This window comes from Cupressus sempervirens, chromosome 3 (genome assembly GCF_028749045.1).
Source record: "Cupressus sempervirens isolate cs-2001-9-10 chromosome 3, ASM2874904v1, whole genome shotgun sequence".
Lineage (NCBI taxonomy): Eukaryota > Viridiplantae > Streptophyta > Pinopsida > Cupressales > Cupressaceae > Cupressus > Cupressus sempervirens.
Window position 1 is genome coordinate 561,589,355 of NC_143120.1, and position 72,089 is coordinate 561,661,443.

The 72,089-nt window shown below is 36.2% G+C and overlaps 1 protein-coding gene across 4 annotated transcripts; it reads left to right on the forward strand.

Annotated features, from left to right (window-relative positions):
- The first annotated feature begins 1,799 nt into the window (after positions 1-1,799).
- Positions 1,800-51,280, forward strand: LOC149567659 (uncharacterized). Of its 4 annotated transcripts, none has more exons than XM_089820914.1 (3): positions 1,800-2,478; positions 49,311-50,328; positions 50,513-51,280. In XM_089820914.1, the coding sequence occupies exons 2-3, from the start codon at positions 49,337-49,339 to the stop codon at positions 50,997-50,999; spliced, it is 1,479 nt and encodes a 492-aa protein (XP_089677040.1). In that variant the 5' UTR covers positions 1,800-2,478; positions 49,311-49,336; the 3' UTR covers positions 51,000-51,280. The 4 variants fall into 4 exon arrangements, with proteins under 4 accessions (XP_089677040.1, XP_089677038.1, XP_089677039.1 ...); XM_089820912.1 differs by having other exon boundaries at positions 1,822-2,478; positions 49,314-50,328; XM_089820913.1 differs by having other exon boundaries at positions 2,096-2,323; positions 49,314-50,328.
- Positions 51,281-72,089: the final 20,809 nt, after the last annotated feature.

Here is a 72,089-nt window from a genome sequence, read left to right on the forward strand (position 1 = left end):
TACATACTTGATATATCCATAGTTTAGTTGTTCATTTCATTGGCATGATTCACTTTGATTAATGGTATTGCATTGATCTCTCACATCACTATACTGGAACTCATTGGACTATTTTGCTAAACAGATTTGAACCATGATAAACTATGTATAGGTCAACTATGTATAGATAAAAGCATGATTGCCATGTTTTGCTATTATGATTGGCACTATAATATATACAGGTAATCACATGATCACATACTAGAATTTATTATTGAGCACATATTGAGCACATATTGATTATGTATAGATAAAAGCCATGATTGCCATTGATCTATACATAGTTTATGATTTGGCTCTATTTAATGGTATTGCATTCATCTCTCACAGCAGTACACTAGAACTCATTACTGGCAAGAAACTGTTACAAAGGTATTGATCTCTCATAACACTATACTGAAAGTCATTAGTGAGCATATATTGACTATTTTGTCAAACAGATTCTAAACAAACTGTTACAGCATATATTGGACTGTTCTGCTAAACATATTTGAACCATGATAAACTACGTATAGGTCAACTATGTATAGATAAAAGCCATGATTGCCATGTTTTGCTTGATTGGCACTAAGATATATACAGGTAATCACATGAGCACACACTAGAATTCATTATTAAGCACATATTGAGCACATATTGATTATGTATAGATAAAAGCCATGATTGACATTGATCTATAGATAGTTGATTCATACATAGTTTATGACTTGACTCTATTTAATGGTATTGCATTCATCTCTCACAACAGTATACTAGAACTCATTACTGGCAAGAAATAGTTAGAAAGTTTAGTTATTCATTTCACTGGTATTGATCTCTCACAGCACTATACTGAAATTTATTAGTGAGCACAAGTTTATGACTTGGCTCTATTTAATGGTATTTCATTCATCTCTCACAACACAATACTAGAACTCATTACTGGCAAGAAATTGTTACAAAGTTTGGTTGTTCATTTCACTGGTATTGATCTCTCACAGCACTATAGTGGAATTTATTAGTGAGCACATATTGACTATTTTACTAAACAGATTTAAAACAAACACCCAGAAACTGTTACAAAGTTTAATTTTTCATTTCACTGGTACTGATCTCTCACAGCACTATACTCGAATTTATTAGTGAGCACATATTGACTATTTTAAAAACAGATTTGAAACAAACAGTTACGTTTGAATGAACCAAAAAAACTTAAAAAAATCTAGTATGCAAAGGTGGGTGTGAGAGGAGAACCGTTTACCGCCGCCGCTGTTCAAAGTGGAGAAGAGAAATTGCAGAAAATGCCACGGCCACACGCCACGGCCACAGGAAACCACGGCCACAGAAAACCCACAAACCAGAAACCCTCGCAAACCACGGCCACAGAAAACCCACAAGCCCAACAAACGCAGCAAACCAAAAACCCTCGCCTTCGCACAACAGAGCACGAAAACAATACAACCGTCGTCTTCCAAAAAACCCAATTTGTTCTTCTAAAAACCTAAGGCGGATTCGGCGGACCCGACGATTTATTCAAACGCATTCATAAAAACCCAAAACCTGGTTTTCATTTCAACTTCCACCTATTTCTTGGAAGAAATTTCTTCCAATTTTTGAGCGAAATTGGCAGATGAAACCCGAAACCGGGTTATGCGTTTGATGAACCAAATGCCACTGTTTTTTTCCATAACCCGAATTTGGCGCTGAAAACCCTATTCCACGCCCGGTATTCCCGTAACCAAACGGGGCCTTATAGGGAGGATTTGCTTCTAAAGTTAATGTGGAATGTGTTGAGAAGAGATGATCGAGCACGACAAGCGGTGGACCTTTAAAGAGGGAAAGGTGAAGCTGCAGCCCACTGACAATGTGACGATGGTTTGTAAAACTGTTGGCGATGTTTACTGTCTCCCCAACTCTGCCGTCTTATCGTAATGTAAAAAATAAAAGAATTTATTTGTCTTCCTCCTTTCTGATTCGCTACTCGCATTTTTAACATTCCCAAATTTCTTATCCCGTTTGGTAAGGATGAAGTAGGTGCAGGTGTCCATCATAAGCTCTTATCCCACCGACCCCCCTCAATTAAATTTGGCAGGCGAGAGTTATCATCGCTAATGACATGGATTTGTCTTTCCCTCTACTCCTTTTGCCGAGACGACACCTGTGAAGGCGCAGAAGTGGAGGGGCAATTGTTCGATTGAGGGAACGCCGTGCCGCCTACCATTTCTCTTTTAAAACATTTACAAACAATACGAAGATTTTAACACAGCTCATCTTGTTGCCTGTCCCGCTCTTTGATCGACTCAAGGTAAATACTTTGCAGATTCCTTTGCCTTCTGTCGGACCATTCAGTTGCCTTTCGTTCCGTCAGATAATTCAGTTGTGTGAACTACGTGTTGGTAACTTTGGCGGTATTTTATGGTTCGATATAGATATACAATTCGAACGCAGATCTGTTTACGGGTATGTTCTATATTTCAATAGGGCTACTTTATACGGGCCAATTTTAATCACATGAGATTTGAAGCTATATTATTTCTGTTTTATTTGCCCTTTTCTGCCATGCGTAAATTTATTTGTAAATCGAATTGCACTCTCAAGTTCGTTAAGGCGTTGTTGAGATGTTCACTTGCCCCTGCAAATTAATTTAAATTCCCCTTAGCACTTCGTAACACCGTTTTCCGTCTGATTTCAACATTTTAGTTTACAGATAGAATTATTGTCAAAAGATCTCAAAGTAAAGTAAAACTCACATATACCCCGAGAACATGTTAATAAGGACAGCTTTCTTATTCGATTGCGAATGAGTCATTATAATGGACTCCCTTGGCACAACTTGGTATGAATTTTATAACTGTTGGCTTATGAAAACTTTGAATTTCAGTGGACTCTGACAAACACTATAAAATGGCTATAAAACTATATTCGAAGTTATTTGGACGATCCAAAAGATTGTAGGAGACTTGATGAAGTGAAAGTACCCTGGTCACCATACGAGGGATTGGGTGGCCAGGCTGGACCTCAAAACTTTTGTGTACCGTTTTTCCTTTTATATAACTTCATCGAATTTCATTATTTGAATCTTTAGAAATTTATTTCGAGCTCCTTCATGAAGGGCCGTTCATTTTTCAATCTGAATTTTTATAGTGGAAGGAAGAGGCAGTGACTTGAGCTAAGGACCATTTAAGCAATACTGTTAGAGTAAGATACAATTAAAATATCTGCATTGTTTCTGTTGTTATAACTCCTCTTCATACTATCAAAGAACTTTACAGTTGATTGTTCAAGTTTTATCCATTTCAAAGATGTAAATTTGTACATGGTACAGTTCATGTTTTAAGAGGTAATTTGCCAAATCTTGGTTTAGGAGGTCAGTATCTTAACGACTTCGCATCCCAAAAAATATTTTCAGCTGCCTGATACTCTTGTTCATTCGGTTCATTTTCAGCTGGAGGACTGTTCACTTGGTCATAAGTTGGCATAAGTGGTCTTGAGATTGGAAGTTCATTGTCCATCCCTATTTTTTTTGAACCTGTCCAATATTCCCATTATCACCATTGCTTTCATTTGTTCCTGCATTCCCATTATTACCATTGCTTCCATTTGTTCCTGCTTTCCCATTATCACCATTGCCTCCATTTTTCCCTGCATTCCCATTGCTGACATTGCTTTATATCAATCGAGGGAACATTGGTTCCATTTGCTGGTCTAAATGAGTCATCATATTCATCATTTCTCTACACTGCCTGTCTTTGTTCTCCTTTCACTACCTCGAAAAGGATGACCTACTCAATCACTGGTTGGTTTTCTAAATTTGGATTTGATTTGTTTCTCCTGACATAATGAGTACTAGGACGCACCACCTTATTCCCCAATAGGCTGCAAGATTTGAAACCATGGTTTGATACCACTGTAAGAACACCCCCTGTTCTAGACTGATTTTTATTTTCTTTTCTTAAATTTGTAAAATCAGACATATGACTGTACCGTTCTTTGAAAGTTTACAAAGGAATTGTATTTGATTGGAATGGTTTATGTTAAACAGTACTTTGTATAAGAACTCAAAGCATATGAAGACTAACGAGCAAGAATAACGATTTAATTCTAGTTAAACCACTATAACATTACATTTTATTCTAGTTTAATTGGGTTGCCTACAAAGTCTTACTATTCCTCATGTCTATCGCAAGACCCTTAGAAAACATCCTACTTTTTTTTCTAGGAATTTCTCCAACAACAGGAATATTATATACCTTGCTGACATAGATTATACTGCTGTCATCAAAGTCTGATGCAGATTTGACAAAGGTAAAACTGCTGTGATTTTAGATTGATTTAGGTTTAACAGGGATATTCAAGTGTTTATGTAATGGCACTTAACAAGTGCACTTATATATTTGTCCACCATACAAAGTCCAACTTCTCCAAGAGAGATGATTTACCTTTTTTCAGATGATCCAAATGAGGGTTGGCAGGTCTGTAACAAATTTTGAAGAATATCATGGAAATGGTACCCAGCTAACTTACCGATGTTGTGGCCAATACAACAGTCAAGTTGTACATTAATATATCTCTGTTGTCATCTCTTCCTTCAATCCTAAGGCATCCTAACCCTGTCAACATAGTTTGCATGTCTGGAAGGACCAATCTTAGATGATATCAGTTCTTCTGTACATTAAAACAGACTCAAACAGTAATATGAAACACTTGAATCACCCACCCAGATTGCTTAATGCACCATTCAAAGACACTGAGCACACACACTCCCAACACTATCAATCAGCCTCAAGGAGACACAGGAAACATGTTGCAGGTCTGTTCTTCATGTCTAGTTATGTGCATTGGTAGGGACAGGATGGTCAACATAGGGCAGCCAGCTAAAGCATATCAATAACTCCTCTGTACAGCTTCAAACAACCTCAAAACTTACTGAAGTGTGTCAGTAAATAGTCCCAGACTTCAAGTGGATACAGGTCTGTAATCCTCAGCCCCAGTGGAAGAATGATCTGTACCACCCCTTATGGGCAGCCAATCACCAATAAATTCACCTCAGAATGGGTCATAATCACCTGTAAAATGGGTCACAAAGACCTCTAATGAACTAAATGCACCCAACCAGCAATGAGATTTCCATGAATGAGCTGTGTTTAGGAGTCAAAGCTCTAATGCCTAGCCAATGTGAGAAGGTACAGCCTGGTATAGGGACATTTCCCTTCTAGGAAATCGAGCCAACTGAATACCTCTCAGAAAAGAGTCACAAAGGGGTTGCCCAACATTAAAAATCCTACTCAATCAGTTCTATTGTGTTTCAAAATGATTTCAGCCTCCCCATTCTAACTAATGTAGTACAGCCTGTTGTTCTGTAAAACTCTATGGCCTACAAAGGAAAATATACCAGCTGCAAAGCCCACAAAAAACTATCTCTCATTCAGTCACCCAACCATTTGGAAAACATTCTTAGATCATTAAATATTCTCCCAAAATCCACAAGCTTTTTGAAGTAGTTCAGCCTTTGCTAGGCCTTGGCCTGAAAACCCTAGTTGTACAGCCAACATAGGGAACACCTGAAAATACCACCAAAAATCCCCCCAAAATCTCTGCTATTCCCCCAAAAGAAAACCCACAAAGCTGCAATCAAATACCTTCCATATTTTTTCTTTTTTTTCCACCTCAAATTGCAAAACTCCAAAGGTGATTCCTGTGTAAAATCACTCTACCAGGTAGGAATCATTTCTCAGATCTGGAACCATTGATTATTTGAGGGCTTTCGTCCTTGATCAATCCTTGGAAGAACTCTTCGTTCACTCCTATAGCATCCTTTTATTATGCACATTGGAATAGTCCAAATGAGTGCCAAAATCCTTCTATAAAAAAGGGTTGGAGATGAAAAGGAGCAAATTTTGAATTTGAAATAAATTTATATTCCTTCGAAGTCCTTTTTGCAATTTGAAATTAACTTATGATGAAGTCCTCTTTTTCCGTGCCGTCCGCTTGAGGAGACGTGCATTACTATTTTAATTTTAAAATATAACACTGAAGTAAATTATTTTGCATCAGCATAACATTAGACTTAAGTGCATATTTAAAAATATTCCTGAACATATTGCTGAAAGCACTGCCAGGCACCAAAGTTTGAAACTGATTGTGCCAAGAGGTAATTGAAGCTGAGAAATGATGTTGAATTCTAAATCAGGGACTTACTAAAAGTAGGCCTATTCTCCAAGGAGTGCGGAGAACAACCCAAAAACGCCAAAAAATGCTTCAAAAAGCATTGCAACAAATTAGAGCATCAACTGAGAATCACATCACTGATGGAAGCCAAGAAAAAATGATTTCAAGCTCCCCAAAAAAGTTGGAGTCCCCCGAACCACCACCAATTAGCCCACAAGTACCCAAAATTAGGCTAATGGTCAGTTTAATTGTCTAGGCCTGAGGAGACTACGTTCTAAGTTCGATTTATCCCATGGTATGATGACTGATAAGTGTCACTTGCGTGCATTACTTATTACCGAACTTTCCCATAATGTTTATTGTGGTGGACTAGAAATATTGGGGAAATTGGATATCATTGTGGTTGGAGCCATATGGAAACCTTTAAAACTCAAATCCTCAATGTTACTCTCTAGTCTATATATGTATCCGATTCTAGATTTAAGGTCACTATAATTCAAGAGTGAATCCATAGCATCTAGTTTATTTCCCCTTGTGCCAAGGGTCATTGACTTATAAGCTAACAGTGATGAAGATTAAAGGTTGAGTGGATTTGAGACTTTTGGTGGATAGTATTTAACCAAGTCAGTGCATCCAATTTAGTATTGCAACAGTAACAAAGTAGAAGTAACCTTGATAGCCTAAATCATCTTGGTTTGGTAATGATTAAATCTAGTTTAGGAAGAGATTAAATGCATATTTCTTGTTGGATAGTTGTAGCTCAATGTAGCTCCACATCTATCTAGTATTTTACTATTTAGGCACCCCCAAGCCAAGCTGCCTAAGTTTGGTTTAGATCAGGGTTTATATGTTGGAATTTACTGTGAAGTCAGATCTGAGATTTTATTTGGAGAAAGATTCCATATTAAAGCACACCATTTAGTCTAATATATACCTGGGAGATAAGTTCTCTATAAAATACAATTTAGTCAAAATAAAGTATAAAGATTTCATTTGGCTTAAGTTTGATGCATGTCAATTGATGTAAAGCATGTGTGTGAGCTGTCACCTTGTGTTGTTAAGGCAGTGCTACCATGTGTCTCTTGCACTTCTATGACATCAAAGGCCCTTGATGAACATTGAGACTCCTTTGGGTGTGATTAGCCAACATGTGTCATAAATATGCTAGCCTACGATGTCATAGGTTGCTTGGCAATATGCCGATTTGAAGTTGTTGGTAAATTTGAATATAGAAATGCTGCATCTGTTTTAATGTTGCACATATTTTTGGTAAATTTTGTTCCTAAGTGTTGTGATGGAGGAATGGAACTAAATTTTTTTTCCAACTAGATTAAATGAACAGATAGGTTTGGAAGATCCACCATCCAGTCTTTTGACATGCAATGGCTAATTATTTTTTAATTGGATTCAATTATTTTGGAACCCATTCCAAAATATGAGTTTGATACTCTTAGTAGGATTCATCTTGGCTTATTAAAAAGTGTTTACCATTCTATCGAGGTTGAAATTTTCAGCGTTTCTTAATATTGGTTGTAAACAATTTGTGAAGATGCATTAAAAAATAGTGGGAATTTTTTGAAGTTTTGTTTGTGTAGGACTAGGGTGTTATAAGATATGATGCCTTTGGTTTTTTCCTTTTTTTTCCAGTGGGTGGGGGGCAGTCAAAAATAGGGAAGTTTTTAAAATATAGCAATTTCAATTATTCATAAAATATGTGGCATTTGTCATATTTATTATATAACCAGATTGCATAACATTAGAGCTAAATATAGACTTGAAGGAAGGTAGAAAAGAATTTACTTTTATTTTCTCCCAATGCTTAATCATCTTTTCGTCAAGACAAAGATTAGCAAAGATTAGCTTTTTATCTTGATTTTTTGTGCTTAATGCACTCCTTTGGAAGGTGGAGCTGCCCCTAAATAACAGTTCAATTCATTGCATTTATAGGTTTGAGTTGGCGAAAACACCCAACCCAACCCTTTACCCCAATGCCCTTAAACTGCGTATGTTATTTTCTAACTTGAGCGAAGATCCTCCCACCACTACTTCGATTAGGAGAGGAGTTGATGTGTCTCTTTGCCCCCTTCATCATAATGCTATTGTGGAAGACAAATTTCCCCACATGCAATCCAAGGTAATTTGGTTCCACCTTTGAATCAGCAACAGGATAAAGACCCTAGCTCAATTGATACCTACCGTGTGCGATTTGCACATGCCAAACCTTTTTGTGTGGGCAAGGGAAAGAGAATTCTAGATGAGGATTGCCACATTTAGTACCTTGCTTAAGTCTTCTAGCCCCAAAGTTATTCCCATGAGGAAAAAACAAGTAAAGTCTAGCAGACCCAGTGATCCTTGTGTTGTTGGGTTAAGGGAAAAAGTGATTAATGTTCCCAAGGTAGTAAATGTACAGAACTAGAATCCCCCCAATTGCAGTAAAAAAGTGATTAATGTTGGAAGATTATTTGAACATATTGACAACATTATGAAATGGCTCCTATAGCAGCATCAAAATTCTAGAAAGAGCATAATAGGAATTTAGAAGTTGTTCAAGAGTGACAAGGAGTAATAAAGTGATCACATTAATGATCAACTTTGGTAGGAAAGTTAAGTGATTACAAGAGCCTATGCATAGATGGAGTATTGAAGGATGAGCATAAGGGTCTACAAGCGAAAGGTTTAACCTATGCTAGCAGCTATAGACATCCCAGCTGAATTGGGTAAGGATTGTGCCGAGCAAAATACATGATCAATTCGTGGGGTTGGACAAGTCACACAGGTTATCAAACACAATCAATTTATTTATAAGAGTAACAAGATTCCCATCTCAAGGAAAGGAATGTTTAACCAGGTAAATATCAACAAATTTGGTTATTGATCTGACCAAATCAAAGTACGATGGACGAGCTATGACTGTAGATCATATTGAAGATTGTGAAGTACTTTTTGCTTCAAAGATGGTTGGATACAAAGTATATCAATCAAGTAGAACCAATAGTATACCAATAGGTGCAGTACATGTTGCTTATGAGATTGTGAAGAACAATGAAGTCTATAACCTATGTGAAAAATCGTGAGGACACAAATTGTGGAGAACATGAAGAGAGTAAAGGACAACAAATAATCAGTAGAATATGGAGCTCTTTTGGTGTGTATTTTGTTCTATATTCAAAACTATATCCATAGCAAAGGAAAAAGTTATATGGTCAAAGAGCGCACTTGTTATCTCACAGATAGGTGAACTCATTAGAGAGCAATGTGAAAATTTCAGTATTGTCATGAATGAATTATTTGAATTTTTTCAAGCTAACATGCACATTTGTGAAAGAATTTCTTCTAGTATTGTAGAGAAATATCCAAAATTATGTGTTTTCTAGAAGATACAGATTTTTGTATTCTATAAGTTGTTGAACCTAGAATCCACTCGTTACCACCTTTGGGCTAAGAGGTCAATCTTCATGCTGACTTGATAGTCCAAACTTGTGGAAAAAATGAGAAAAGATTTGGTACTTTTGAAGAAATTGTTGCAGAAATTGCTAAAGAGATGAAGACACTAATCAATACATGAAGAAGGTCTACTGGTCAAGGTCGACAAACACCTAGTGACGATGCATGGACATCTGGATCAATGATAATGGTATCAGAGGATCCATCTGCAAATATCTTCTCTACCTACCTAAGACTAAAGAAAAAGTCTACTAGGTCAGCTACAAAGGAAGGAAAGGCAAAATTTGAAAAGAAGAAAAGGCAACCAGTCAAGGACATTGTAAAGAAGAAGAAAGTTGGTAAGGAAGTTCAAGAAGAAATGAAGAGTACAGAGTCAAATCAATAGGCTACTGAACAAAAGAAAAGAATAGTGCATAGCAAAACACCTACAATTGATGATTTTGTTAAAGAAATAGCATAATTAGGAGGTTTGGCCAGTGTAAAGAGAAGATATGTCTTGGCAATTGAAGAAGACAAAAAAAAATTTGAAGAGGCAATTGTTGTACATTTGCACAAATTCGAGAGAACACCCTCAAAGGTACATCTACAACTGCTTGATGAATTATAACAACTATTAGATGCAAGGGGGACATCATCTTTACAAATGGACAAGGAGATAATTGAGAAAGCATTATTAGAAGCTCAACCAGAGCTAAGCTTAGAAGATGCAAACAAGCTTTATGAAGATCATAAGAAGAAATATGGAGTCAAGGAGAGAGCTAACGAAATTCTAGTAGAAGATATTTAATTACTACATGACGAGTCAGTGGAAATATGGAGAAACGCTCTGAAGCTTCATGAGAAGTCACAAGAACACTAATCACAAATACAAGTTGATGATAAAAATACTATTGAAGAGATTATTGGAAGAGACAAGACATTCCACAACAGGTAGAAGAACTTCAAGCACAACAGGTGGAGACACCAATAGGTGAAGCCAAAGATATCCACACAATAGGTCAAGCAGAGCTACCTACAGACAAGAAAAGATAAATTTTTTTGAAGAGAAAGCTGAAATTATTGAAGAAATACAAAAGGAGCAACAAGAAAAGAGCAAGGAGTATCAAGCGAGAAGAAAGCTCAATCTTGAGCCTAGTACAACTAGGAAGAGGAAGCCAGTAAAACTTCTAATTAAAGAAGCTGAAAATTTAGGCGAAGAGGAGATTATTCCTACACCTATGGATGTAAACGAGCTAAAACCTTAAGAATTGTTGGAATATTTTGAAAGGGTAAAGCAGAAAGCAATCATAGACAAGAAGAAGAAGTGACAAGTGCTGAGACATGCCAAAAATATTCTCACAGAATTTGTACCTGAAGAATGCTACAACATAGATGAATTAGTAATTAATCAGTTAGATACATTAATCAAGGCTATCTGTGATGAAGACATTGACTTGCAATCTGCAGCCATGAATTTGGTTGAAGAAAATCTGGAGAAGAAGTTGACCAACAAGATAATGGAGAAAATTACTAAAGTGAGAGGTCAACTCATCAACTTGGTAAAGGAGGTAAAAGAAACTTTGACTGCAACAAGAAATATTTTTGCCAGGATATCAAATTATTTAGAAACTGTAAAAAATCTGGAGCAGCAAAAGGAAGAAGCACAAAAGGACTTGGAAAGTTCATGCAACCAGCTACCATTGACAAGTTCAGTTACTTTATTTATTGAAGAGGTGAAGAAAACACTAAACGAGACTAGACAACTACAGGATGAACAAAGTGACAAAATGCAAAATATACCAGAAGTACATGCACTTCTATCTCCTATCATGGAGGCAATGCAACAAAGCATAAGCACAACAGAGGAAGCTTTGACACTTCCAAGCGTAGAGTCAATTGAGAAGATCGATAGCAGAGGAACCAAGATGCAAGAACAAGTTATTGCATTGGATCATTTGAAGAAAAATATGGGAGACATCCCTAGAGTTAGCCCAAGAAAATTACAAGGTTATCTTTGACAGATTGTAAATTAACGGCTACAACCTGTTGAAAGATTACACCTTTGGCATTGTTGTCAAAGGGGGAGAAGATGAAAGAAGCAGATAAAAGAAGCAGAAAGAAGATGAAAGGGAGAAGATGAAAAAATTGAGACAAAAGGATGAAGATAGAGTGAAGATTGATCTAAGGGGGAGTAGATTATGATTACTAATCAATCTCAAGTATTTGGAGTTAAGAAGTAGATGGTATTGCTAAATGCCAAAGGGGAAGATTGTTGGCATTCACTAGTTGAAAAGTGATTGGAAAGTATATGACTATCAAATGGTTTTTTCATTGATGGAAATCATAGCATACTATTAATCATTGAAAACTATATTTACAATAGGTTATCAAGTCTCATGTGGACACATGTCATAATTGGTGATATTGTTGTAATCAGCAACCACTAAGTAACAAGTGGTGATTACATGGCAAAGAGCAAAGAAGCCAAGGAAGAGTTACATTGGATATTGTATATCCAATAGTGGATATTAAGGAAAGATATATGTATTACCTTGGGATATATGTAACAAGGTTGGCATACCTATGTAATACGCTTGGACTCTACATGTAATACATTTTGACCAGTCCGAGTGGTGGACAGGTAACAAAGAAGCAAGTGGACCCAATCGAATCTTGTAATTGATATTTGTAAATTGTTTGAGAAAACAGAAGAGGGAGACACAAATTCAAATGGAGTGTCAGGATTACAAGGAAAAACATGACAAGCAAACATAAAAGATCCGTAACATAGAGATTGTATGTACATGCTGCAAACAGAAGCAAAAAGCGGTGAAAGAAGACTATGGGTGTAAGCTAGAAGAAGAGAGATCTAGCGAATGTGATTGAGATGCAATGAAGATAAGTACACAATGCAACAAAAAGAGATTAGAGAAATAAGGGATCTAATAGGCAAATTTACAGATCAGAGATTCAGTTGTTTCATTATAGTTACAATCAGTAAATCCCTAGATCAGGTGGACCCTAACAGGTTCAAAGCTGTAAATCCCCTAACAGGGTAGACTCTTAATAGAACTTTGTAAATTTTTTAAAAAGGTAGATCTTAACAGATCTTATTGTACATCTAACAAGGTACGAGATCACTCCTAACAAGGTGAACCCCCCAAAAGGGTAATTGTATGCTCTTAACCAGGCAAACTCATTTACTGCAGTATACTGATGATTTGTGGGTACCATCCCTACCATGGTTTTACCTTCTAACTAAGGGTTTCCACAAGACCAAAATCATTGTGTCGTGTTTCATATCTGTGATGAATGAATTTTGTTATGCTTTATTTTCTACTTTTGGTTATATGTTTGATTATTAGTAAATAGCAGTAAAAGATTGTGTGAGCTTGCAGGTATCGATTCACCCCCTGTCATAGTACTTGTGAATCCTAACACTTGAGCTGCCAAAATTCATGTAACTTCCATCAAACAAGAAGTAACTGAAAGTTTAACCTCACCATTTGAATGTTTCAGCCCCTTGTGCTGATTCGATGTCATTGCTATATGAACAAGAGAAATCTGCAATAAGTCTGGGGATGATTGCTTGACCATGGTTAAACATCCTTCCAATTTAATCAAAGTGATGAGAGTAAGTGCTACTTGTTTCATAAAGTACCCTAGCCAAACTGTTTTTCGATGCCATTGAAGTTTTGCACCTTTGACTTTCCCCTACTACGTTTTTCCTAATTTTGCTAGTGTTGATAAAATCACAACTATATCTTTCCTTTATTTGACAAGGTTTAGATCACTCTTGAGGTGAGTGTAATGTTGACACATGTAGGAAATCTCCCTTGCTATTCCTAGCTTCAATTGATGATTCTATGTTGTCAAAACTGAATAGCAGCCCCATGCTTCTCATCACCTTATGCAAATCTAGAATTAAACACCACATCCTTGCTAGATCTCACTCAACTAGACACTGTTTCTTATTATTACTCCCCCGCATTTCCTCTCAAGTTAATATATGCAAGAGATTCAAAGTGGAAATAATGCTTTAAATACACATTGTGAAGATTCAATCACTTTACTACTTTAGAAGTCGTGGTAAATGCAACTCCTGTACAGTTCCTTTGTTTCTAGTATTCTATTGGATTTTGATAAGAGCTTTGAACAATAAAACTCACAGAACACTAGGTGTACCTTATAGTTTTCAAATTAGGTATGCAATAATAGTTTTTCCTTGTAAGATTATAGTTTACCTGGTATCACAATGTCCCTGAACCTATGGAATAATCTGAGAAGAACATCCACATGGACCCAACTCCTTAACATCCCTAGAAGATATCGAGCATCTCCTGCTTAGTTTTCCATAGAGGCACTCAACGTTACCTGAGACTTAATACTTCCACAACTTGTGCTCTAGTTGACTCTGATGGTGCCCAGATTTTCCAAATTTTGGCATCCATTTTTGAGAAGAGCAAAAGGCAGCTTGATTTCAAAAACTGAGAATATGTGGACTTGGATGAGATGGTGTATGGAAATTTTGAGATTGTGCTCCTTGTACAGGTGCAGCAGGAGAGAAAAGAGTCCAAAATAAAAAAGAACTGATGGAAATCATCTTCATAACTATTAAAATATTGATACCTAAATATACCAAAGGAGAAATACTTCAGCAGTACAAGATGATGCTGATGTCATAGAAATTGAAGAAAAATTTATATGTAAGGCATGTTCAGATTTGTTTCAAATTTCTGGCAGTGAAAAGGTTTCAGGTGCAACTCTTATTGTATTTCTTGCACCAATATTGCAACAATGGAAGAAAGAGATTTCTCACCATACAAATAAAGGATGAAGGAAAAATTTGGAAACTGATTCGTATTGCACTAGACACAGAAAGAAATAAAGAAATATGATCAGAGTGAGCAAATAAACCATACAAATATCCAAAGACAAAAATTGGAAGTGATGCCAGTCTTACATGCACACAGAGATAAAATAATCATGGGGACTATACTATACGGCAACTAAGGACTTCAATATACAAACCGGCCCATCATAATTTACTCATGTCCTTATTCAGGAAGATTCCCTGATGAGGAATCCATCACCAAAATTAGCTACTCCTCAGCCTGGGATATCTCTGAAGGGTGATAGATCTCCATCTGTTATACCGCCAGAAGCATGTGGTGGAGATTTACAAATGGACAAGTTTAACATTGGTCAACATTCTGTTCATAATATATATGAATTTTCCTCTGCTTCGTCTCTGGATTCTGGTTTTATTTTATATAGCACAGTCTTGTCTCTCCCAGGATAGGTTGTTGTCTACCATATCTAATATCACAGATTTATCAACAAATGTGAATTTAACTACTTCACAAACTGCAGGGAAGCAATGAAAGGCAAATCAAATTAATATCGTTGTACTTCAAAATTTATATATGTGCAGAAGAAATTACAAGCCTTCCAAAACTATCGAAGGAGTCTTTGAGTTTGACGAGAATAACCAAAATAATATTCAAACGATGGAAACTGTAGGCTGAGTCTCTTCATGCGACAAATACAGAAGTCTGGAAATCAAGTTTGCATGCTGATGTGTCATAGAGATGCTTGAGTTTTAAGCGCCTGGGAATAGTCAGACATACGTCTATGCTGGAGTCAGTGTGTGACAACCATTGAACATAATCATTTGATGGAAGAGCTTGAGAAATACCGTCAACAAGAATAAAAACCATTAATGGTGTGTGCTAGGAGTCGAGCAACGGAGCCCTGATGAATTCATCCTGAGATGGTGTCATGGAATTACCAAGCCTTTCGTGGAAGCCATGTTATTATTATTAAAGTAGTAGCATAGGGTTAAAAATAATATTGTTAAACAGATTACAATATTTTATCATGAAGTGGTGTCATCTTGAAATAATAAAGGAAGATATGCAATTAAGAAAGGGTAATATGTAAAGCAGTGATTTGTTTAAATCAGAAGGGTGCGACTTATTTATAAAGAAATGACTTTTGAAATTGAAAACTCATATTCCTTTTAATTATGAAGATATAAACAGAAGAAGTTTTATGAAACAAAGAGGTCATATACGAACATTCACACTCACAAGAAGTATTTTACATTATTTTGTATGGAGGGATAAGGAGTTTAATATGATTTGTTAATATAAATTCCATTAGTTTATTTTAATAATAAAATGAAAAGTCCTTTGTTTATTTCTAAATGGCATGGAGATTTAAACTGCAGGCGAATCGTCCTTTGTAATTATTTTCTAGAATTCTATATACAATTTAAATATCAGATAAGTGGACATGGTCATTTAGCATTTTAAATTTGATCATCATAGATATTGTGAAATATCAAGCTGTTTTTATATTTGTATCTAGTTTGTCTCCCTACCAAAGGAGTTAAAACTCAATTTGGACTAATTATTGATTGCATAATATTTGGTATGTCGCATCTTGATTATTTAATTGTTGACAGTATAAGTGCGTGGAACATTATAAAGTTGTACGTGAACATTCACTAAAGTTGACTTTGTCGCCCGGATGAGCAGAGGCACTGGTCTTTCTATTATTGAAGTCAGAAAATCTATATATTCCTTCCTACAAGCATCAAATTCATTAATATTCAAATATTATACAAAAGATCAATTAATTCAAGTACTCAATATTCAATTTCATTTTTTAGTTCAAGGACCTTGCTAGCCGAAGAACTCCAAAACTTAAATTCACTTTAGAAAAGCTCTGAACCAAGTGATCAGGTTCAAGGAGAAGGTCTACCTGCCTAGGTGTGGCGGAGCCTAAAGTGCAAGGGAATCGAGAAGTATTCCTGTTTGTTGACCAGAACTGATTGAGAAGTCGTATCGAAGAAGTGGCAGGCTCTTGGATTTCCAATCTGTGGTTTTGGGAACCAATAGACTCCTTTAACCTCTGTCGTCCAAAGATTACTGAATTGAACTTTGCTCAACCTGTGAAGGCTCGTTCAATGCCTAAGCACTGTTGTGGTTGTATGTTTGAACGTCAAGGTGCAACTTCGTGACAATATTTAGAGTGCTCGATAACATTAACTCAATCTTTTGCCTTTGCCAATCTCATAGTGACCAGTTCGACCTTTGGCAATAGCTAATTGTTGTAGAGTACTCCTTCCCTTCACTGTGAACTATATGTTTGAATATGTTTCCCTTTGAATTCTCCAAAGCAAAATCTGTAGGTGACGACTCCTTTATCTCTTGCGATACACTGTCACTTTGTAATGAACCCATCTGGCTCACACTAACAGTGCCAAACAAAATGTGTTTCTTGTGTTTTGTTGTTCGCAATGTTTAGTTTTTGGGAATGTAGGCTCTTTTGGATTTCCTCAATGTATGAAATGTTAATCAGTATTGAAATTAAAAGCAATGAAGTAACAACTATGCAAAGATTAGAACTCCCATGAAACTCAATGCTGCAATTTTATTCTTCTATTCTCATTAAAAATTTTAACTATAAAAGGACCAGTGTATGATTGTTGCTGTGTAGTTTGCAGCAAAACATGTACCATGAATATTGTACGTTCTTCCTCAGTGCAAATTGTAGGCACAAGAAATGTTTTTAGTAGACCTAGATTGCACACGCTAGTGACATTGGGGTGGTTCAAGTGCAGACGCTTGACACATATCGTCACATGACAATATAAATCAATAATACATCCAAGAAAGAATGTCGACCTGCACGTCAAACATTATGCCTTGAGTACATCATATAAGTATAATGCCATGAAATATCATTCAAATATATAAAAGAAAGTATGCCATCAGACCTTTGCCCATCTGCATAAATCCCTGTCCCCAAAGCCCTAAGCCCTTAGATCAAAGTCCATCCGCTATCACGAGACGAGAGTGTGGCCCAAGTGCTTTTACCACCCAACCATAGAGTGGTTAGCTCCCCTGGGGTTCTTCTTGAAATGAAGAACTCCACGACCTTGAGACGAGAAGCCTAACAACACAAGATGATTGGATCGGATGGATCTGGTGCAGCCAGGAGACTAATCTAGTATGCAACCATGTGCCTAAGTAGCATCTAAACATGGATGTGGAAGAGGGAAATAAAATATAACCATGCATCTCAATCACATGCATTCAATTTTTTAAGCTTGGCCAAGCAAATAACCAGTGTAATGTAAAAGAAACTGGCAGGTAACAAGGAAAGAATATCGTAAGACTTCCAATTTCCTACCCTCCCCTTTTGTCCACATTCAGCACCCTTCCATAGTAATAAGCAAAGAATTTCCTAAATTTCATTATAACTTCCGTACATAAAAGAAATGTTATAGTATTTAACTTACCTAAGAATATAAATAACAAAACTACTGGTTCTTTGCTATCATCATACCATCTCAACGCATTTGATATATCATACTAAAGTGAGGAAAGAAAAATGTATTTTCTGTCAAAATCTTCATTCTCAACATCTATATGTTAATTCAACCACCTTTTATACCGAAAGCTTCACTTGTAACTTGTATGACAGATTTAATCCGCATTTGGTATCATTTTTCTCAACCAGATAATAATGTATTCCAGGAAAATACAGAATGAAACATAGAATAAATATAAACATATTTATTATATCTGTTAAAATTCTATCAGAAAGTAAAATAAAATATAGAGAGCTACCTATCATATAAATCAATTAACTTTAACATCTGACAACAAATTTGAGAGATTATTGTTGAATGAAAAATGCTCTTTAATTCCTCAAATTATCCATACGCAATTATGATTGAAACCAGCATTTAAGAAGATTCAGCCTATAATTTAAGATGTGATTGTCTGAAATGATATCAGTTGATATTTAATCATTTATAAAAGTATTAAATGATGGCAACAAATTTTCTTTACTATCTTAGCATAATATGAAAAATAACAACCTTGGCCATCATACTAACTTTTCAAAACTACTCAGCAATATGTATTTGCTCATTGAAAACACATGTTTCCTAGGTCTTAGAGCTGAAATAAAAATATCAAATTTATGGTTATTGACTTTTATCAAATCGGTTATTTGTTTAATAAATTTTCAAAACAAACATCCAGATCGATATGGCAAAATCATTCACATGTAAAGTCTGCAGACACAATAGTCCATTCCTAAAATGATAAAGGCTCTTTAGCTGGCTGCTCTACGTTCCTACAGAGATGATGCTGCTTCAGCTCACAAAAGGTATAGTTTGTATAAGGATATATGATAGACTTATAACTAAATAGTGGGCATATGGAAGTTTACTAAATATTAAAGTTTTGAAGCAAATGAGTTAAGGAAGAAAACATGTTTCAGTTGAGCGGAACAGCATTCACTAATCAGTTCAGACTAAAATCTTCTAGAACAAAGGTTATAAAATACATCTCTATATTAATTTTCTTCCAACAAACGTCTGTTCCAAATTGTTTATATCACCAAAGGAAGATACTACCATACCAAAAAAAATAAAATGAAACTTCACACTAATCCTTTACTCTGTCAGAGCCTAGCTGCGGTCTATGGGTAAACTCATCATCATATAGCATTGGTAAGACACAAAGATAAAGGGAGAGGAAATTTAAAAATGTATTTTCTGATTTTTTTTTTCCATAGTTTAGTTTGCTCTGATTCTGGGCATGATTTGGAGATCTAAGACAGAAGTGAAAATATAAGAATGTTCCATACTCAGCAACGTGCAAGTATAGAAATGTTCTACTGCTGGTTGGAGACACACTAGCTCTCATGCTAAATCAAAATATAAGAGTACACACCAGCAAGACAGACAAGGTATAAGATTTCAGTTCCAAAAGAAAACCATTCCTACCAAAACTTGTAAGTAGTTTTTAAATCACACATTCATCCTATGTGCTGAATCTCAAAGAGAGAATGGCATATACATACATAGATACATACATACATATATATATATATAAAATCTTATCGCGTTAACAGGAAATGAAAAATACTCCACTTTTCCAATAATGGTTGTGGACAAAAACACACACAACTAGACTTCTCATTCTATTGTCAACAGTTATATCATTGGAAGTAAAGCAACAATTTATCCTTCTAAGTAAAGCAATGATTGACCATTTCCTAAGATTCATACTGACAGCGAAAGTGCAATAACAAAGAACCTGATTTAGACTGATGGGTGGTTGTCTATGCACTGAATAAAAAAAACTTCCTTCTCTGCACACTTTCCCTTTGCTATGCTATTCACAGATCTGCTAAGACCGCCCAGCCAACAAAAAGAACTCCCCCCTTGATTTTACTTCCAAATTGGTGTATAAAAGTGAAAATTTAATTCTATTTGGAGGTAACTTCTCGTCCACTCCAGATCATGCCTTCTATTTTGGGGCAAAAACTCCAGTTCTTAACAAATATCATTTACTCTTTTCCTCAAATTCTAATAGTTCGGTTATATTATTAATGTAAGAGACTTTTCATGTGCCAGAATTAGTTTAAAAAATATCTCCTTTATTGTTTAACAGTTAGTTTAACAGATCTTCCACTCACTCTCTCATATTAATTACGACTAGAATCCAAGGAATTGACTCTTTCACTCATTCCCATGCTAAAAAGGATAATTATAGAAAACAATTACGAAAGAACTGTAAACTTCTTGAGCATTTCAATTAGTTTATTTGACTTCATATTTTCATTGCTTGATAATATTCTTGGATAAAGATTATCTGAAATAAATAAATAAGCTTAGGATTTTTTTTTTGTTTTTCATAAGAAGAAATATTTAATTCTTTTAATGCATGATAAAAGTAATTTCAAAATCAACTTCATCTAACTCAATCACATAGTCAAATTAATCGTAAAGTTAGAGACACAAATTGCAATGAAATTAATGCATTCTATGTGTGTGTGTGTGAACTAGAAAGATCCCTTCCAACCTTACCGAGGAGCTAACCTCCTCTACCTCAGCCACACCCTTGCCTTTAATCTTGCAACCACTTAGTCACACTCAACACCATAAAAATAGATCAATATCCATTAATAATCAAAATAACTCAATGAAATCTTAACTTGTGTATTAGATTTTCGATTACAACATCATATCACATAATCTTAAATACTATTACATTACATTTTATTTCCTCGTCTATTATAACATTATGTCATGTCAAATCATGATGAAATTCAATGACATCATTATTATGTATAGCATATCTATGCATCAGAATGTACCATTTTAACATGAATGTAAAATGAATTAGGCATGATTGTTGAAGCGGCTATATCAAAATAAAAATTCCATCATGAATCAAATCAAGCATATCCTGAAGAATGACAAAAAAAGATGTCAATAAAAGAAACTTCATGAAGGCCAAAACATAGAGCTACGTAGTCGACTTACATTTCGACTAAAGTCAAAGTCGAACTACATTTTGACTTGACGATAGCAACATAGAATCTTCAGGTAAGGTCCATTGACCAAGTCAAAGTGTCGACGATTCCTTGATATCCCCTAAAAAATATCAAAGCAATGACAAGAGATGATAATATTTGCTTCATGAAGTATAATGTCCCCATTTTTTTGGAAGCATCAAAGTTTTAGAGATTAGCTTATTATTGTGACCCTCGTAGGCTAATATGGTGGTTAGAGGGTTTTATTGAGGATTGGCACTTTATGACGAGGCATAATTTAATATTATAATATTATAATAAAGTGAAAATATTATTATTTCATATTATAATACTATAATAAAGTGAAAATATAAGAATATCTTTTATCCCACATTAGGGAGAAAAGTAAGTGAGCTCCCACAAGGAAAGAATAACAGGGGCATGAGAGATTCTTTTCTTATCATCCGATTATTGTCATTTGCATTTGCTGAGTTTTGTGGAGCTAAGGGTTTCTGCATATTATCTACTTGATCTTTGGGAACGATAACTCCCATAGAAATAGCATAACTGAGGTGGTGAGATATCCTTCGAAGGGTTGCAAATTGGAAGGGATTCTTTAGTCCTTTCATTTGTGCTTAAATTGGACAATACATTTATTGCTGGCTGCTACAGTGTCGTGAACAGTACTCGTGCTACAGTGCTTGGCTTGATTATGATTGCAATTTCATCTCTTTCATTGGGCGATTTGTACATTCAATTTGTATTATTTAAATTGGTCATTTAGCATTGTAAAGGTGCTTGTCATAAGGTAGCTATAGATGCACATTTTATATCAAATTTATAATGTCAGCTGTACTCAGATTTTAGGGGTTGCAAAGCCAAGAGCCTTGGAATATTATGTTAAGCATTGAATTAGAAAATATCTCACTAAAGGAGTGATAATTTGCAGGTCCATATATTTGATGTGATGTGCATATTTATATCTTTCATGATTGACATAATAGTATGCATGACAAGTGTTTGACAAAATACCAATTGGCTGTAAGCACACATTTTTCATTTAGAATTCATATATATGCATTTGAAAAGTTAGAAGAGAATTGTATATGCATTTAGTTCTTTTCTTAGATATAGTAGTAATCAATTACAAGCTTTTAGATTCCCTCTGATATCATTTCAAGAAAGCAAATCAATCTAAAACTCAAAAACAACAAGGATAGAGATTGTATTGGAAGTGTTTGACAATATTCTTTGAGCTATAAAATCAGCAAGTTGAGGTCCAAATTATCAAGGGATATTACAGTGGTATCAAAGCTTGATTGCAAAGTGTTTAGCGAAATGTCAAACAACTGAATTATAAAACAACTTGGTGTTTGTCGAGGTTATAATCAGTTGGGGTTATCACAGTGGTATTAGAGCAGTTTCTTGCCATCTTGTGGGGTAGGAAAATATTTATTTTGTCAGATATGTTGTTGTGATTGGAGTGATCAGCACTATTGTTGTTTCCAGCTATGGACAGATACAGGAGGTCTAGTAGTTCCAGGAGTTGGCAATGTAGTGAGGAAGATGGTAGGAAATTAAATTCTTTGAGAGAGTATAAAAAAAATTAAGCTTCATTAACAGAGGATGGCAGAGATCTTGTCGAATCCAGAGATGGTTGATAGGGTAACGAGGTATATGGTTACAACCTTTAGAAGGTTAGCATCAAGGTTGCAGGGAGGGAACCTCGAGTTTTTCCTGATAGGTGTCCATGATGTAGATGTTCCCATATTTAGTACAACACCTGCTAGTCCTATTTGCAGTGTTGATGGTGGACTCATTTCAATCAGCACCCTTGGTGGATAGTGGCATTGAGCTTCAATTGTTTGAGGCTCCCAGAGCTTTTGTTGTAGTTAGTGCAGAGAAAGTTGATGCAGTTGGTACCACTGATACTTTTGGCTCTCTCGAGGAGGGGATTATTATTGGAGATTTGTATGTGAGTTTTCATAGTGTTACTCCAGTGCATGAGGTAATTGGTTCCTCACGTGGGACCAAGGCACGTATAGAGTCATCCAGCTGTGATGTTGGTGATTTGGGTGTTATGCTGGAGTCAGTGGATATGGGTTCATGCTCTAGCATTATTGATTCACACCTTGTCATAGAGTCATGTGTACAGAGTCAATTGACGCTAGTTGAGGCTCTATTAGGTGATGGGGATGCAGATAGTATACTTTTGATGATTTTTTGGGTGATGCTATGAGTTGCACCAAATATGATACCCCTTGTCAGATATTGGGTGATGACTCCCAAGAGGTTTTGGATGAGTCCCAAGATCGATGTTTACAGGATCTTACTATTGAGGTGGACGTTGAGACATGCAAGGAAATTGATACTAGGAGGGCTTCCATTTCTTTAGATGAGTTGTTTGAGGTACATAGTAGTTGTATCTTGGATGCAGAGTAGTGCGAGGACGTTAAGCAGTTCTGAATCGATTTCCAATGAGACAGAGAGCTTGAATAGGAGTCAGGGTTACAAAGGCATCATGTGACTTTAGCTGAAGATGAGTGATAGTGACATTTCTTCAGCTCTTAAGCATTATGAACCATTTGTCAGATGCTAGCTACATTTGGTTGGGGTGCTCTTGTGTCAAATGAGCACGGTGATAGTAGTTTTTCCTTAGTAGAGGTTCATGTGCTTCGAGAGGCTGTCGGGATCTTGAAGCATAGTTACTCTCAGTTAGTTACTGATAGGGATTACCTTGTGGAGTGGGGTAGCACCTGCTATGAGACGTTGTCAGGGAAAGAGGAGGTGGCTAAGCTCACCCAGGAGCTTGAGATGACTGTGGACTCTCTTTAGTATTCTCAATTGGCTCTTCAGGAGTCACAATCACAGTTGGATGAGGTTATTGTGGAGATAGAGCAAGTATAGTCGACACTAGCCCTTGACCCTGTTTAGTTACATATTGGGGTTGGTGGTGAGTTTGCTTCTACGGTTGAGGATGAGGGATGTGATGATGTGGCGAACACATTCGTCTAGGATATGAGTGTAGTATGTACAAAGGAGGTGAGAGCATCAGTGGAGACGGGCTCATGATGATTTGCTTCCTTCTACTGGAAGTGAATCTATTTCTTCTTTTCATAAAACCGGTAGCATTGGACAATTGACATTGTCACATTTTCAGAGGGATCAACTGTGGATTGCGGGGGAGCAAATTGATGCTTCCACACACAATTTCTACTATACTAAGTCATTCATGGCGTATTTTCTTGAGAGCTCAGATTTGCGGGAGTTTTAATACAGTGTATATGAGGGTACTCTCATTCGGGGCTCTCCTGTTATACGATGATTGGTGGAGAAGATTGTAGAGACCTTAGCTACAATGCTTCCCAATAGGGATTTTGTGGTTGGGTTTGTTGAGAGGGTTATCCAGGATCTTGCTCGACCAATAGTTTGGAGTCGGAGATTAGAGCCATCTTTTGATTCCCAGCTTGACGATGATGAGCCTTTGTCAAAGATTAGGAGTTTTTAACCGACATTACATTGTGAGGAATGCTCATCACTTTTCTTTTGACCCAAATGTAGAGCACTTGGTTTCACGTCGGTTTGGGTTAGGTTCAGTTTCATGCCATCCATTATGGGATGGGTTAGCACCATCTTTTGCAGATGGGATTGACAACTGCAAGTTAGATCCCTTGCAGTATCTACACACCCAGGACAGTTTGGCAGAGGTTGGAATTTGTGGTAGTGTTTCAGGTACCTATAGTTGTTACCATCTCCATAGAGTAGTTGCGTGTGAGTGTCAGTTTGATAGGGACTCAGGTTTGGACAGAGTTGGTATTTTAGTTGGGTTAAGTTTAGGTAAGTTGTTGCCTTCATCAGCATCCAGGGTTAGTTTTCAGATAATTCTGATGGTGATGTTCATTGTTTGGGTGTTGGTGCTATAGGAGTCGCTTGTACACTACATGGATAGTACACAATTCTACCTTTGGGATCCAGGTGGACTGTGATGTTCGTTTTGTTTCGGGGATTGCTTGGGGACAACCAATCTTAGGGAGGGAGGACTGTAATGTCTTCATTTTTTTTGGAAGCATCAAAGTTTTAGAGATTAGCTTATTATTGTGACCCTCATAGGTTAATATGGTGGTTAGAGGGTTTGATTGAGGATTGACACTTTATGATGGGGCATAATTTCATATTATAATATTATAATAATATGAAAATATTCATAATATAATATTATAATAAAGTGAAAATATAAGAATATCTTTTATCCCACACTGGGGAGAAAAGTAAGTGAACTCCCACAAGGAAAGAATAAAGGGGGCATGAGAGGTTCTTTTCTTATCATCCGATTACTGTCATTTGCATTTGATGAGTTTTGTGGAGCCAAGGGTTTCTGCATATTATCTACTTGATCTTTGGGAACGAAAACTCCCATAGAATTAGCATAACTGAGATGGTGAGATATCCTTCGAAGGGTTGCAAATTGGAAGGGATTCTTCAGTGCTTTCATTTGTGCTTAAATTGGAGAATACATTTATTGCTGGCTGGTACAGTGCCGTGAATAGTACCATGAACAGTCCCCTCTCTATAGTGCTTGGCTTGATTATGATTGCAATTTCATCTCCTTCATTGGGCAATTTGTACATCAAGTTCTACATTCAATTTGTATCATTTAAATTGGTCATTTGGCATTGTAAAGGTAGTTGTCGTAAGGTTGTTGTAGATGCACATTTTATATCAGATTTATAATGTTATTTGTACTTAGATTTTAGGGGTTGCAAAGCCAAGAGCCTTGGAATATTATGTTAAGCATTGTATTAGAAAATATCGCTAAAGGAGTGATAAGTTGCAGTCCATATATTTGATGTAATGTGCATATTTATATCTTTCATGATTAACATAATAGTATGCATGCCAAGTGTTTTACAAAATACCAATTGGTTGTAAGCGCACATTTTTCATTTAGAATTCATATATATGCATTTGAAAAGTCAAAAGAGAATTGCATATGCATTTAGTTCTTTTCTTAGATATAGTAGTAATCAATTACAAGCTTTTAGATTCCCTTTGATATCATTTCAAGTAAGAAAATCAGTCTGAAAATCAAAAACAACAAGCATAGAGATTATTGGAAGTGTTTGACAACATTTGAGGTCCAAATTGTCAAGGGATATTATAGTGGTATCAGAGCTTGATGGCAAAGTGTTTGATGAAATGTCAAACAATTGAATTATAAAAGAACTTGGTGTTTGTCGAAGTTATGACCAGTTGGGGTTATTACATGAAGCCTCTTTTATAATGTATTTTGGCTTCTTCAATACACCTTTCATTAAAGTTGCTTCATCAACACACCTTTCAATTAAAAGCTTCCAAAAATTTATCTAAATAAATAACTTCCAAGCACATGGCTTCATCAAGACACTTTCGACTTAATAGACTTCTTCAACACAATTTCAAATTATAACATGAAATACGATTAAGTTCTCTAATATTCAATGCGTCATTAATAACTTTATTATATGAACTCCATAAATATGCTCAGCTCACTGTTGTTGAAGACCAACCACCCGTGCCTCCACTATAGTGCTAAAATATAGTAATTGCCCCAAATTAGACTTGCTAAAAATAGAAAGTCTGTCAAAGAGACCCTCAAAACTCATTGTCAAATGATGAGGGTCGAAGTGATGAAATAACCAACCTTGACTACAGGAACCTGCTAAAAAGGGGATATTACACACTTCTTGCATTTTTGCATTACGAGAACTGCACATGTACATTTCAAACTTCCGATTTGGAGTTCCCAAAAATATTGTCGTGCTCAATATAGCCATAAATCTAAGTTGATAAGGTGTATGAAACACTTATTGTATTGTCCCCAAAATCATTCGCTCCAACTTATATTAGAAAACATCGAGCCAACCATAACATGTGATTGAGGTATGATTAAATTATTTGTATTCTCTGCCAATACGTTCAAATCATAATGGCAAGTCAAACAACATTTGAACCAATTCACCAATACTAGTTTTCCAATAGTCATCCTTCCATCAGTTACATAAAATCTCCAAATAACTCCTGTCTTGATTATTACCCTATTATGAACATGTCGCCACAAAATTAGCACCCAAGCATTGCTCAATTTTGCATGTTGTCATGGTTTTTGTTGTGCAAATATTCTGTAGCGCTCAATTATTGTCTATGGATGAGAGAACTTTTTGTTTTGTTTCTTGTAATGGTTATTGGTACTCACTATAATGTTGTTTCTTCCCATACTGGGTTCCAAAAGCTTCCATAAGAAAATAACACATTTACTTCTTGGGATATTCATTATAAATTGCAATTGCATTAGTTATTGTAATATTACTATTTGAACCTCCAAAGCTTAAAATGGATGAATTGCTCAACCTTTGCAGATGTAAGAAAAAAGGCCTTCGATATCATATTCTGTTATTAATGGCAATGAATAGGTTTTGTCTCTCGATTCAACAAAGAAATCACATCTCACATAGCAACTCTTCTTATGGCTCAATTTAAAGATTCATTGTCGTTGAGATAAGTACTGCCAGCATCGTCACAAGTTTTCTTAGAAAAAATTTCAAGTCTCAGAGGCGCTCACTTTCTCACCTGACATCCAATTATTCAGCTTCGATTTAGAATAGCTAAAATATCTGTCCTCTTATCAATTGCCTTGTCACAAGCTCCTTAGCATAGTTGAGCAGGACACAACTTGGCCCATAATCAATATTCATGGCAAAACAAAAATAAATTGCACCGCTAGACTACTTGGTTTAGCCTCTTAGATTGGAATATTATTTAAAACTTATGTTAACCCGTTATACTTCATGTACGACTCCAACCTTTAAAATAAGCCAAAGCTGACGGTAAACATGAGAAAGTAATCCCAAATATTTTGTTTACTTCACGACGTCAAAGTATTTGCTTTAGTTTTAATAGTCTTGACAAGATTATGATTTATTGTCCACAACAACTCAATGAAAGATTATGCAAATATGACATGCAAAATTATAATAATCTTCTTCCTCCAGCAAAATAATTCTAGTGTGAGAATTATAAAGCCAACTTTTGTGTGTGTTCTAGCAATGTGTAGTCCTATGATTGCTCTCGCAATTGTGGTTGATGACACGTGTTTTAGCGCATCATTCATGGTTGCAATCAGTGTCTGTAAGCTTCTTGCTTGAGCGCTTCCTTCTTTGTATTGTTGCCTTTGTGTTTGACATTTTTGGCTTTTTTTTTCTTTGGCTTGTGCCTTGGTCCCCACGGTTTCCTTGTGTCGTCACTTGCTTTGCTTTTCTCACTCTTTCGTTGGGGACCGTCTGGTTCCATGTGCTCCCTCCCTCTCTCAAATGTTTGGGCTTGTTTAACATTGTGCTTTGCAACTACAACAACAACAACATCAACTTGTGTGCTTCCTTTGTTCGTTGGTGGAGTGTGTGGCTATTTCTCCTTCCTGTTTTCCTATTAGTCCGACCTTGCCTCTCATTCCTCTGCTTGTAGTTTGCAGCTGGGTGTTGCACATTGCTTCAGTGGCTGCCGTTTGTGATTGGATTGGTGTTGCTTTTGTGTTTCTAGTGTCGAGGTTCTCAACTTTGTCTTTCTCCCCCTCTGCGAGCTATGACATCAGGTTGTTCCAAGCATTTGTTCAAGAGTTTATTTGTTTGTGTTCCCCCTTTGTTGGTTTTGGGTTTGGGCTTCCCATGGCATCTTACTCTGCTTCCACATTCAGTTTTCTTTGTTCTATTTGTGGTTGCTTCTTCCTAATACTCTGGGATGCTCTTCGCTCCTCATCTGCTGTCGGGATTGTATGCTACTAACTGTGGTGGATTGTTATTGTTAGTCGCTAGCTTCTCTTAGTATGGATCCTCTGAGTACGCCAATTTACTTACCAATGGTTGATGGACTATAATGCTAAGTTGGAGACCAAAAATTCATAGCTGAAAGACAGTCTTTTCTTTATCTTCCATAGTGTCGAATTAAAAACTTCAGTTTGGGATCTTTTCTTCCACTCTTGAAAACATCTCGATCGACCTTAAGTTGCTGGTATCCATTGACAAAGAGCAAGTCCAGGAGTTCCATGACTAGTAGGCTGAACTTGTGGGAAAACCATACTTCATAACTTTTAAAACAGAAGAACAATTACAATCTTGGGCCTCCATTTGCATCAATCCTGACTGAGTTCCACTTGCTCAAGTTGAGAAGCTTGTCCAACTAAGTTGATCAATGAGCGGTTAGTTGAACTTGCGAGTTTGTTGTCCTTAATTTTGACATCACAAAATTGAGGCAACCCTACGGAATTTTCTCATGGATTCGTAGGTGCATCCTCTTTACTTCAATGCATTAACGAGACATCATGAAAATGATTCATTATCTCTGAGTTCTTTGTGTAGTCTTATTTATGAGTTCTTTTGAGAGTTTTCTGTCAAGATCATCCCCAATTCTTTGTAGGTAAGAGTTTTCCTTCTTGCACTTAATACACTCGATTATTTGGTGAACTTTCAGGTCTTTTCATTGTTTTTCTTTGTGTTGTAAATAGTTTTTGTTTCTGTTTCTGCCTTAGGTGAATAGCCCTTAGAATTCTACTCGTTTTGAGCTAACTTAGGTTGAAATCGGAGTTGTCTAGCTCAAGTTATAAGGGAAAAAGTGGGGTTTTTCACGTCAATTGCATATTTTTTTTAATAAGCCCAGAAAAGTGGGTTTTTTATTGGTAATTGTACGACATAAGATTATATTTGGTATTTAAGGTGGATTTTGTAGTCCATTTTAAAATTTCAACTCATTCTGAGTTGATTTGACCATAGTTCTTTATGTTTTATAAAAATAGTCTTTTTCAAGACTATTTTTCATGTTACTTTATTTAAAACTATAGTTAACTATTAAATATAATTTCATGAACAAACTTAAGTTTATAAGTGGGATTTTGATTTCATATTGCATATATCAACATGCAAAATACTTCATGACAATCCACTTTCATTAAATTCCAAGTACCAACATTATTAAAAGTGTGCTTTTTAAATATGATTACATATGTGATTATATTTAAAGTTCATTTTTAATAAATAAATGCATGTGTTTTTAATCATCATTTAAGTGGATTTTTGAATTCATTTACATGTAAATGTTAAATTAAAATGAGTTATTTATTCGTTTTAATTTAGAGTGGTGATTTTGGACCTGAATACATATGTTTTTAATTATAAATATGTTCTCTTTTAAAACTAAAGGCAAAAGTGGTGTTTTTTGAGTCAACTAAATATGTTTTGGATATATGTAAATGATTGAAAGAAATGCGTTTCAACTTGAAAAGTTCATTACAAGGGAAAAGTGGTGTTTTTCTTTGGCTTTGCATATATTTTAAAATAACATATGCCTTCACCCTCTTGAAATGTGTTTTGGTCTACAAGGAAAAATTGGCGATTTTTGATGTCATTGCATACATGCTTTTGTTTCTTAAAAATGTGATTAAAGGTAGGCTTTAAGTGGTGATGATTTTAGGAGAGGATACATATTGTTCAAACACATGCGTTTCTCCTTCAAAATTGCGTTTTGCCTTGTCCAAAGCAAGTGACGATTTTTTCTCAAAATGCTTGAGTTTTCAAATGCATTAACATCTCAAAAGTGTGTTTTTAAAACTAGCAAACTCCTCAATCTCTTTGAGTGGCAATTTTTAAAGGATACAGATGCATTTTATGACATGAAAATGCCTCTCCAAAAGGCGTTTTAAATCTGCATTTTCTCTAAGAAGCTGAGCGGCTTTTTTTGGAGAGATTTAGCTCGTCTAGGGTACATTCTCCATTGTTTTCAGCCCATTCTTGTGCGTTTTTGCATCGAGGGTAAGTAAATCAATTCCAAGCTTGTTGTTTATCATTTTTACAAGTTCAATCTTACCCTAGACGTCATTTATATATGCATTTGCAATTGAAGTTGGTAGGTCAAAAGTTGTTCCACATTTTGGGCATTTGATTTCTCTAACCATATTCACATGTCTAAATTCAAGCCATGTAATGAGGATTTTGAAATATATTTAAGTCTTGGTTTGGGCAACTCTAAGATTCAAACATCTCTTGGATTTTTTCAGATTTACTCAAGCTTTGGACAAGGTTTTTGTCTTTCTTATTTTTGGTAAAGTGCAGGTAATTTTTTTATTATCTTAAGGCATTTGTATATTTTTGTTTGGATATTCATGCCAGTCATTGACATTTCCATTTTCAGATTTGTATGATTTTCATTCTTGAAGTTGTTCCTTGTATTTTTTCGTCTTTTCCTCCAAGTTGCATATGCAAGATCTCATCTTACATGCATATGCAGTCGGGTGTAAAATCCTGTTCTAAAAAGAAAGTTTGGTTTTTCCCTTACATGCAAATGCGAGTTAAAATACCACCATTACGCATTTTATGTATTACCATATGGTTGCCTTATGGATAAAGTTGTTCCCACATGCTTGTCAGATAGTATCTCACATTTTGCACTTATTTAAAATGAGGTGTTATTCATTTTTCTCCTTGTTCACTCAAATTCAATCTTACTAGACGCATATGCATTTCATCCTAAAAACCTGTTTTAGGCAGATCCATTCACAATTCATCCATTCTGAGTTCGACCCATTTGTTCATTATCTATTCCCATTCATTTTATCCATTTATTCCACTTATACCTCGTTCAAATCCATCACAATCTTGCTATGGACCCTTCACATGCTGATGGTCTCATCTTATGGGATTTTCATGTAACAGTTTCAGAGGCATACCTTTTTGCAATGTCAAGAGAATCTACTCCAGCAAAGGGCAAATATAAAAAGAAGATGAGGTACTAGTATGATTAGTATCATAACTTGATTCTTTCATCACAAGTAACCTCATACTATGATGAAGCGCGAGATATTGATATTTCTCATATGAACATTGAAGACTTTCTTGCAAGGGTTGAGGCTTCAGTTACCGAGGAGATGGTGTGGATCAAACGGAATCATATTTATCATTTGTCTACTTTCCCTTTGGTGACTCATGAACTAGAATTCATCCTTGCTTGTGCAAGACATTTTGATGCTGCTTCACGGACCATCAAAGATCAAGATGGTAATACTATTATTAGTCTTGACCTTGGGACTATTGATCGTATTTTTCATGTTCCTCACACTCCAGTTGTTACAAACATCACACGACAAAAAGCTATGGAGCGCTGGAATGAGGATACTTCATCTTGTGCCAAGTTTGGGAATGATAACTGGTTGATTACTAAGAGATTGAATCTTGTCAGATGGCCAGTTAAGGGAGTTCGTAGATGTGATTTTAAAGAGGAAATCAATGACCTGATAACGCTTCTTAGCCACTTGGCAGGGCTCAAGAATTTAAACACTATCGAACCCTGGATGTACAAGTACATATCACTCATAATACGGTAAAAAAGAATGTGTTTTGGGCTCAATTGGTGAGTGGTTCAATATGTGAACAATTGGTGAATGTTCAATCAATTGATGTGTTCAACATGAACTCCTACATGGTATACATTGTTGCTGCTATAGGTATTGTTTTGGGTTATCAACTAAGCATGACAGAGCTATAGTTCATGTGTGGGAATATTATGAACAACTGCCTTTGAAACAAAGTCATATACACTTTAGGAGAGTCCAAGATGCCTTCTTTGGGCATTTTATGTGTTTCTTTGATAAAGAGCTCCCTAACAAAAATGGGTGTTTGATGAGGCATGGAACAAGGTCAATGAATATGGTTGCATGTTCTTACAGTTTCCCAACTTTACATACTTACGAGTTGGATGTTTCAAAGGAGAACCATACACATTACCAAGGTATCCTACTGATGGAATTATATTGATGGAGTTGTCAAGACAACTTATGGAAGTGTAGGCTAATTAGTCTACTTTGCACCGGCCCGGAGTGGGAATTTCATCTCGAAACCCATTAAAGATTGGAGGGTATTCAATTGATATTGTTCCTAAGGCCAAGAATATGGAGTTTGAACTTCAGAGGATCACATTGAAAAAGTTTGCAGCCAGAAGTGGTTTTGATTGCATGACAAGATGAGGAAGCAGTTCTTACACATACATCATCTACAAGATCTTTGGATTGATGTGCGCACTAAGGTGGAAATACGATATATGGATCACACTCGGTTAATTGCGAAGCAAATTGTAGATTTCTATTTGACACCAATTCCCCCTGGTTTCGAAGATGATCAAGTTTTGGATTCTGAATATTTTCAGCATGATGTGGAGAAATTACACATTCTTCCTCCTACATGGTCATGCAAAGAAAATACATCCATTTGGGATAGATTTCTATTCTCGCTAATACCAAAACATGGATGAAGAAAAGGGGTCTTAAATGCATACAGATAAAACCTAGTAAAGATTTTGATCCTGCTGGTTCGATTGGTTTGAGGTCAGAGATAAAGGGTAAAGGAAAAGATGGTACGTCTTCATTTACATTTGAACCTCTTGTTCAAAGTTGTCCTAAGCTGTCTATCAAAGGCGGAAAAGATTCAAGAGTACTTGAAGTGAAAGAGATTGGATCTCAATCAATTCAAGTTGATTCCAGTGATGATGACGCAAGGAAATCAAAAGAATCATCCCCTCTTTCTTCATATCCTTTGGAAGTTCTTGCTGCAACCTCTCTTCGTCTACATTTGGACCTCTTGTTCAAAGTTTTCCTAAGTTGTCTATCAAAGGCAGGAAAGATTGAAGAGTACTTGAAGTGAAAGATATTGGATCTCAATCAATTCAAGTTGATTCCAGTGATGATGAAGCAAGGAAATCAAAAGAATCATCTCCTCTTTCTTCATATCCTTTGGAAGTTCTTGTTGCAACCTCTCTTCTAGATTCAGCCCCAGTGTTAGATGAATCTCATGATTTTCCTTTAGGTGTTGCTATGGGAGCATTGTTTGTTAAGCAATCATCCTTTGAGGATTCAGTGTCTTTTACACCAGCCTTTTCGGTATCATCAATCGCTCCTACATTAGAGACACAAGGAGATCAGTATGATTTTGAAAATGTATTTGATATATATTCTTTGTCTATTTCTTTTGTCACTAATCGGTCTACAACATTGTTGGATGTACCTTCAGCTCAGTTTGAACAATTTATGACTGAGGTCACTCATAGCACACCTCTTCCTGTGGCTATTCAGACAGAGACACCAACTATAGTTACTACTGTAGTGTAAGATAACCCTGAATTAAGTATGGTGAGTACTGTTTCAGCTAATGCATCTTCTTTTTGTCTTCCTCCATGGTTGAGCACTATCACACAAGAGAGAAAGAAGGAAGAGATCCCACATGAAGAGGTGATAATCAAGTAAGTAAATCAAGGGTTTCCAAGAATAAAAAAAGTAAAGGTAGTTTCTCGAGTGACGACTGAAAATCATATCAAATTTGCTGAGGTCATTGAACCACTCATGGAGAAATCTATTGATGATATGCAACTTATTGATTATAGAATCACAAGCATTGAGCTTGGTAAATAGACAAGGTTGGATTATCAGCAAGATGCACATGATTTGGTAAATTTTCTTTCTTGAAAGAATGATGAAATATGGGAAAAGAAAAAGAAATTGAAAGAAGAGAATACATGCTTGTTGAGAATCATTGAAGAGATGAAGAGGTCATCTGTTGCCAGTGAATTTGTTTCAATTGAATGCACAGAGAGGGAGAAGCAGAAGGCACACACTATCGATGAATGGGGCAACAATATTGAGAAAGAGGGAATCCGAGTGTTTCTAGAAGTTTATAGAGAGTTGAAGAAAGAAGGTGAAATCTTTGCTAAACTCAATGATATGTTGAAATCACTTAATCATCAATTTGAATTGATAGATGGTGATTTTGGTGCTTGGAGCAGCATGATGGATGTTGATTTAGACTTCTTATGTGAGCATAATGTTATTACATCTGTTGAAATGTATTATGACTTCATGCATGTTATGGAAAACAAGAAACAAGTTCTCCAAAAGCTCACTTGAAGATGTAAAGACAACAATACTCACATTATCTACTCAGGAAGATAAAATTAGAGGAGCTTTGAAAGAATTGCCATGTGAAGTTATTGACGAAGACAACAAAATAAGTAATCAACAAGAAGTTCTCACCAAGTTTGCAGAGGCCATTAACCAACAACTTCAGGTAGATGATTTCAATATCCTTGTGCTTGACATGCTTTCAAATTGGAAGTTTTCATTGAAGAATTTATATAATCAAGTGGAAGATTCAAACAAGGAAACATCTAGGGCAACAAACACACTCCGAAAGGTCATCATGATTGTACAAATATTGGTGAACCAGATGCTACATTTGTACAAGAATCCCTACATAAATTTGGAGAATTGGTTGATACCATGTGAAATCTTCAAATTATAATTTTGTATGCTTTTAATAAATTTGTTGTAAGTACAGGATAACATGTACTTGTGCAAGTAGCTCTTGTAGTTTAAATGCAATCGCATTAGGTGTGCAATTTTGAATAAAGTCAAAGTAGTTAATAGGATAAGGATGAGCGATTAAAGTTGTTCCACTTTTCCCTCCACTTTTCTCTCTTTGCTTTTCCTATATAAAGGAGAGAGTTCATTGTAAATAATCATTTTTTGCTATAGAGGAGAAGGTTGAGCTTGTGTGACTAGAAGGCGTTGTATTTCTTGTTGCAAATTTCTGAAGTGAATAAAGATGCAAGTTTTTCCCAAACTTTGTGTTGAGATACTTGGAATTGATCTTTGTTTCTTATGGAATTTCAGACTTTGAGCTTAACTTCTTAGTATACCATTTCATACTTGGATAGTTGAATAGAGACTTTGAGCTTTGTTGGTTTTTCACTCTTTTATTTCAAGAAAATTGTTCGTAGGAAACTTTGAGTTCTTGCTATCAATCACCCAAGTCCATATATAATTATTGTCTTAAGGTTGTTCTTACGTCAACCCTTAAGTCACCGGTATTACCGTAGCAGTCAATTCCTTTTGTTTAATTGGAAATAGTATTTGGTAATATAAAATCATTTCTGAAGAAAGAGGAATTGATTCAATTAATCATCTTGTTGTTAATTCTAGTTAGGTCTTTTTTGTAGCTACCTACAGTAAGAAGTGAGCCTCCCCTATTGCTGAGAGGAGAGATTTATCTCACTACACCATTGCCTAAAAATCCCATTTTGTAAGCCGAGACCACAGTGGCTTACAAAATATTTAGCCAATAGAGCTTGAAGCATCCGCCCCTCTTCCAACCCTCTCTCTATTGGTTATTCCTTTTTCACTGACCAATAGGGTCTTACAAATATTACACTTGATAGGGCCTGGATGGGGCAAGATGGTACACTCTTTCTCTAGTTTGTCACACTTAATAACCGTTTACGAGTTCTTAGGGTGAGGAGGATGCTTTTTCCTCTTCCCACTAAGATTTACCTAGAGGAGGATCTAACTAGATCGTAGGTTTCAGAGCTGAGGCATTCTCAGGGACTTGTTGTAGAGGCTAGAAACAATGGGAAATGGGTCGCCATTAGTCATCTTAGGGCAATTAATTGAGACTCTACTTCGTGGTTGGACTCAAGGTTGGCTGCCAAGGCCAAATGACGTTCTTGCTAGCATTTGGGCATGGTGGAATCCTATAGCGGTTCCCTCCATGTTAATTGTTGGAATGACAACAAATCTTTATGGTCCTTGCAAGGTCTCTTCAAGGATGCTCTTGGTTCTATCAACATTCTCCTTGTCATAGACTCATGAGAGCCCTGTTCGTCCTCTTCCAACCGTCTCAAGTACCAGTGGTTATCAACTTTCAAGGATGATGTCAAGTGTTCTGGTGGGTCAGGGGTCCCAGGGGTGTTGCCTTTCTTGTAAGTGAGCGCCTTTTCAATTCGATTTCAGGGGCCCACTTCAATAGCTCTGCCAGATTCATGTGGTTTGTAATAGTTGGAGGATGTCACACATTAGGGACATTTACATTTTTGTCTTCTACTTTCCATCGACCTCCTCATACTACGCAATGCATAGCACAAACATGGACCCTTTCCAAGATCCTCAAGAGTGAATTACAAATGTTTTCCCCTTGGGGGGACATCTTTATTCTTAGAGACTTTATTGTACGAACCAGAGATCTTTAGACTCCCCTCCACGATCGTGATTTGGATTTTTGGCTTGCACCACTTAGTCTGATCTGGACACTTTGGGCCTATAAGGTACTTCAGAGGACAACTAGGGACCTCTTACTAGATACAGGCGCCATATGCTATGGTTATGTGAGTCTTCAGATTTGGTGATCTTCAACGGGCTTTCCTGCTTCTCGAGTTCTGGCCTTTTCACTTGTTGGCCCTAGTTCGGTGGTGCGAGTGTTGTCAATTACACTCTCTTGTTTGATCATGCCCTTCTTAGCTAACCTCACACTTTGGGCCTCCTCCTGCCCCCCTCTTTCCTTCGTCTCCTCCTCCCCTACACTTGAAGCTCCTCTTTCGACCCCCTCTCCCATCCATACCTCCTTTCGCTTTTTTGAGGGTGACCATGATCTCTCCTTCATCACCTTAGATGAATCCTCCCCCAAAATTTCTTCAGCAATTTTGGAGATGCCCCCCATGTGTTGGATTTGCTTGTTTTAGTTATGGGAGTCTTCTTTGCTCTCCATCCCCCGCCACACCTTCCTCCTCTCTTGTAGCCCTTTGCATAGGCTCTTGTGTCCCATGAACCATGGTTTGACAAGGACTGTAGGTGCTTCCACTGCTCAGTTCACTCTGCCTTCTTTGCTCAGTCGCCATCTTTTCTCGAGCTAAGACTTGATTAACACCATCGTCTTCACCATAAGAAACAATTGTTTAACTTTTTGTAATGTAGATCCATTTTAGCCTCTCTTCTGTAGTCCTTGAAGCTCTTTTAGTGTACCATGTTCCCTCGTCATCTCCCCCCGACATCCTCCACCCTCAACCATAGCTCCCTCGTCTCTCACACAGCCACTCTTTATGAGGTACTTGGCTAGCTCCCCCTCCATTCTACCCCTTTGCCTCACTATCACCTTTCCACCTTTTTACATTCACCAACATTTGTGAGGCAATTAGATGAATGAACAATAGCAGGACCATAGATGAGGAGGGGTTCCAAGTGGAACTCTTCAAGCTCGGTATTACTGTCTTGGGGTCTTTTCTAACAGTGCTATTTAACATAGTGGTTTGTTATGGATTTCTGGACTTGTGGTTGTGGCACATTATCTACCTAATTCATAACACTAACCCCAACAACTATAGGATCATCATGATTGGTCATATGCTTGCCAAGTTATATGCCATAGTGATGAAAACTATCTTATCCAAAGAGATTGACCATCGACACTGTCAAGCTAGGGGACAACCTTGTTTCCAAGCAGATTATCAAACCATGAATCATATACAAACTTTGCGGATTGTCATAGAGGAGGCTCGACACTGCTCTGCAAAAGTCTACTGTTGCTTTGTAGACTATCGCAAAGCTTTTGATTTTGTCCCCAGGACGGCCTCTTCTAGAGGCTTAGGGACATTGGGATTCCAAATGTCCTTCTAACGAGTATCATTAAATTATGAGTGTGTGGTGGGCAGATCTAGAACCCCTCAAGGGTTTTCGAACAACATTTAGAGCATCATCAGGACAAAGATGGTTTGTCCTTTCTCCCCTACTCTCTTTTGTATCTACACCTTCCTCTGTGATTTGTTGCTCCTTGGTGATGGCTTCTTAGTACACTAGGTTTTGATCTCCATCTTGCTCTTTGTGGACACGTGGTTCTCTTGGCTTCCTGCCTTGACAGTCTCCAACGACTCCTTGATGTTTTGGCCTCCTTCTATACCTCGCGAGAACGAGTTGTGAACCTGGGCAAAACTTGAGTGATGGTCTTCAATTGTTTGATGACCTCACACCTCTACTTTTACTTTTAGGGTGAGGAGATTTAGATCATTTCCTCCTATACATACTTGGGGATTAAGTTCTCGGGGCCCCAATTCAGCATGAGACCTGCCATGCAAACCCGAGCTTGACACCTTGGCTATGCTCGAGAGATAATGCTTCAAACATCACTTCCAAGATACCATGAAAGATGTCCCTCCTGGATTCTTTGGTTAGACTAACTCTCCTTTACGATTCCATTGTGTGGGGTCCTTTGCTTGAGTCAGATTGGGCTTTTGTGGAGCAGATTCAAACCCTCATTCTATGACTTATTATCAGATGTCACCGGTTGGGGCTCATCCTTTCAGGATTGGGGCCATCTTCATTCTGGTTCGATTCCTACACTGGCCATTGGGCTTTGCGGACACTTTCGAGGGTTGATATAAGCTCTGAGGGAGTCACACGGTCTGACCTACAAGCTCGTTGCTCGTTCGCCTAGTTCGCCGCTCTCCTTGGCTTGATCGAGATCTTGATGGACTGTCTTCCACTCTTTCAATCTTCGTTGGACTCCCCCACTCACTTGTTTCTCTCTCAGTAGGAGTTGAACGAGCAAGCTAGGACCGACATCTACATGCAGTATATTATTACAACTTGGAGCAACCCTTCGGGAGGGGGGCTTCTTTGGCCGAGGATGACTTTCTACACTAAGCACCTCATAGATATTTAGGATGGGATTAGTGTGCATTGTTGGACACATGATCTTCACATCTCTTTGGGCTCTTTTAGAGTGGGTTCCCATCAGTTATGGATTCAAACTGACCATCAGATTGATAGAGAGGAGAGGCTCTGCCATGTATGCCATCTTGAGGAGGCAGAAACTGAGACCCACTTTATTTTCTACTATCTTATTTTTTGTGAGATCAGAGGGAGGTTTCACTACTTGTTCAGAGAGTGCACATCCCTCTCGTCATTTTTCAGATACATGGATCAACAGTGTTTGACACCTTATCTTCAAGAGGCCTTGTGACTTTGTGATCACATCGTGCAGCCTCAACTTTCTTTGATGTAGTCTATTGACCAACTCATCACCTCTTTCTTCGCTCCTTTACCCTAGGGAACGAAGCAACCCCTTTGCCACTTTTGGATCACACTAGGTTTGTGAGACCTCGCAGAGGCTACACTCGGCAACAACACCCAACTTCCAATGACTCTTCAATATGCTTTGGGGCTCACCCTCGCCAAGGGCAATACCCCTGAGCTCTTGACTACCTCTCGCCTGTGAGGAGTAGATAGTTGGTTTGTCTCTTTTTGGTTCTTGTTCTTTTGCTTTGTTGTCTTGTTCTTCTCGTGGACACCGTTTAGTGCTCCTACTGCTGGCGATTCCCTCTTTGTATGCTTTTTAGTCCCTTAGACCCACGTGGTCTCTCGTTGGACATTAATAAATTGATCTTATCTTATTTGTAGCGCCATCATAGTATTGACATACAAAGGCATATTTGAATTTAGAGTTAACCAGTCTTGAGTTGAACCATAAACTCAATTAATCGAATAGTTTGTTTCTACTAGAGGCTCAAAAATTAATACTCATATGCAAAAAGACTTTGCAATTTTCTCTTTATGGAATTCCTGAGATCACATAGGCTGGGAGGATAACGACTCTGATACCACTGTAATATCCTTGATCGAATATTTTCCCCAAACTCCCAAAAATATTTTCAGAATTTATAAACAAATTGATTTTTCCAACCAAACCCAAAATAACCAGCAATAAGTCAGATTTAAAGCAACTCAGATTCGTTATTGTATTATAATGACCAGCAATACAATAAATTAATATTTGCCCAATCTTTAATACAACAAAGGTAGATTGGAGAACAGAAATAAAATTTAAGCACAAGTGAGATACCCGTGTGATATCTCCACTAGGACAATGGGTTTGTGTTCACTGCCTCAGAGCTTGAGGGTTTACATCCTCAAACCGGCTGAAAGCTTCCCAAATAACTCTCCAAAAGAGAGAATGAAATCCAAACCATAAACCAAGCATGCCCAACCCCTCTTAAAATATTAAATTGACTTTAATAATTCTGCATTAAGTCCACCATAAGTCAATATTTATATATATTCGGATTGCCCTATTAATTGTCTAATGTCCCAAAAAGGGGACATTACATGTATTTAACCTGTTTTAGGGTATAGTTAGCGGGATTAGTAAGAGGTTTTGCTGTTTGATGTGGAAGCAACCGATCACCAAAATTGGAGTTGTACAAGATAATCCTTCCGAACTGTTTTTATCTTTATTTTAGTTTGATAAAATTTAGATAACTAGTGATTTTGCAATTTTAGTAAGTTTTTCCAGTTTTTCCAGATTTTGTGGATTTTGGAGGTTGTATATTTTAATATAAATATGGTACCTCTAAGCTTGTAGAGGAGAGGGGGAGTTTGCTGAGAAATAAATAAATGGTTTGTGGTTTCCGAGCAAGATTACAATTGGATTTGAAAGTATTCTTCTTCTGCTAGTTACTGTGCATAATTGACTGGTTTAGGAGTAAGTTTACAATTTGAATCTGAGAGTTCTTTTTTTTTCTCTGGCTGTTGTGCATTATTTGTGGTATCAGAGCCACAAAATTCTGGAGGCAAGAAGATTAGCAATGCTCTTGGCAGATAGTTTATTATTTGTACTCAGTAATATATGTGCTGACTAAACCTTTTTCGAAGCACTGAATTTGGATTGATGTGAGAGGAACAATGAGCTGTTGTCTCACCAAACGAGCATTTGAAGAGAATATCGCTGCTGCTGCAAAAACCAATGTTTGAATCTGTTAATCCGGATTTCTATATAGCATTGTGAAGCAGACTGTTGCCAGGCGATTCATGAATAAGAATACCATTGCTGCCAAATGAAGCATGCACGAATAAAGTTCGAGGCAAAGGAGTCCAAGTTCACATAGGCTGTTGCAACATAGTGCTTGGTATGGTTGAAGTTCATAAATTTTATCTCTTTTGGATATTTTCTTCCATTATTTGCCACTGGGAAGAAAAGAAATTGACTGTCATTTTAAATGATAGAAGATTTCTGTAGTTCCTCTCTAGTCAAGACAAAGTTCAAACCAAGACATCTTCTCCGTATTAAGACATCTTCTTCCGTATTCTTTGACATATTATGAAGTCATGGGTTTGTAGACTATAGATCAGCAATTTGAGGTTAAATGTTGTAGTTTGTGTAAGTTATTATTTAGATTAAATTTGTATGTGTAGATTATTTTTCAGTCCTCTGCCATTATTGGTTCCTGAAAATGAAGAAGTCCTAATCAGTGGGAGATGGGACCTTGTTTGCCAATAGATGGCACTTAAGTTCAAGGATTAGGAAGAGGAAGAGGAAGAGGTCCAGAAAGGCAAGCTGCCAATGCAGAAATTCTCAAAGGGATGAGATGCATGGAGGCATGATTGGAAGCTATGGAACTTGCACAAAGAAGAGGGTTTGTAGTCTTCTTTGACATATTATGAAGTCATGGGTTTGTAGTCTATAGATCAGCAATTTGAGGTTAAATGTTGTAGTCTGTGTAACTTATTATTTAGATTAAATTTGTATGTGTAGATTATTTTTCAGTCCTCTGCCATTATTGGTTCCTGAAAGTGAAGAAGTCCTAATCAGTGGGAGATGGGACCTTGTTTGCCAAGAGATGGCACTTAAGTTCAAGGATTAGGAAGAGGAAGAGGAAGAGGCCCAGAAAGGCAAGCTGCCAATGCAGAAATTCTCAAAGGGATGAGATGCATGGAGGCATGATTGGAAGCTATGGAACTTGCACAAAGAAGAGGAGCTGACATAGGTGATGTCAGTGATGAAGAGGCACGACCTCAAGGAGAAGAGGAAGACGACGAAGGAGGTGAAACAAGAATCATTATAGAAGTGCCTATATATGAAGGCAGTCTAGATGCTGAGGAGCTGACTGATTGGATCAGTGCAATGAACAAGTACTTTGAATATGAAAAATGTTGCCAATGACAAGAGAGTGAAATTTGCAGTAACCCAATTGAAGGGTCATGCATCCCTATGGTGGGATGGAGTGCAACATGAAAGGATGCAGAAAAATGTTGCCAATGACAAGAAAGTGAAATTTGTGGTAACCCAATTGAAGGGTCATGCATCCCTCTGGTGGGATGGAGTGCAACATGAAAGGATGCAGCAAGAAAGGGCTAAGATCAATAGTTGGGACAGAATGTTGGCTAAACTAAAATGTAAATTCTTGCCCAAAGATTATCAGCTTAATCTTTTGAAGAAATTACAAAATCTTAGACAAAATGACATCAGTTAAAGATTACACAGAAGAATTTTATAAGTTGACCATTAGAGGTGGTCACATTGGAGATGATGTTGAAAAAGTGGGTAGATTTCTCAATGGGTTGAAATATAATATTCAAGATGAAATTAACCTTTTCTGTCCTAAAACAGTGGAGGAAGCATACCAGTATGCACTTAAAGCCGGAGAGAAATTATCTAGGAAACAAACACAAAGCTTAAGAGGGAAGTTTTAGAGGGAGAGTATCACAAAGTGGTAGAGGACAATGGAAAGCGCAAAAAGAAGCTAATAACTCACAACAACAAGAACAAACATATCAAGGTAATGATTCTTTTAGAGGAAGGCCTTATTCAAGAGGTAGAGGTAGAGGATTTTTTAGAAAATGTTTTAAATGTAACAAACATAGATCTTATGAGTGTCTAGAAAATCCCACCATGAGACAAAGGAGCGCACACATTGTTGAAGGTGAAGAGGAACAAGAGGTATAGGAGCCTATAGCATACAATGATGAACTTGAAGTTTGTGAATCACGCTTAGTAAAAAGGGTGTTACTCAAACCCAACAAGGAGGGGTAATAGAACCACCTCAAAGAAAACATTTATTCAGAACAACATGCAAGAGTGGAGGAAAATGTTGCAAAGTCATCATAGATAGCGGGAGTATAGATAATCTAGTTTCATTAGAGATGGTGGAGAAACTAGGCTTGAAAAAGGTAACACATCCTACCTACTCATAAAGTATCATGGTTGCAAAAAGGATATCAACTCTTGGTTAATGAACAGTGTAAAGTAGATTTACAAATAGGGACTTACAAAGATCAGATTGTCTGTGATGTTATACCCATGGACGTATGCCACATTTTGCTTGGAAGACCTTGGCAATATGATAGAAAGGCTATGCATGATGGGCGAGACAATACCTACACTTTCGAGAAAGATGGGAAGAAACACATTCTTACACCCCTGAAGGAAGAACATGTTGTTGAGCCAGGCTCTAGAATGATGCTAATGGATGGTAAGCAATTTCTACACCAAATTAAGAAGGAAGAGGTCAACTTTGCTTGATTGGAAAGCTTAAAAGTGAAGTTACTAGGACAAAGATAATTGATTTTCTTGAAGAAATTCAAGATGATGTTAAGAGAATATAAAAATATAGTAGTGGATGATCTTCCTAATGTTTAACCTCCATCAAGGAGTATTAGCCATCACATAGACTTGATTCTAGGAGAAAATCTTCCAAATAAAGATGCCTATAGGATGACACCAAGGGAGAATGAAGAGGTCAAGCAAAAAGTGCAAGAATTGTTGGAGAAAGGATTGATAAGGGAAAGTTTAAGCCCTTATGCAGTTTCAACTGTTTTGAGTCCTAAGAAGGATGGGAGCTAGAGAATGTGCATAGATTCCAGAGCAATCAACAAGATCACCATCAGGTATAGGTTCTCTTTATCAACGATTGATGATTTATTGGATTTTTTTAGTGAGGCTAAGTATTTCTCTAAAATAGACTTGAATAAGTGTCTACCATCATATTAGAATAAGGGAAGGTGATGAGTGGAAGACAACCTTCAAGACAAACCATGGTCTCGATGAATGGCTAGTTATGCCATTTGGTTTATCCAATGTTCCAAGCACTTTTATGCATCATATGAATGAGGTTCTTAAAGATTTTGCATGTAAGTTTGTCATAGTTTACTTGGATGACATCTTGGTATATAGTAGTTCAAAGGAAGAACATTTGAAACATTTAAGGATGGTATTAAACAAATTGTATGAGGAAAAGCTACTAATCAATCTCAAAGAGTGTTCTTTCTTGAAGACGAAATTGGTTTACCTAGGATTTGTTATCTCACAGCGACTAAAGATGGACAGGGACAAGATAAAGGCAATCATTGAATGGCCTAAACCCAAGAACATCTTTGTGGTAAGAAGTTTTCATGGGTTGGCCAGTTTCTATAGAAAATTCATAAGGAATTTTAGTGGGATTTGTGCTCCAATAGTAGTTACCATTAAGGGAGATAAAAAGGCATTCTAGTGGACAGGAGAGGCCGATGAGAGCTTTCATATGCTTGAAAAGAAAATTATAAAGGAACCTATCTTGTCTTTTGTCTGATTTTAATAAGCCTTTTCAAGTTGAGTGTGATGCCAATGGGACTGCTATAGGTGTTGTGCTTTGTCAAGATGGAAAGCCCATTGCTTACTTCAGTGAAAAGCTTAATGATGCAAAGAAGAGATACTCAACATATGATCAAGAGTTCTATTCCATTATACAAACTAAAGAAATGGAGGCACTATCTCATGCCTAAGGAATTTGTTTTGTTTACTGACAATCAGGCTTTGCAATTTATCAATAGTCAATATAAGTTGAATCAAAGACACATCAAATGGATTGAATTTTTGCAAAGTTTTACTTTTGTCATAAACACAAGAGTGGTCAATCTAATAAAGTGGAAGATTCATTAAGCAAGAGGAGTTTGATCTTGCAAGAATCTCAAGTAATTATATTGGGATTTGACGACTTGAAGGAGATGTACAAAGAACATAGGGACTTCAAAGAAGCATATGAATGTTGTTTAAATCCCCTGAGTGGCGATTGAAGTCCTTGGATGGAATACATGATACAAGAGGGTCTACTATTCAAAGGCAACCAACTTTGCATTCCAAGAAGTTCCATGAGAGAGAATCTATTAAAGGAGAAACATAGTGGAAGCTTAGTAGGGCATTTTGGATAAAACAAGACACTGACTTAGTCAAGTTTCCATTATTATTGACCAAGTATGCGCAATGACGTTAAAAAGTTCATGGAGAGGTGTAAAGTATGTCAACATGCCAAAGGAAGCAGCCAGAATGCGGGTTTGTATCAACTGCTACCAATCCCAAATAGGCCATGGGATTCAGTCAGTATGGACTTTGTGATTGGTCTACCTAGAACACATAAAGGACATGATTCAATATTTGTAGTAGTTTGTAGGTTTCTTGAGTGGCTCATTTCATTCAATGTACCAAAACAAGTGATGCTACTAATATTTAAACTACATGGACTTCCTAGGAGTATTGTCTGTGATCGAGACAGTAAATTTGTAGGACACTATTGGAGGACCCTATGGAAGAAATTAGGAACTACTTTGAGTTTCAGCTTAGCTTACCATCCTTAGACTGATGGTCAAACTGAAGTGGTCAATAGAAGCCTTGGTAACATCTTGGGGAGCTTGGATATTATGCATCCAAAACAATGGAACTTAGTGCTTGTGCAAGCAGAGTTTGCATACAATGATTCTCCTAAAAGAAGTACATTTATGAGCCATTTCCAAATCATTTATGGTATGCATCCTAGAGGAGTGTATGAGTTAAGGAATTTGGGTCCACTGGAAATCAGAAGTGCTTATGGAGAAGATTTTGCTAGTGCAATCCAAGATATGCATGAACAAGCAAAAAGGAAACTCGAGGAAAGTACCATTAAGTACAAAAGGAGAGCTGATATGAAAAGGAAAGAAGTCAATTTTAATGTTGGGGATATGGTTCTAGCTCATCTAAGAAGAGAAAGATTTCCAAGAGGAGAATATAATAAGCTGAAAGCAAAGAAAATTTGTCCTTGTAGAGTTCTACAAAAGTTCTCGAGCAATGCATATGAGATCGAGCTTCCCAATTGCATTGGGATTTCTCCTATATTTAATGTGTCAGACCTATACCCTTATAAGGATGGGAAACAAACCATCCAGGATCCTGAAGCAGTTAAAGAACAGGTCATTGAATGGGAGAAACAATTGCCAAAAGCCATGCCAAAGCAACTTGAGTCAATCTTGGACACGAATGTCATAATGAAAACAAGAGGTAGGGAACATCTAAAATACCTGGTCAAATAGAAAGGGCATCCATATGAAGATTCCACATGGATGACAGGGTCAGATCTATTCAAGTATGAAATTAATATTGAGGACATCATGGACAGGAGCCCATGAACAATTCTTTTGTTCCTCGGGATTCTGATGCGGAAGCAACCAATCACCAAAATTGGAGTTGTACAAGATAATCCTTCCGAACTGTTTTAATCTTTATTTTAGTTTGATAAGATTTAGATAACTAGTGATTTTACAATTTTAGTAAGTTTTTCCAGTTTTTCCAGATTTTGTGGATTTTGGAGGTTGTATATTTTAATATAAATATGGTACCTCTAAGCTTGTAGAGGAGAGGGGGAGTTTGCTGAGAAATAAATAAATGGTTTGTGGTTTCCGAGCAAGATTAAAATTGAATTTGAAAGTGTTCTTCTTCTGCTAGTCACTGGTTTAGGAGTAAGTTTACAATTTGAATCTGAGAGTTCTTTTTTCCCTCTGGCTGCTGTGCATTACAGTTGCTCTTTCAACTAGGAGAAACAAGTACATGAAGCTGCTCACACTTGTAAGGAGACAATGTGGCTTAAAGGTCATGTTTAGATGTTACCATAAGATATGATATAGTGAAGATTGATTGTGATAGTCAAAGTGTTGATTGCTCTATTTTTCACTTGCCAAAAAGTACATTAATGTACGATGCCATTTTGTTAGTGACATAGTGGAGGATAATAGTATGATGGTTTAGAAGGTGGGTATTTCAATGAATGTGTTAGATTCATTGATGAAGCTGGTGAGCACTGAGAAGTACTGTTTGTGCAGATTGGACGGGCATTTCAATGAATGTTACAGATTCTTGTAGGAAGGAGGTGTGTGCTGAGAACTACTGTTTGTGTAGATTGGCCCTTAGCTATTAGACTAATTTATTTATAATTTTTTGCTTATTTTCATTTGCATGTACTAAAGAAATAGGAGATTGTTAGGTTAGGTTGTACGGCTTGTAAGCCTATGTAGATCTATGTCATGTAAAATAGTTCATTGTGTATTTTGATTGTTGTGAGAGAGCATTGATATTGAGATACAAATTGATTAGGTGGAACATCTTTGACTGATTAAATATAGCTGTGTAAGAATTTGTAAGAGAATCAATGATTCAAAATGGAGTGATTGGGTTGACTAGCTAACCCACTTGATCAGGGGTCAAGATCATTTTTGGGAGTTGTATTCCATGTTTAGGGTGGTGTTGGGTGCATCGGTCCAATTGATTCAATTTGTCCCATGAATTGCCATTGATGATTTGAGCCCATGATTTTGCAAATGGCTTGTGGTTTACTAGTTGCTTTTTGCCTACAAATCCAATATCTGGGATTGATGGGTATATAAATGCTGTCAGAGTCGCTTCTGACACTGGTTTGAAGATCTCCAACAACAGATTCATTTCTTTTCTGTACTGTGAACTTATTATTAATATAATCAGAGTGGTGGTATTGTTTGCTGGGTTTTCACCTGTAAAAGTTTCTCAGGGTAAATTCTTTTCTGTATTGTGAACTTGTTATTAATATAATCAGAGTGGTGGTATTGTTTGCTGTGGTTTCACCTGTAAGAGTTTCTCAGGGTAAATCTTGTGGTCTGCTTCTGCTGATGGTTGTATGGATTCTTTAACCCTTGAGCTGAATTTCTCTCATTATATTAGCCATATGCTTTTAATATTTATGGATAGAGTTGACAAGCAGGTTACCAAGAATTTGCAGTAAAAGTTATACCATGATGTGGGTTAAAACATCACTTCAAAAACGAAAAACAGAAGAAATAGTTCGATGATGATAATTATTTTTATCTTCCATGTTCTCAGTCTAGTAAAAGTTAAAGATGGATGAATCTGTAGATGCACAAGCATGCTTGAATTTTATGAATTTTTATAATTACGTCTGTTTTTGTTAGATTATTTCTGATAAAAAGGTTACCTGAGCAGAAAACCTTTTGGATTTTATAAGAGATGGGAGTCACCTAGGTTTCAGTTTCCAGTTTTACAGAATCCATAACAAACATGTTGAAAGGGATGAAGATGCACCAAGGGAATGGATAAAAGATGACTTCTGAGAATTGCACTTTTTGACTAAAAAAGTAACATAGTTTCATTAATTTGTTCATGTGAATAATTTGTGTAAGAACAGTTGTATATGTAACCATCTCATGTTGCATACTAGAGAACTGTATGTTATCATCTAGGTTATAAAGAACACTGAATGAACAAAGGTCTTAGTTATACCATTCTATTTATGTTCAGTCGCTGTTCGCTACTTCTCCTTTTCCATGCTTAGAAACTTACAAATATGATATATGGCAGGTGGTCTTGAATATGACTTCTTGCTAAAGTTGGTAATCAAATAATAAAATAATCTGTGTATTGTAGCAGGTCATAAATTCATCGATGATATAATGGCTGCAGCTGAAGCAAGGGCTGCTTGGCAGCGAACTGCAAATCGCTGTTTCATGCAGGAAGATGCAAAAAGAGCTCCAAAGTTTGCCTGCTGTCCTGGTGCAGCTTCATCAAAATCTCTGTGTGATTCATTTCATTGTGATAGTGGAAATGGAATTGATCATCCTACTTCAGCTCAATTACCCAACAGTTGGAATTCATATATGAACATGTCTCCTGAAACAAGATGGTGGCTACAGTGGCAGCCTAGTTTTGGAAACCAGAGAGATTTTATGTGTGAGAATCTTAAAGATAAAAAGTATCAACCAGGCTACATTGAAATGAATTTTGAGCTTCCTAGAACTTTCAATTCTGTTCCTGATAGACCAGGAAATGCTGATGAACATGAATATTCTATTTTAGATGATTCTACTTCACATGATTTAAAAAGAGAAGATAGTGTTTTGAAAAATCAAAATATTGCATTCAGAACTGTGGATGATAAGGGTATTGGGGCAAACAATTCATACGATACTGAAGAACCCAGGGAAGGTCATAAATCTTGTGAAGATTCTGACAAGAACATTGTACAGATGGAAGATCTTGCAATCTTAGAGGGATATGAGAAATATGCCTATGACATGACACCATCCAGATCGCGCTGTAATGGTGGTCTCTGGTGGCGCACTGCAGATGAGAATGAATTGGCCACACTAGTTGCACAAAAGTCGTCAGAGCATATCGAGAATTGCGATCTTCCTCCACCTCAATCCATGCAAATAAGAAAAGTTCCTTTGTTAAGTTTGGATGAATTATGTTATAGTGTGGTTTCTGAGCCCAGGGTTCATTGTCAGGAGAAATTGAAGGCCATACAACACAATGTATCAGCCTCAACTTTAAACATAAGCAACCAAACATCCCCGTTTTCAGACTCTGGAAACATGGATTCGGTGCCTTTGTTGTCTAGTGAATTTCATTATTCTTCTCCAAGTGCTGGTGATAGAGCTCCTAGGTAATGATGCTTACTGAAGCTCAATGGGACTTTCTGAAAATTTAATCTGGATATCCTAATTCAAGATATCTAGAAGACTCTTTTTATTTCTACGATGGTAAGGATTTAGTTAGTTAGTTACTGCAAAAAAGTTACCATAAATGAAACTGCATTATTTAGCATATTGAATTGTCTTTCCTTACAGATCTGGCAGTACAATCAAGACTTGGACTGAAGGTAGGCAGAGCTCTGAAAGTGAATGGGAAAAGGCGCAATTATTAGAGGCACTATGTCATTCGCAGACCAGAGCAAGAGAAGCTGAGATCGCAGCTGCACGAGCCTTTTCGGAGAAGGATCAGCTCCTGCGACTTTTCTTGAAGGAAGCATCTCATCTATTTGCTTATCGGCAGTGGCTTCATCTACTACAGATAGAAACATTGTGTCTGAAAATAAAAGCCAAAGACCAATCTGTAACTTGGGATCAATTGAGAGCACTTTTTCCACTATTTCCTTTGATGCCATTGAAGCAACAGTGGGTTGCTTCAAAAACTAGCAGTAACAAACGACACAAAGTTGGGAAGCAAAAATATGGCATGATTACATGGGCTCTGGCTGTGGCATTGGGCCTAAGTCTTGCTGGCGCCGGGCTGTTTCTGGGGTGGAGCATGGGATGGTTGTTACCCATGTTTTAATTGGTTTCCTGTGGAAAGTAATATTCTCGGCCAGTTAATTTTTTGGTCAGTTTACATAGAAAGAAGATTGACATCTAAGGTATTGAGGAAACTTTCCTGGCTGTTGTGGCAAGAGATTAAATGTGAATTCTATATGTGATGCCTCTTATAATGTAACTAATTCCCAACACTAATTTTATGCATTGTCAGTAATGTAACTAATTTGGTATTTGCTTTGCTGCCCATATCTAGAAATGAAGTTTTTGAATACAAGGGAACTAACTTCCAGTGTAGTTAAATAACTGTGTTATACATTGTTTATGTCACGTTTCAGTCTTATCTATTATTTGTCATATCAATGTAGGAGGATTGCCAAAATAACAAACGTCTTGGAAATTTGATAGTGTAGTTCCATAGATTTTTTCCCATGAAATTGTTACAAGGATACTCACATTAGCACAATGTAAATGGGTCCCCACGGAGTTTCATTTGTAATGTTTTAGTTGGTTTGAAATATCCCTAACCGGATATTTACTAAATTTCTCTTTCAACAATATGTTCAGAACTAAAACATTACAGATGTATTCTAGCACAATCAAATCCAGTACAAAATCTAATAAATGTTTAACCAGCTTCTTCTTAATTATAATATTCAAACTCAGATTTAGGCAAATGGAATACAAAACGATGATTAAATCAGAAGATTCTCCACAAGTTAATAAACCAGTTCTTTTCAGAAAATATTCAGGATTTTAGGCATATAGAAATGTATTACAGACCCACAACGATAAAATCAGAAAACTTCCATACAACTCCGTAAACATGTTATTGCATTATACAACACAATAACCAACACAAAAACCCAATCTTAAATATAGATTAACAGTCAGATTGGAATACTAGAGTAAGAACTTGTAAGTGCAAATGAAACACTTGAAGTGATGTCTCCCGAGATAATGTGTTTGCGTTTACTATCTATTAGCACGAGGGGCTACGTCCTCAAATTAGTTGAAAGTTGAAGCTATGAAAACTCTCACGAGAGAAAACTGAATTGAATCATAAATCAAGCATACCTAGGAATGAGCCTCTTTCCCTCTTAAAACACAAACTAAGACTCTTCGACTCCCCTTAGGCTTTCGTCTTATTCTCTTGTGACTCTTCAACTTCCTCCTGGCATTTTGTCTTATTCCTCGTTGACCTTTTGCCCTCTTTATAATATTAAATTGACCTTTTAATAATTTGAGTTTACATCTCATAGTCAAATTTAACATTATATAAAATAAGACTTCAATATTTCTAATGTCCCAAAAAGAGGACATTACAAATCTCCCCTCCTAAAATTGCTTGTCCTCAAGCAATCAGTACTAGGATCCCATACGAGTTTGCAGGTAGCTCTGTAGTCCAAATTGAAAATAATTCCAGCCACACTATGAAACAAGATGTCACTCTACAATCTTTCTCTCAACTGGATCCCTAGATACCATATAATCTCTGAAAAAACTCTACACCTGTAAATAGAACAACTTTGATCATCATTGATACCACTGAATCCACAACCTCAAACTAAGGAGAATTACAACAAGGTCCTCAACAAGTCATAAATACATATGATCAACACTTGGATCCCAAAATTTGTTGCCATAACTAGCCGATATAATAAGATAGAAATGTATCAGTGAACTATGCACAACCTAGTAGATGATGACAACCCGACCTACAGAGATGATGTAATAAATAAGTCGCTTAAAAATTGAGCGTAAGAAATACCAAATTGTCATCTTTAATCTGGAGAATCTCTAAATACATAGCTACTATGAATAAGAATGAAGCTGAAAGAGCATTCCCCATGATCAACACATAACTCTCCTCAAACCAACACCAAAGACTATCCAAAGGTTGATGTATATAATCCAACCAACTCCTGTATGGTGTGAAATCAGGAACCCTATATGGACTGACCCAATGATGCACAAACGTAGTCAAATCACCACTTTCAACCTATGACCCATATATTCGGAAATCAAAATCATCTTTTTTATAATAAAAAGGAGAGCCCTTGTTTATCTCAAAAAGAGGATTATCGAAAATCCAATCAACATCTACTTCAAACATGGGGTTATCAATAAGTTGAATGTGTTATGAAGTTTTGGAACTTGGTTGCTTGGGGCAGCTATCCAAAGCATACATCTGCTGAATGCTATCAAGTTCATCAATTACCCCTAGGAAAAATTCCTGCCTCTCGTTATCCTTCTATTCCTGAGAGTGATTCGTGATCCTAAGTTGATTTTCTGCTTCCTGAAGGGAAATCCGAGCATCATTTAATGCGTCCTAGGTTTCCTTAAGCTCTCTATTGAGCTCCTTAATCTCATTCCTTTCTTTATTCAGCTGATGAACATTATTTCAGCAGCCTTAAGAATGTTGTCTCTGTCGGAAAACAAATAAAAATAATCTGATTTCATAGTTTCAAGAGTTGTTTCACTTGCAAATTAGAAACAAGCCAATCTTCTTCCACTCCCTTCTTAACCTTCTTGTAGATATCCTCAACCATCTTGTGAGTGCCGTCATAATGTACCAACAATGCTACAATCATGTCATTACTAACCTTTGTCTAATTCCTTAAAGGCATACATTTAATTATTGTCATGTTGAGGCGGTTCATTGTCTTGCAATATCATCTTGGAATGTTCCTCTGAATTCATGTCATGCGCACCAGAAATATAAGGTTCATTATGCAAAGAGTCCAATTTGCTATTACCTCGTGTGCAACCGCACTCATCAGCGTGCTTGTCAAAACTAATCTCCACGTCACCAACGTAGAAATATCTACATGATCACGGGATAATTGCAAATCAAAGGTAACTGATCTTTTTTAGGATCGTTTATTCGATGAGTTTGGTCAGCCGAAAATTCTTCATACATGCCTTTGCGCTTGTCTTTTGCAAGGAGATCCTGAACCACGTCCAAGTACTTTCTTTTTACCACATTAATTTTATTTTGCTGCTCCAGATGAAAATCCACGTAATCACTGAATGGTAAAACATTCTAAATTTGGTTAGGAAGTTTTTGATATTCCTTGTAAATGTTGAGTATTTTTGTTGTTAAACTCGTTGATTTTGGCACCCACAGTCCATAGTATTCAGCCCTTTCCATATATCTTTTTATGTGTTTGTGTTTCGGATTACATCATCTATATTCATCAAGTTTCTAGGCTACCATCTCTAATCTCCTTTACATTATTATTACTTCCTGGCAAGAAACTTCTTGTATTTGCATTCTCTTGGAGTAATTGTAACATTCTCGCTTTGGAACATTGGGGTAATTGTAACATTGCCCATAGCAATCAAATGAAGTCTAAATAAGATTAGTCTTTTGGAACTTGCTTGGGCTAGCATGCCTAGCTGGTCTAAACTCTAAATCTTTGTCAAAATTATTCTCTAGCCTCTCTTTGTGATTTCCATCATCTGATTTTTCAAAACACATGTTTTGAGCTACAGAAAAGTTGTTATTACCAACTTCCAAATTATATGAACCTTTTAAAGTTTTGAGGATGTTTCTCCATTATAATCTTGATGATGGTCCTTCTCCAACCCTGGCACATGATAAGGATATTGATCCTTTACCATGGAAGACTGCTTTCAATTGTATCTGTGAAGACTGCCCTTTTCTTCCTCTAATTGAAGATAATTTTCAAACTTTTGTAAAATATCCTTTGAAGGAAAGTTAGCATGATATGAACTTCTAGAATCAATTTGTGAATCTTGAGCCTCTACCAATTTGTTTGAACTAGGGAAACAATAATTGGTATTAATTATTATGCCTTCCTGCACTAAACCTTGTTGAGCATGGGAAGCTTCGTTTCCGACTGTTTGTGCCTTCACTATTGTCCAAAACTTTGTCAATGCCAGTTGGAGCTTGATTATTTATTTTGGAAGTTTCCTTGCAGTGTTTTAGTCATGCCACTGGCTTTTTCCATCCTTTATGGTAATCACCCACACTTTTCCAAATACGCCATGGTAGAAGCTTCTTCTCCAATGTCTTCCACCCATGAGTGCATGACACGAAGGCGATTCAAAACTTCTTCCACGTGATATCATAAAATTACTGTAGTTACCAAAGATTCATACGTTTGGCTTTATGTGATAATCACGACATTTCCTGTTACGTTGAATAATGATCAGATTGGCATAATAACTCCTGATAGTAGTCTATAACGGCTCCGCTTGCATTCACATTACCATTTCCACTCCAAAATATTAATGCTATCTTTTGTCAGATATTCGAGTCTATCATGAATCTCTTTCTCAAACATTTACGACACTCATCTGCTTACATAACACCCCAGCTCTTCAGTTCTCGCAACGCTCTAGTCCAAAATCAGCGTGAGCGATGCCAAGGATGGGAGGGTGAACATTATGTAATGTCTTTACAACTACCTCGGCATTTCAACCTCTTTTGTTGCGGAACAATGATACTCCTTTCGGACCCACAATTCTTGAGTTACCACCGTAATAGTTTTTTACCAAGATATATGACCCGTCAGAAGAACCATAATGAAAAGATTCAGCATGCAATAATTTCCTCCCATATAGTCTAACAAACAAAAAGTTCTGAAGCTTGATGATATTAATGTATTGTTTTTCCATGATCTCCAAAGCTACTCTTTCCTTTCGATTTGGTAGATGAGGAATATAGTGTGAAGATTATGAGGGCATCCAGAAGAACCCTTTTCTTTCTATCCTGACATAGAGTTAGTGACCACTACAGGTTGGACAAATGAAGGTTCTTTGTCTGAGATTCAATTTGAAAAGGCACATGATGATGCTGAAGAACAAATTGTTCCAGGAGTTCTTGAGACTATTCAAATTTCTGACACAATGGAGATTCTATCATCAATAATTGATCAAGATGCAGAAATTAGTGGAGAAGATACACTAAATAAACAAGGCACGCCATCTTTGGTTCCTTTGATGATTACCAAACTACTCATGCTTCTCAACTTAAAGAAAAGTGATAAGCTCTTTACAGAGGATATTAAATCCACAATAAGTAATGAATCCAAGGAATCTCCTATATCTACTGGAGAGGACTTAGAAGGTTATGAAGTGCAGGCTTCTGTGCACCAAATATATATATATATTCTCTTTGGTTTAGGAAATATCATAATTTCAATATTGTTGTTCGGCCTTCCCTTTGATATTCAGGGGCATCGACCTCCGATGACTTGCAAGCCTCCTCTCGATAAGACTTGAAGAGGAAAACAAGCCCTCTCTACCTTCAATTCCAGACAATCCTTCCGTTTGCCTGACCAATGTTTGAGCCTATATTAATTTCATATAAACACTACCTATATCATAACCATTAGCATTCAATAAATCCGGCCTCCACAAGGATGCTCACCACGAGATGAAGGTTAATCCATTCTAAGGTATTTGCCATATATTTTCCAAAATTTGGGAAAAGTAATAAGAACTTATATAGACAAATAAATCTTCTGTATTAACATGATCACCAAAAATATTTCTAGACCCACAGAGTAGGATTTGAATTGCTTCCTCAATGCTCACGACTGATGCAAATATAAAGCTCAGGAGCAAATGCTCCTTAGTTCTGTTCCTTTAGAAAAACAATTGTTCCTCTTAAATCGAACTTAGATATGCAAATTTGGCTTTTCATAAATTTGTCTTTGTTATAACTTCATAGGCTAGTAGGAAACTAGCTTTGATACCACTGAAATATCCCTAACTGGATATTTATTGAATTTCTCTTTCAACAATATATTCAGAACTAAAACTTTGTAGATGTATTCCAACACAATTGAATCTAGTACAAAATCCAATAGATGTTTAACCAGTTTCTTCTTAATTATAATATTCAAACTTAGATTAAAACAAATGGAATACAATATGATGATTAAACCAAAAGATTCTCCACAAGTTAATAACCAGTTCCTTTCAGAATAATATTCAAGATTTTAGGCATATAAAAATGCATTACAGACCCACAATGATAAAATCAGAAAACATCCATACAACTCTGTAAACATGTTATTGCATTATACAATAGCAACACAGTAACCAGCACATAAACTTAATCTTAAATACAGATTAGCAGTCAGATTGGAATACTAGAGTAAGAACTTATAAGTGCGAATGAAGCACTTGAATTGATGTCTTTTGGGACAATGGGTTTGCATCCATTGTTTGCTAGCACAAGGGGCTATGTCCTCAAACTAGCTGAAAGCTGAAGCTTTCTGAAAACTCTCACAAGAGAGAACTGAACTGAATCACAAATCAAGCATACCCAAGAATGAGCCTCTTTTCCCTTTTAAAACACAAACTAAGACTCTTTGACTCCCCTCAAGCTTTTGTCCTATTCTCTTGTGACTCTTCAACTTCCTCCCGGCATTTCGTTTTATTCCTCCTTGACCTTTTGCCCTCTTTAAAACATTAAATTGACCTTTTAATAATTTGAGTCTATGTCTCATAGTCAATTTTAACATTATATAAAATAAGACTTCAATATTTCTAATGTCCCAGAAAAGGGACATTACATGGTTCTTTGCCAATATAAATTGTTCACCGACTAAGAATGTATTTCTTATTAGCATTTGAATGGTAGAGAACTCATTAATAGAGGCTGAAAATTGCCTTGTATGGAGGGTAGTCAATTATATGGAAGAGAGGGTCAAAGCTATTAGTAACTAAATTGAATTTGGTGTTAGCCTATGTAATTTAGTGGAAAATTTGTCAGTCCAAATTTTATATAATTTGACAAGCTTTTAGGTCATATCTTTGTGGTTTGTAGTGTCTTTCTTCTTTTTGTCAATTAGGGTTTAGGGTTTTGTGGTCTAAAAGTGCTTTGCTGCAGAGAAATCCTAACTTCTTATGTTTGGTTGTTACTCTGTTCCTTGCACTTTATGTATTAAGTGTTGGCGCCTTTTTAATGTTTGTGTCATGTCCTTGTTTTTTATGTCCTAGCGTAGTGGTTCGCTTTATGTTTTAAAGCCAAAGTTAAGGGTCATGTGGTCATGTAGGTAGGTCCCCTAATCTTTTGAAGCAATAGGCTATGTGGCATGTTTTGATTCATGCACAATCCAATAATGATGTCACATTATGGACCAAGTTGATTGCAGATAGTGAGTTGCCATTTGTCTTGTATTGTTTGGTTTGTGGTATTATTTGATACCTTATATTATATTTGGTGATCCTCGTTAAATCTCGAGCTACTAAAATGCCCATCTTTCAACATGTGCCAGAAATGAACAATGATGTTTTAAAGTGACATAAAAGGTGCTCGGATTTTAGCAGAAGGATAAGTAAGTTATGTTTGATCAGCGGATAAATCCAAGATCAACAATTCTCATAATCCTTCTATGGAAGCTATACAATGATGACGAGATGCTGCCATGTTTCTTAGGCTAGTAGATGACTGAAAAGGTAGGACGAGGTGGATGACAATTGGTGTCAGATGATTGGTTGATGAAGAAATTCAATCTCAGTTGCTAATTATATTGAAGTTATCATTGGGCAACTGAAGTCATCATAGTTTTGCACGTGGGGATAATGATCAAATTAGATCTTTTGTTCCATGCTAAAAGGTGATCAAAGTTTAATGAAGTCCATAGTTTGATTGACTGATAACTAGCAAGCAAGATCAACTGTCATTGTGATCTCGTTATCAATCTCACATGATCTCTATCTACTGCAGGATCACGAGATCTTGCCACATTTTCTCGGTCGTTGATGGTTGAAGGAAAGTAGGGTTGAGGCGATGACATTTCTCACTGTGTGATGTGGTCACTTCTCATTGGATGATACTTGGGCCCACTTGCAGGCATGATAGTCAATGTTAGATTGACTATTCGGGATTGTAAGATGTGGCCAGCCTAGGCAAGATCAACGAATTGGATTTAAAATTTGGTTCAAAACTTTTTCAACCATTTTATCACTCGTATGAATTAATGACAGAACAAACATTGAAGTGGCTATTGCAGATGGCAAAAAGGCCAATTCAATCTGTTTTTCCAGTTATTCTCCTTCTAGTGTAATTCTTGATGTGTTCCGGAGCTGTGGAAAATTGAGTGAAATATGGGTCATTTTGAGATACAAATTTTGTAAGTACGGTTTTCCATATCTTTGTGTTATTTCATGGTGTTTGTTTGGTGAATTATTGCAAATTGGCAAGGAAAATATTGATCGAATTAGGCTTTGAATTTGCTGAAATTGAGCTGAAGTTCGTTCTGAATTGTTGATTTTGTGAGGGAATCCATTTTAAGCAAATTATTGCTAAGGAAGCTCTAATTTTTCAAAATGTGGCCTTAGAGACACCATTTAGGCCAAACATAATGCCAAAAGAGAAATATCTTTCTTGATTTCTTGGACCAATTAAAACCTCAACAAATGATAGATATGAAGGGTAATGAATGGTAGGAGAGAAGATTATTGGCCATGGTTTATATGATAAGGTCACCCATATTTATGATGCAATTGTGCCAACGACATGATTGGAGATGTTTAGGCTATGGTATAGGCAATCTCACTTGGCAAACCTTGAATCCAATGACTAACATTAATGCCAAATGTGGTTATGGATATAAAATTATTGGCAATGGCTAACATATGTGACGATGTTGCAAGGGTGGTCAAAGAAAACAATGGAACCATTGTTGGGAATTTGTAGAGAAGAGAGTCAATAGGTGTTTGACACCTATGGTCGTGTCAAATTTCTTGAAGAAGTTGATATATAAGAGATTGCTGGAAAATATGAGAAGACAAAAGATTTTGTCATGGGGGCCGCTATCTAAAACTCATATAGCTAAGGCAAGAACTACAAGTTATTGTACTAGCCTTAGCTCTATGGAACCTTTGCCGGTTGATGCCTTTGCCCCCAATTTAAAGGCTATTTTCTACATGCCATGCAAATTTTTAGTGTGGCATCCTAGCACAATAATCCCTCTAGATTATATGTTTATGACTATCCAAATCCAACACCCACATTTCATTTTTATATATGATTTTTCTCCATATTTGGTGGAAAAAAAATGAGGGGTTGGTAACATCGAAGAATGGAGGGAAGAGCATGTTTTACTAGATCCCATTTCTAATGTACATGTTCCTCTCTAGAAACGCTGATTATTTTGCACAATTCATGAATTTGAGTAGAGTTTCTGATGATGGGGATATGTTAGTATAGACTTGGAGCACCATAATGTCTAGGGATTAGAATGCAACCAGTTATTTGCTTTTTGACAATTATTTTGCCTCTAAGCATAGGGCCAGGTTGATACTAAATTCTACAAGAATTCCTAAACGAGCTACAAGTTTTCTTGAGGCTTAAAGAGAGGGTGCCTAATTTTAAATTTGAGCACAGTGATAACGTTTTATGGTTGTGGTCGTAAACCCCATGTTCTCCTATATAATGTAACTTTGAGACTTGGTTTTGTTGAAGTTATGAGGCATATAGCATTGATTCATGAGAAGCAATTTACTATGAGTAAAGGAACTATTTTTCTTGATTTTACCATCATTCCATTCTTTTTTTATTAGTAAAGGTGGTTGGTTGTGTTGGTTCCCAAAACTGCAAATTGGAAATTTAAGAGCTTACCACTTCTCTAATAGGATCTCTCAATCAATTCTGGCCAACGAATGAGAATCACCTTGATTCTCCTGCACTTCAAGCTCTACTATACTTAGGTGGGTAGACCACCTCCTCGAACTTGATTTACTTGGTTCAAAACTATTCTAAAGCGAATTTAAGCGTTGGAGTTCTTCGACTAGCAAGGTCCTTAAACTCAATTAAAATGAAATTGAATGCTGAGTGTTTGAATTGAATGAATTGTATAACGTTTGTCAATATTTGATGAATTGCTTCCACTTATTTGGGCAATAGAGTCAACTACAATGAAGATTATAACATACAACTTTATAATGTTCTATGCAATTATACTGTCAACAAATAAATAATCAAGATGCGACAGATCAAATATATAGGCAATCTTAAATTAGTCCAGACTGGGAGACAAACTGGACATAGATATGGAAACAATTCGATATTTCACTATATCTATGATTTTCACATTTAAGATGCAAAATGACCATGTCCACTTATCTGATATTTAAATTTTATAGAAAATTTGAAAAGATGATTATAAAGGATGAATCCTCTGCTGTTTAATTCTCCGTGTCTTCAACATAAGCAAAAAGCATAAAATGCTTTTATTTATTTATTAAAATATAATAAATAAATTTAATTTTAAAAGTCATATTCAAGCTCATTATTGCTCCATACATATCAGTATAAAATACTTTCTCTTCAGAATGTGTTTTTTCTTCTTATGGAAAATGTCGAATATGTCTTGTTTTCAAATAAACTAGTTTTTATTTATATTCTATTTATTTCAGGACATGACTTTTCAAAGTCGGGTCACATTATATAGAAATAAATCACACCTTTCTTAATTAAAATTTGATACTTATGATTCTCAAAAGAAGATTATAATCATCGCTCCTTACACAATTATTTTATTTGCAAATTGTAAGGATCATCGAGCAACAACAACTTGGCTGTGATGTGATGCTACAGGAAGCACCGTTTGGAAATTTCAACACCTCGAACGATCTTCATTTCACCTTGACCACGACATCCTACAATCTTCTTATCTTAGTTTCATGGCATGAGTTGTCCTCCAATAACCTAACCATATTATAATCTAATCCACAATCATGAAAGGAGATTCACCAAGTTTTTTCATCGCTTGTTCTTAATGGCTTCATTTTTGCTTTCTCTATGTATTGTCAATATTTGTATTGATTTTCTTGGAGCTTCCACGGTGGATGGAATTTTTCGTCTATTCAGAATCTTACTTTCAAAACAGTAGATTGTCGCTGTCACCAAAGGTATATCATGTGTCGTGCTATATATTTTATTAGAATTATTTTGGTTATTGGCAAAACATATCCTACTGCTTGTACAGAAACTGGGTAAGAGCAAAAAGCACGGGGCCTTCAAATTGATGTTTGGCAATGTTCCAGTTTTCATATACATCACTATTCAAGTGACTTTGAATTCTCCTAACTGGGATTGTAGCTTGTAATGTTTATGCGTTTACTAATTTTGGAAATGAATTTTATATCTCTGTCTCCTGTTATATGATTCTAGATTGCATTATAAGTTACGTGCTAGTTGCAAATATTACGATAATAGATAGTTTCTATTATCTTTGTTTAGTATCTAATGGTTATCTATTGTAATCTTTTGTAAATATTAGAATAATTCTAATATTTTAGTTTTTAGTTTTTAGAATAGAATGTTTCTATTCTTTATGTAATAACTCCAATAGGTTACAACTTCTTCAAATATAAAAAAAAATTATATTTCAGTTGTTTGACATTTTGTCAAACACTTTGCAAGCAAGGGTCATCTGACTGATATAACTTTTCAAATAGCTGCAGCGGTTCTTGTTTGGATTTGCCTCAAAGAGAATACTTACAAAATTGTTTAAACAATGACCTAACATAAATATGCCACTAATTTTGGCAATAGTGAATGCATATGTGAGTTCTAATCATGAAAATGATCACTTACAGCCAACTGGTATTTTAACAAATAGTTGGTATGCAAACTAACTGGCTGATAAGAAATGATATATTAACGCTCAAAGACAACTATTAATGACCAGCAATTGTATCTCCTTGATTGAGAATGAGTATCCAATACAATATTCATACTATGTTAGCCAAGACTCTTGGCATTTACAAAGATATCAAAATATGATGATTGCTGGTAAAGTAATATGCACCTACAGCTGCTAATGAAAACTAATGCAATACTAAACTTCAATACTCTCCTACAATAGTACGCTAATCACATGCATGATTAAATACAACTAAAGCCATGAATTGCTAATACCATTGTGAGGAATGTAAAAATGAATGATGTATCTATTAATGAATGATAGGTCTGATACGAAATGACAATTACAACAGCACTCTATAGTGAAAGGCAACTATGAAAATACACATCAGACCTGGCATATGAAGTTGCCTTAGAGAATAGATGTATTGCAATACCACTGAACAGAAAATAGCCTCTTCAAGTGCCCAAGTCGTGCCTCTCTAGCTGCCGCCCCTGATTGTAGATGGCTATAATAATTTTCTTTGCTTTTTCGGATTGCTTTTTCGGACCTACTTTTTTCGGCCTGCTTTTTCGGTTCTGCTTTTTCGGCCTGCTTTTTTCGGACTACTTTTTTCGAACTGTTTTTTCGGCCTGCTTTTTTGAACTGCTTTTTCGGCCTGCTTTTTGTACTCAAAATTTTTTTTCTCAATGTAGCACAAATAGAACACTGAAGTATCTTCCTCCCAGCTGCAATAATTCAAGTGATATTTCACACCCTCAAAATCGCGTACCAATTGAGAGTTTTCGTTCTCAATGACCACAAATATTTTTTCTCAATGTGGCACAAATAGAAGATTGAAGTATCTTCCTCCCAGCTGCAATAATTCAAGTGATATTTCACACCCTCAAAATTGCGTACCAATTGAGAGTTTTTGTTCTCAATGGCCAGTTGTGATTATTGCAGAAACCCTAGGCTCCACAATGCACATCAACAAACTTCAACATCAACAACAACAAATCTGGATGATTAGAATGAAGCCCGAGGTGCCTCTTTATTCTTTTTCTCCACTTTCTTCAGAAACTTCTAGAACATTATTTTATTTTATCTATTAGTGACTTTATAAAAAATATTTTATAATTGAAGTCACTTTATTAAATTAATTAAATATAAAGTTACCTTTTAATATTTATTTATTTGATAACTTTATAAATAATTAACTTAATATCACTTATTTATTTAATTAAAATAATTAATTAGTCATCTTCATAAAATATTCATTATTTTGAACAACTTAATTAATTAAATTAATTAAATCAAATTGCCTCCAAAATGGGGACATGACACTTTACCATTGTTTCTTAAGGAAACATCATTCAATCTCTTATATAAATTGATCTCTTGATCATTGTTAATAACAAGCAAATATTTTCCAATTACTTCATAATACGGTATTAGAGCCAACTCTAAATTTTTTCAAAAATAATTATAATTTCTTGGTTGAAATTATCTGTCTTTTATTTTCGAAATTATTTACATGCATATTTTCTTCCAACTCTCTCTATAATCCGACTAGGGATTCTGTTCTGAGAGATCTGAATCTGCCAACTTCTAGTTTGGTTTTGCAACCCATTTCTGTCAAGATCCGTTTTTTTCTTCTTTTCAACTTTGCCATTTTTTGTATTTTTTTTTGCAGTGGGCCGTTTTTGTTCAAAATCTTAATTTTCGGGTTCGAGAGCTCAACTGGGTTGTCGTCAAATTTTTCTGTGTGCCTCGATTTGTGTGCCTCAATTTTCGAGCCAACCAATCTAGAACTTAACAACATATTCTTTCTAGATTTTTTGAGCTCTCTTCTAGGCCACCCATCAAATTTCTTGGATTTACTTGCATGTTTGTTGTATGTAATTGCATATTGTTTGCATGTGCTGCTTTACGATGCAAAGTCTCATATTTTGCCTCCCTTAAAGATTTTGGTTGGTTTTCATAATTTTTTTCCTCAAAAAAATAAAATTTCTGATGGATTTTTATATTATTTTCCCTAATAAATAAATATCTTATGGGTTTCTATAAATTTTCTCTTATAAATTTTTAATTCTATAATTCGTAAAGTTGTGTGGGATTTCCTTTGTGGGTTTGTAAACTTTTCCTAAAAAATTATCTGTTGGGTTTTAACATTTTTCCTCAAAAAAAATAAAGTTTTGTGTTGTCATGTTTTGATTATTTTCACCTCAAAAATCATGTTATGTTTTGATTATTTTTTCATCTCAAAAATCATGTTGTGTTTTGATTGGATTTCACCACAAAAATGTTGAGTTTTGATTGATTTTTCACCTCAAAATTTGTGCTCAATTTTTTCAAAATTTCACCCCAAAAACTGTGTTTGGGTTTTGCAATTTTCTCCTAAGAATCATGGCTTTTTGCAGTTTGTTTTGGAGCATTATGCTCATCTACAAATTTTTGGAGCATTATCCAAAGTACTATCAGCAATCTTCTCAGCAAACATCCTCTGCTCTAGATTCAGAGGGCTCTGGGTGGAAAAACATTGAATGCAACTATTGCCACAAGTTTGGGCACATGAAAGTTAAATGTCGAAAGTGCTTAGCTGCCCTATTTAAGTAATCTAGTTCGCAGCCCACAGTGAACGGTGCAGAGCACCTTGAGCAGATAGAATCTGCCTTTTATGCTTTTTGACAGCTTCATGCTCTGGATAGATCAACCATTAAGGGAGGGTATTATGATAATAGATAGTTTCTATTATCTCTATTTAGTATCTAATGGTTATCTATTGTAATCTTCTGTAAATATTAGAATGTTTCTAATATTTAGTTTTATGTTTTTAAAATAGAATGTTTCTATTCTTTACAATTGTTTCTTAAGTCAATCTTTTATTTAAATTGATCTCTTGATCACTATTAATAACAAACAAATATTTTCCAATTACTTCATAATAGCAAATACCTACGCACACCTTCAATATTTGTTTTCTTTTGTATATTTCTGCCCAACCTATCCAGTATCTATCACCTCTTCTATGGTACTGGGCAATATTGAGATCCTGTTATAGATCCAGTGATGAATCTCCAGCCATGTTCTATTTTTTCATAAATCTAGTTGCTCCAAATAATCTTTGTGGTATGTGCTTCGTTGGGCTCAGTGTATTTACTTTTCTTGCTTTTTAACCAATAGCGTTTGTTCTAATCCACGATAGTAGGAATTCAATGATATTTCCATTAGTACTTCGTACAAAATCAAATCAATTGGCACCATCTTTTGTTGCCTGTGTATCTCAAAAAGAAGAAATGTGCTCATCATTTGGTCACTGTTCAAGCCATGATGTATAGTTCTATTAATCGCCAACGTATACATACATATATAATATTATTGTTTTGTATTATTTCCTTACGGACTGAAAACATTTCTTCATATCTGATTAAATGAATTGTTGTTGGCTTTGAGATTTGGGTGCTGCTTAGCAAAACCAAATAAATATGCTTCTTGCTATAGTCCTTTTGTCAAGTCAATCTCAATACCTATTGCTAATAATTCAACAAGAACTTGATTTATTTAAATACAACAGTGTTGATCTGCGAATGTTGTTGCCATACTATACTGGTAGGTATGTTTGAATAGACCACTCTTTGAAAAACTTAACATGAATCCTCCATCGTTCATTATGCATAGTTGTAATACAAGAACTGCATCTTTTCTAGTCCTTGTTTTGACAATGATGTTGACAGTTGTGATTTGGCTCATTAATAGAAAAATTTAATCACGAGTCTCCATTCTCTTGATCAGTATAATGTTTGAACATAAGTAGTGGGTAAGATCTGAGAATTCTCCCTTTGGCATGATATTGGGAATGTAAAATTTGCCAAATTTTAGAGTTCCATCAGGTTGCATCTTGAAAAGGTTTTGGAACTTGGGTGTCAGCGTGTCAAGACAGTGACTCATAAATTTTTCATAATATGTTCAGGTAGTGGAAAAGATGAACCCATTGATTCATGAATTCAACTATCCGTAGCATTTGATAAGAAATATCTACGATGAGGATCAATAGGAAGGAAACAAGAAGAAGTCGGTGGCCTACAAGCGAATATGGGATGAAATCAAGAAGGCAAAACCCAACTATGATCATTTTCAGAGTCTGAGCCCAGTTTCTATCAAAATGATTTCTTTGGCGGAGTTATTTGATGAGGTTATGTTGACTTCGAGAGAAAAAAGGAATATAATGAAGTTAGGAGATAAAAGTTTTTGCATGCACCACTGACTTTGTTCAAGTCAACAGTATTGGCTTCTAGAGAAGAAGCTCCAGCCCCACAACAAAGAGAGGGAAGTCAAGAAGACCTCCTATATGCTCGAAATGAGGAGGTTACTCACAATGACATTGATGAAGAGAGCAGAAGGAAAGGAAAAATGATAACTAAGGATGATAAGTCTTTTGCTCCTCCTCCTAGCTATTAAGAGGGATCCAAATAGACCAAGAAGGAAGCCTTCTCCACCTTCCACCACCTTCATCACCTCTAAAATCAAAATGAAAAGATCAATCAAAAGAGCAAGTTGTAGTGAAGGTGATGAGGATGATGATTGCATGGTCATATCTGAGCAGGATGCTAGTTGGACCCATTGCCTTGGTTGCAGATTTTACTTCTTTGGAGACTCAATGGAGAGTATATCGGTAAATGAGGAAGGAAGCTTGTGATGCCTTGAAGATATTTTTTTGTGAAAATTGATGCATTCCATCAATTGTTGTAGAAGGTACATCTAGAGAATTATTAAAAGAGGTGTAAAGAGAGGAAGGCTCAAAGGCTAGAGAGGTGCATACAAGAGAATGAGGATGAGGTCAAGTTATAAATGACAAAGGAACTTGAGGTCATTACTATTAAAGAAGGAAAAATGATTGTACATCAGGCAAGGATCCTCATTTTGCCAAGGTGGAATGTTGCCGATGCAGTTGCATTCAGTGTTATGAGAAGGAATAATCTATTATATGGAAAAGAATCATGGGAAGTAAATCATATAATGCAGTGAGATTTCAATAGCAGTGACTATGCAACATTGGCCATATGGTTATTATACCCCGCAGAGGAGAAGTGGTGCAGAGAATCATCAGGAATTATGCATTTTGATATATTAAAGTCATGTATTAAAATCTAATGTTTGAAACTGATGTTATATGAGTTCATGAATGTATTCAAGTGACCAAAAGTACAACATTGCAAAATTAAATTTTTGCATGCTGTAGCTAAATTCCCAAATGTGAACGATTGTGGGGAAGTTAAATGGTTTAGCAACTGCTAAGAATTTTTTTAAATAGGTTAGTTTTGGTTGAGTTGTGGACAGAATAGAGGGGAATGAGAATCTAACTAAAGCAACAATCCTTTGGCTGTCACCCTGTAGGGAATAAAAGTCCAGAGATCCCCATGTGTGGGACAAAATATAGAACCAGTTTGGTACGGAGATCAAGTTTGTTATATGCAGTTAGACTAACAATTTTTTTGATAAGATTTCAAATGATTGTGTAAATGGAATTCGTTGGATATATAAATGTTGAAATACATTCAAATTTTGAATGATGTCAGTCATTTATTTGGATCGAATCATACTGATCAAAGTCTAGTATCGACTACTGCTTGCATTCAAGAACCAGTTAAATTGATTTTTCTTGAACAGTACCGTGTTTTATAAATTTGAATTCTAACTTAGAAATATCAGTATCGGATTTTAATTTTACTGACTGAACTGTGGTAATGGCCGATTCTGGTGTTCATAAAAATAATGCCATTGTTTTGGTTGATGCTCTATCTGGTTGGAATTTAATTTTCAAGGCCCTGATTTTCTAATTGGGGGATGAATCAACTCTACTTCCGTGTTACGAAATGACTTCCTCATTTTATAATAGTCCGATTTTATCATGTTCTGTCAGGTTTTCGAAAGGAAGTATTGACATTATTAAAGAGATTGATATTTGGAATATTGGGCGAATATACTAAAAATGAATATGTTCAGGAAACGATGCAAATGATGGTGAATTTGTTGTGTGGATGAATTAAGTGGTCTTGATCAAGATGCTAGAAAACCAAAAATGACTCATTTGGAGATGTTTGTGATTGGAGAAATTTAATTTGCCTCTAATTAGAGAAATTTGATGTTTGAATAAAAAGAGTGGAAGAATCCAAAGGCTTCTTCATGATGCTCTACATCAAATTGGTATAAGAGCTCAAAGAAAGATGGGTTGAGCAATGATTTGGTTATTTGATTTTTGTTAATGAGTTGTTGGTTGCGGTTTGCATGTCCACTAGCTATAGATAGACAGACATGTAGATATGTCAAAGGGCCATAGGAGATGGTCGAGTGGTCACAAAAAAGTCTTGGGGAGAGAGGCATGGAGAGGACTCTGAGTTGAGGGACAATTGTTGTTGGTTGTGGAAGCAACATTGGGAGAGTGGACTTGAGTTTGGCGCAACACCTTGGAAGCAAAACTAAAGAATCTATTGGTCGGAGTTAGTGTTGAAGATTTGGACAAGTAGAGGCATCAAAGAGAGAAGAAGACAAGAGGCACACTTTATTAAGCATGTATCAAAGACATTTCCACGAGGCTTGGAAAATTTTCAAGGTTGAGAGTATGGTGCAGACATCTAATCAGAAAGAATTATTCATTTTGATATATTAAAGTCATGTATTAAAATCCAATGTTGTTTATTTGAAATAAGTTGAAACTGACGTTATATGGGTTCATGAGTTCACAGATGTATTTAAGTGATGAAAAGTACAACATTACAAAATTAGAATTTTGCAAGTTGTACCTAAACTTCTGAATGTGAATGATTGTGGGAAAGTTGAAAGGTTTTGTAACTTCCAAGAACAATCTAATAGGTTGGTTTTGGTCGATTTGTGGACATAATAGAGGGGAATGAGAATCTACCTAAAGCAACAACCCTCTGGTTTTCACCCTACAGGGAATAACAATCTAGAGATCCCCACGAGTGGGATGCAATGTAGAATGAGTATGGTAGGGGGATCCGGTTTGTTACTTTTGAAATTTTGTAATATATGCGGTTAGACATATAAAGTTTTCCATAAGATTTTGAATGACTGTGTAGATGGAATTCGTTGGATATATATAAATGTTGAAATGCATTTAAATTTTGAATGATGTTGGTTGGTCATTTATTTGGATCAAATCAAATCATACTGACCAAAGTCTAATATCGACTGTTGGTTGCATTCAAGAACTGGTTATGAAATAAGTTAAAATTATTTTTTCTTAATCAATATCAGGTCTAGTGTATTTGAATTCCAACTTAGCAATATTGGTATCAGATTTTAATATTACTGACCGAACTGTGGTAATGACCGATTCTAGTGTTCTTAAAAATAATGCCATTATTTTCATTGATGCTCTCTATTGGGTTGGAATTTATTTGGAAAGACCCCGAATTGCTTATTGAGGGATGAATCAACTCTAGTTTCGTGGCTATGAAATGATTTCCTTTTCTTTTTAATAGTATGATTTTATTATGTTTAATCTAAGTTTTTGAAAGGAAGTGTATATCAACTATGGCTATGCTAACACAGATAACGTTATCAATATGCTTGAATCCGTTGAGTATCTATGCATGGAAAGTCCTAATGACGACAAACGATCCAATTAGGACGTTGAGGATGAAAGACCCAAGGTTGTCCTTAAAACATGAAATGCTCCTCAACAACGTGGGAATACACAACCTAAGGTGGTTCTTCGAGTGGCTGAATCCTCATCTTCACAAAGTGAACCACTTAATGTTGTTACTAGGGGGCAATCCAAAGTTGTCCTAAAAGTTGCTAATGATCCTAGGAATGCGTCATCATCCAAACAAGCAACTGCATCAACACTCTCCAATTATGACCTTGTTAGTCAGCTGCAACATACCTCAGCTTAAATCTCCATTTTTGAGTTGTTAGAGTTGTGCCCTTTGCACAAGGACATCCTTGAAAAAGCTTTACGTTCTGCCAACATCCCCACAGATATTGATGTCAAATGATTTCAAGCTATGGTAAACCATATCTCTTCACCCCACTATCTTACATTTGCTGAAGAAGATGACCAAGCTCTTAGTGATCACCATAATCTCACCCTCCATGTCGAAGTCCAAATCTTTCGTACTCACATTCGTTGACTCTTGATAGAAAATGGTGTAGGGTTGAACATCATTTCATTCAATGTGATCGAACAATTAGGCATGTTTGAATTTTCCATTGACCCTAGATGCAAGATTACTATCAAAGCCTATGATGAGGTTGAAAGACCTTCCAAAGGTCTAATTGTACTTCCAATTAGAGTGGGTCCAGTTGAGAAAGACATTGTGTTCCAAGTCCTAGACATCCCACTTGCATCTAATTTGTTGTTGGGACGATTGCGGATTCATGACATGCAAGCAATACCTTCTATGTACCATCGGTGCATTAAGTTCCCTTTCAATGGTACTGAGATAATTGTCCTCAGTGACAACTCGATGTCTATCAATACATTATCTATTGCAAAAACATTGGTTCCACATAATCATTCTTCTCATGAGTTGACACCATCCTTTATAGAGTGTGGACATAAATTGAAAATGATGAGCCTAGGCATGGGTGAGTACACTTTAGACTATTATTGCTTTACCAGTTTCCCCTCAATCTTATGTGAAAACTTCTGCCAACAAGAAGCCCTCAGCTTCTATAATGACTCTTTTTGGCACCTTTGTGCAATCCTCAATTCCCCTAGAAGTAGAAAAAGAACAAGCAATCAAAGAATGGATATATAGGGAAGAGGAAGATGAGGGGGAAGTCATAGTCACTACTCCCATCTCTCCTTAACGCTATGGCAAAGGATATAAATTTCTCACAAACATGGGCTATCAGGGCCATGGATCCTTACCTGGTAACAAAAAAGCTCTAGTTGAACCTTTAAGTCATACTCAAGGTCGTAAGACTCGAGATACCACTGGCCTAGGTTTTGGGCTAGAAGATGAAATACCAACATTTGATCGAAGAGCACCCATGTCTAGCGAATCAAAGGATGATGATCCTCCCTTTGCTGCTGCCACTTCACAAGATGAGAACTTTATGCCTTTGACTTCTCTCCTTTGGGGAGTAGAAACACTACTAATAATGATGTTTAAGCTTCCACTTTCGACAGTCAGAATATAATGAATTCGACCATGAAGACATAAACAAAGGAAATATTATACAAAATATTGCTTGTTTAATTGTTAGAGATCAAAGTACAAACTCTCACAAGTATGAATGGGAAAGCCTGTTAGACGCATCTTGTGAACTAGGAGTAGATGTCATTCATGCCTATGCAACCCAACCGAATGTAGTCGAAGAGTCTAAGATAGCGTCAGATGAGTTTGGCTCACAAAATGCTTTAGTGGATCACGCTGGTGCCTCTAGGTCTATTCCTTTTCTAGACTCCTTTGCAATATTCACTATAGGCTTGACTTCGCATGTCACAAGAGATGACTCCTTTTGTATCA

Bases quoted from the DNA above. Each gene is read 5' to 3' on its own strand.
- LOC149567659 (XM_089820914.1), top strand. From the start codon at position 49,337: ATGGCTGCAGCTGAAGCAAGGGCTGCTTGGCAGCGAACTGCAAATCGC. The intron at 50,329-50,512 runs GTAATGATGCTT...CTTTCCTTACAG, and splicing joins GCTGGTGATAGAGCTCCTAG to ATCTGGCAGTACAATCAAGA.